The sequence below is a fragment of the Medicago sativa genome, chromosome 4 (genome assembly GCF_051527215.1).
Source record: "Medicago sativa cultivar Bolivia chromosome 4, Bolivia_mono, whole genome shotgun sequence".
Taxonomy (NCBI): domain Eukaryota; kingdom Viridiplantae; phylum Streptophyta; class Magnoliopsida; order Fabales; family Fabaceae; genus Medicago; species Medicago sativa.
The window spans coordinates 101429800-101495355 of record NC_140752.1 but is presented as its reverse complement, the minus strand read 5'-3'; the positions used below and the strand labels follow the sequence as shown (position 1 = coordinate 101495355).

At 36.9% G+C, this 65556-nt stretch overlaps 5 protein-coding genes and 1 pseudogene across 5 annotated transcripts; 2 read left to right on the top strand and 4 right to left on the bottom strand.

Annotated features, from left to right (window-relative positions):
- Positions 1–21060: 21060 nt before the first annotated feature.
- On the bottom strand, positions 21061–24461 carry LOC146934842 (protein FAR-RED ELONGATED HYPOCOTYL 3-like; annotated as a pseudogene).
- Positions 24462–26662: 2201 nt separating this feature from the next.
- LOC146934841 (uncharacterized) lies at positions 26663–28868 on the bottom strand. Its single transcript, XM_085708449.1, has one exon. The coding sequence runs from the start codon at positions 28641–28643 to the stop codon at positions 26814–26816; it is 1830 nt and encodes a 609-aa protein (XP_085564575.1). The 5' UTR covers positions 28644–28868; the 3' UTR covers positions 26663–26813.
- Positions 28869–37613: 8745 nt separating this feature from the next.
- LOC146934840 (uncharacterized) lies at positions 37614–39290 on the top strand. The gene is made up of 2 exons (XM_085707949.1): positions 37614–38153; positions 39036–39290. Exons 1-2 carry the CDS (start codon positions 37614–37616, stop codon positions 39288–39290), a joined length of 795 nt encoding a protein of 264 aa, XP_085564075.1.
- A 9182-nt stretch (positions 39291–48472) lies between these two features.
- LOC146934839 (uncharacterized) lies at positions 48473–49042 on the top strand. Its single transcript, XM_085707948.1, has 2 exons — positions 48473–48499; positions 48635–49042. Exons 1-2 carry the CDS (start codon positions 48473–48475, stop codon positions 49040–49042), a joined length of 435 nt encoding a protein of 144 aa, XP_085564074.1.
- A 1345-nt stretch (positions 49043–50387) lies between these two features.
- On the bottom strand, positions 50388–52309 carry LOC146934838 (UV-B-induced protein At3g17800, chloroplastic-like). Its single transcript, XM_085706781.1, has 3 exons — positions 52113–52309; positions 51518–51861; positions 50388–51432 (listed from the first exon to the last, which is right to left on the bottom strand). Exons 1-3 carry the CDS (start codon positions 52212–52214, stop codon positions 50613–50615), a joined length of 1266 nt encoding a protein of 421 aa, XP_085562907.1. The 5' UTR covers positions 52215–52309; the 3' UTR covers positions 50388–50612.
- Positions 52310–57730: 5421 nt separating this feature from the next.
- LOC146934837 (potassium transporter 25-like) lies at positions 57731–62255 on the bottom strand. The gene is made up of 10 exons (XM_085706779.1): positions 61794–62255; positions 61451–61676; positions 61112–61360; positions 60967–61020; positions 60686–60736; positions 60098–60358; positions 59942–59994; positions 59723–59840; positions 59377–59631; positions 57731–59016 (listed from the first exon to the last, which is right to left on the bottom strand). The coding sequence occupies exons 1-10, from the start codon at positions 61830–61832 to the stop codon at positions 57923–57925; spliced, it is 2400 nt and encodes a 799-aa protein (XP_085562905.1). The 5' UTR covers positions 61833–62255; the 3' UTR covers positions 57731–57922.
- Between the last annotated feature and the right edge of the window lie 3301 nt (positions 62256–65556).

Below are 65556 nucleotides of genomic sequence, written 5' to 3'. Positions count from 1 at the left end.
CCATTTCAAAAAATCACATTTGAAGTCTTTGAGTCAGTTTAGCCCCTAGGGGCATTTTAGTCTTTTCATATGTTAAAACTCAGCTTAATTTCTAAAAAAATTGTCTCTGGGTCTTTTCAATGTGCTTGTATAAGTTTTTGCTTTAATTCCCTGTTAAAAAACCATTTTAAAATTATATCGGAGTCATTTTGAGTCGTTTTAGTCCCTAGGGGCATTTTGGTCATTTCACACGAAATTTTGGCAGAGAGAGGTTACTTTAAAGTACCTCATTTAAGTAATTGGTTCATTTTAGTCCGTTTTGTTATTTTTAATCGTTTCGCTTTACGTTATTTTCAAATTACATTTTTTACCAATTTTATTTTAATTACATTTAGTCCTTTTGTTATTTTGCATTTTAGTCCTTTATTTTTAGTTAATTGCATATTAGTCCAAAGAAAGTTTGTTACAAGTCCAGTCCACGTGGCAGCTTGTTATTGGTCCATGATAGACGTTTGGCAAGTGCACCAAATACTATCGAAGTAGTAAAATATCGATCCCACGAGGACTGTTTTAATCTCAATTCAGCAATAAGGTAAAATATTTAGGATGCGTAAAAGTTGTTTTTGGTTTGCCACTAGGCAGTAGATTTGATTGCATAAAATTAAATAACATAAAATAAAGATTTGGTTAGAAAATAATAGAGAGATGAGATCGGGTCTTTCGAATCATCTGTGTTCCCCTAATTGGTATACTGCACTTATTCTTATGAATGATTTTCTAGTTCCACGATAGTTAACAAAATAGTCCTAATCAATCCCTTGACTTAGGACCCTCTTCTCACACTACAGCCCCTAATCCCTTAGGTGGTCTAATAATATTTGAAGGTTTAAGCACGTTAACCTAATATCACTAACAAACGATTATCCATTCCTAGACTAACCATGTTTATTAGAACAATTCAATTAGGTCTAAGTCGAAAGCTAGGGTCAATAGTCATTCGTTCTCACTAATTCATGTTTATATTTGATCAGAATATAAAAAGCATTATGAACAATTGAATTGAATAAAAACTAGATTGTCATTCACAATAAATAGAGTTTCACAGCATCATGTATCAATTAGGGTTACAAAGAATCATCTCAGACCTAATCTCTAAGAGATTTAGCTACTCATAATTGAGTTTACAAATAGCATAATCAATGAAAGAATTAAAACATACATAAACTGGTAAAGAATGGAGGAAATCGCCCCGTTCTTCAGTCTCCAGGTCTGCAAATCGCACTTTCTCTCTCCAAAATTCGTAACCCTTGTTTTTGGAATAGACTTCAGCTTAAATAGGCACAGAAATTCGCCTAAAATCGTGTCACGTTTTAAGTAAATCGTGACACGTTTTTACAAACAGCTGATGAAATCGTGTCACGTTTTTGCAATCGTGACACGTTTTACCCCAACGTCGAGAGCATGTTTTTCTGGTCTGGTAAAATCGTGTCACGTTTTGGTAAATCGTGACACGTTTTTGGCGTTTTTCCAGCATCTTCAATTTTTCCTCTTTTTCGCACTTTATCATGCTCAAAATAACTATGAACTCCAATATTCTTCAGAAAATTACTTTCTTCAAAATCTTCAACTTTTCATGCTTTTCTTGCTTTTCTTGCTGCTTAAGTTGCCTTGTGAACTCCAAAATGTGATGAAAATGACACTAAAAATAGCGAATAATTGACTGTCATCACAGCCCCAAACTTGAACCATTCCTTGTCCTCAAGGAATCTACTTGCAATATTGACAATCGACAGTAAAATAACAATTACCTGATCAAGCGATAGTACCCAAAAGTTCAACACCTTACTAGCTAAAGATGAGCTAGTTTGACTTGTACGCATCCACCAATTCACAACTCCACGCAAAAATATGAAAGGGTTCACACACAGTCGACATGCAATCTACATATTACCATACGCTTGAAAAGTTTCTAAACGTCAATCAAAATCCATGTCAATGCACACTTTGAGGTCTTTAAGGGTTATAACGGGGCTTAGGTGAAGGTGGGATAATATTTGGATAAGTAGGCTACACAAAATTTGAGTTAGGCATTCCTACGGAAGTTAAGCACAAAATTCAATCCATCATTCATTCACCTTATGGAACAACAATTCTTGCAAAGGTACTAGAGAACACTTGTAACTATTGGGACAATCGAGTTTAAAGTTACTCGGATTTTCAATGTTTTGTCCCTTTTTTCATTCTATTCTTTTCTTCCTTTTTTTTTTTTGATACACCATTTTTGTGTGTATTTTTCATGATAATGTTCTTTGTTCTCTAGTACCCCCAGCCCCAAACTTAGTTGGTTGCAAATTCCAATAGCAACCCCAAACTTAATTATTTAGCAACATTCTACAATGCCTAACTCAGAAAAGCAATATGGGACAAGTCCTAAAAGTCTCTAAGCTTGTAATGTAGTTTGTCACCGAACAAAAAGTTTTAATCCTACCGGCTCAAATTGGTTAAGAAAAGGATAGAATATAACAATTAAAATCAGGGTAGGCTTCAAAAGGCTCACAGGACCAAGCACTTTTGCCTCAGTGTGCTAATGACAAAGATCAATCAACAGTAGAGAAACAATGCAAGTTCTAGAAATGTAAAAGCATGGAACACTCTATATAAGTAAATTGGGAAAATAAAATTTGGCCATGAACCTTATAGTTATGATATCAGGGAGTTGTGACTACCTATCTTTAACTGCCGTACACTTCGCCTTTGAAATACCAAGTCACTCCTCCTTTTGAACTTTTGGAATACCACTTGAACAACTATTTGTTACTAAACTGTAAAAAGTCAACAAACAAGCAAATTCATCAATAATAAACAAGTTCAGATTCAATCACATAACAGGGGGATACAACTGAGTTATTCAAACATACTGACAATTGTCTGACTCGACAAAAAAAATAAAAAAAAAATAAAATACTGAAAATAAAGACATAATAAAAAGGATGGGTTGCCTCCCACCAAGCGCTTTCTTTTACGTCATTGAGCTTGACGCTTCAACCAATGTTAGGGTGGAAAATATGATAGAAAGAATATATCATCCTTCTTTTTCCTCTTGTTTGGTAGGAATTCCATGAATTTGTAGCAAAGAAGTAGATGCTCCCATGCTCTCACCGTTAAACCTTTGGAATTTAAGCTCTCCCACCGTAGAGAAGGACGTGCATCCATCTGCACACGAGTGATTTCCTTAACCTCCGTTGGTCCAGACTTTGGGAAAATATCAACACTCATTACTTTGGGTTTTTCTTCCACCACAACCTTGTGACACTCACTCTTCATATGAACCAATTTCCTATGAGACTCGTGTGCTTTCTCAACAAGATCACCACACTTAAGATCAAACTTCTCAAATGAAACTTGATTTGACACCAAGAAATCATCTAAAATAGTCTGAAGTTGAGTATTGTAATCGATGTTGATCACCTCTTTCTTCCCTTCACCATCACTACCTGGTTGATTCGCCTCATAATGACCACAACTCGAGATTTTGTTGTCCAAAATTTTGATCTTAAAAGATAATATATATTTTTCATACTGCAACTTAGCAATCTCTTCCGTGTCATAGAGGAGTACCCTGTCTATCATAGCTGCAAAACTTGGATAAACTTTTAAGTAGCACAGTACAATGAGAAGAAAACAAAGAGCATAATATTTTTTTTTTAATATATATATATACAAAAATATAAATGACAGAAATCCTAAATAAAAAACAAAATTGCCAAATTGAAATGACTCAACAGTCCCCGGCAACGGCGCCAAAAACTTGATAGACGTTTGGCAAGTGCACCAAATACTATCGAAGTAGTAAAATATCGATCCCACGAGGACTGTTTTAATCTCAATTCAGCAATAAGGTAAAATATTTAGGATGCGTAAAAGTTGTTTTTGGTTTGCCACTAGGCAGTAGATTTGATTGCATAAAATTAAATAACATAAAATAAAGATTTGGTTAGAAAATAATAGAGAGATGAGATCAGGTCTTTCGAATCATCTGTGTTCCCCTAATTGGTATACTGCACTTATTCTTATGAATGATTTTCTAGTTCCACGATAGTTAACAAAATAGTCCTAATCAATCCCTTGACTTAGGACCCTCTTCTCACACTACAACCCCTAATCCCTTAGGTGGTCTAATAATATTTGAAGGTTTAAGCACGTTAACCTAATATCACTAACAAACGATTATCCATTCCTAGACTAACCATGTTTATTAGAACAATTCAATTAGGTCTAAGTCGAAAGCTAGGGTCAATAGTCATTCGTTCTCACTAATTCATGTTTATATTTGATCAGAATATAAAAAGCATTATGAACAATTGAATTGAATAAAAACTAGATTGTCATTCACAATAAATAGAGTTTCACAGCATCATGTATCAATTAGGGTTACAAAGAATCATCTCAGACCTAATCTCTAAGAGATTTAGCTACTCATAATTGAGTTTACAAATAGCATAATCAATGAAAGAATTAAAACATACATAAAATGGTAAAGAATGGAGGAAATCGCCCCGTTCTTCAGTCTCCAGGTCTGCAAATCGCACTTTCTCTCTCCAAAATTCGTAACCCTTGTTTTTGGAATAGACTTCAGCTTAAATAGGCACATAAATTCGCCTAAAATCGTGTCACGTTTTAAGTAAATCGTGACACGTTTTTACAAACAGCTGATGAAATCGTGTCACGTTTTTGCAATCGTGACACGTTTTACCCCAACGTCGAGAGCATGTTTTTCTGGTCTGGTAAAATCGTGTCACGTTTTGGTAAATCGTGACACGTTTTTGGCGTTTTTCCAGCATCTTCAATTTTTCCTCTTTTTCGCACTTTATCATGCTCAAAATAACTATGAACTCCAATATTCTTCAGAAAATTACTTTCTTCAAAATCTTCAACTTTTCATGCTTTTCTTGCTTTTCTTGCTGCTTAAGTTGCCTTGTGAACTCCAAAATGTGATGAAAATGACACTAAAAATAGCGAATAATTGACTGTCATCAGTCCAGAATATCACATGTGTCAGCTATAAATAGCCCAGTCATGGTCAAGGGTCAAGGGATCCATTCAGTCAGTGCCACATCACAACCACACTGCACAAACAGAATTTTCGATTCTCTCTCTGCATTTTCGGATCAAAACACAAAATTCTTGATGAACTTGGTGAATATTCATCAAGAACATCAAGAACACTCATAACAATTTTTTCCAGAATTCGAATCCTCATCATCATCACTCATCATCACCGAACAATATTACCAAATCCACAAAAAATACCAGAAATCACATTAACTCCCGAACCAATTCGTAAATCGTTAGTCAACAACAACAATTCACGAATTCGAATCTCAATTTCTGCGGTGACTAACTCAAACGCCAGAATTCTGACGGATCGAAGCAAAAACAACGTTACAACTTCGCAAGAAGCTGAATCAAAGAAGCAGGAGGAAGAAAGAGCCAGAATCAAGTTTTCTTGGAGATTCTTGCGAATCTGTTCGTGTTTCTCCAATCATACACAGGTAATCTCGCAAATCTATCTCTCAGTTGTTCCTTTCGTTTTCTTTTCAAGATTTTCCGTCACCTAAAAGTGTAGATCTGCGCGTTTTGGTTGCCTATCCTCAAAAACGGGTTTCAGAATCAAAAAGAGGAGAGGACGACGGAGATTTTGATACAAATTTTTTCGCGAAAAAGATAAGTAAAAAACTCCGGTGCGGCGGCGCTGCGGCCAGCCACCGCACCGGAGGCGCTCCGGTCATCCCCTACCTTTGTTTCCGGCGTGCTCTGCAACTAGAGTGAGAAGGAGAGGGTTCTAGAGAGAGAAGGCAGTATGAGAAATGAGGGTTAGACCGGTTCTTAGGGTTTTATACTACCTTTGAACCGGTTCGACCCGTTCCTTTCCTGACCCGGTCCATCTCTGTGCCCAGGCCCATGTTTTCCTTTCTGTATGTGTTTTGCTATGCGCACCCCCTCCTGTCTGTGTGTTCTTGGTGATATCTTGCTGTTTACACCCCTGCTTTGCCTAGAGAGCTTTGAAAAAATTCCTAAAATTTTTTCTATATGTTCTTGATCATTTTCTTAACATTTTTGTGATGTTGTTATGTGTTAAATCTTGATTAAAAATATGTGTGGCATTTTTCTTATTAATTGGTTACCATTTTTGTTAAAATTTGTGAAGTTTTGCACATTCTTGAATCTAAAAATCCTTTTAAAATTCTAAAATTTTTCATATATATTTCTTGATGATTTTGTGGTATTTTTGTGATGATTTTGTATATTAAAAAATTGATAAAAAATAATGTGATGATTTTCTTGCTATTTTGTGATGTTTTGTATTAAAAAACTTGTGAAAATTGCTTGATTCTGGTTCCAATTCCTTGATAAATGTTTGTGATCTATACCATAGGATTTTGTGAAGCTTTGACTACTGTTTGTATGAGCTTTTGCTGCATATGTGTGAATTTTGCTTAATTGCTTGGTTTGCAAGTTATGTTTGTAAATAAATAATGCATATATGTCTAAATTCACTCTAAAAATGTCAAGTTCATCATGTTGTCTTGATTCTCATTCTAAAATTTGAGTTTATGCCTTTAAAAATGTGGTGAATTAGGAGAATCATAGGCCATAGGATCCTTGTATTTTTGAAGTGGGTTTTTTAGCTATATTTTGCATTATCTTGTGTTGATCTCTATGTTCTTGGTATAGTGTTTCTCTTGCTTTACTTTTACCATATTACACCTTATGCTACTAACAATTTCATTGTGTTCCATTCATTTCATAAACATTTCATCCTCCCTCTCACATTCTTAGCCCTTATTTTCTTGCATTTTGCAATTCATGCAATACTTAGAATGTAAAGACTTAGGAATTTTGTATTTTACTTCATGCAATTTTAAATTCTTGCAAGACCATAGAATGTATCTAGGCCAATGATGTAAAGGACAATGGACTCTAATGATGTACACCGACACAAGCACCGACACATGCACACACATCACATAGATATCTTTAGATATATGCTTAGGTTATGCATGTTTAGATGTATGTTTAGGATTGAATGTTTAGATGAATGCCTAGGATTTACACTTAGAAAAAAAATCATTTTCCAAATAAATATGAACAATATCACTCAAATCATTTTCTAAATAAACCTTGGGATCAAATCCCATTGAATTTTCCCTTTCTTTCCTTAAATAAAATCTTAATGAATTTTAATCATACCTTGACTTTCTTTTGCAAAATAACTAATTCAACCTCACAATTTCACAATCTTATGCCCTTGAGGCCTCTCTCTCTCTCATTCTTCAAAATTCCAATTTTCAAACTTAAAATCAACCAACAAAAACAAAAACATTTTTTGGAAGAGAACTACGATGGATTTGATCCCTTAAAAGGGTACGTAGGCAAGGAAATAATATTCCTTCAATTCAAATAAAATAAAAATTCAAACGCTTTCTTCTCCCTCCAATTCTTCACTTGGTAAACTCTTAGGTGTAAATATCATTTTTCAAATAGCATTTAAAAATAAAGCGCGCGCGTAGAAAGTAAAGACGGTTCCTATAGGATACTATAGTCGTTATGGGTGCCTAACACCTTCCCGTAGCGAAAACAACTCCCGGACCTCGATTCTCAAGGGTTTTGCTTATTTTTTCCTTCCCAAGAAAAAATGAGATATCAAAGGTTAAAAAGGTTCAAACGTAATCAATGTTTGACACCCGAAAAACCAAGATAAAACAGCTGGCGACTTCACTGGGGACATTCGAGAGTTACGCCTAATCTTTATTTCCCCGCTTGCGCTTTCGTTTTTACTTGCTTCTTTTTACTTCCTTATGTGAATAAATGTTTAAATTCTTGCTAACGTGTGGGGTGAGAATATCAAAAGTCCTACACTCGGGCTGAGTGAACTTAGGATTTAGGGGGGATATAATCGACAATTCATTCCGAGGGTTGCCTCGTGTATTGGATTATGCGATCAATCCCACATAGCTGAGGCATTTTGTGGGTGATGTTGTCGACGCGTGTTGTCGCGTTTAGGCACTTTACTTCTAATTGTTCTATGACGCTATGAACCTTAGATAACCAAACCCATCCATGGCCATTTTCTAGGATGTAGTGCGGAGGCTAAACCGAGTGTTGTCTCAAATTTTAGCCGTCACGCGATACTACACTCAAGTTAGACCTTCTTATGTATAATTATGGAGCGAGTGTATTCTCGTGACACCATGATATACGTCGGAGAGGTTGCAACTTGGGAACTTTTTAGAACCCGATTACTATTTCCTAAAGCCCTAGTTTCACCGGACACCGTGTCCACCCATGACTCCTTGGCTTTGAACCTCAACCCACCATGTTTTCTCCGTACTTGAATGTGATCATGCATACATGCATACATGCATAAACTTTTTTCCATGCATTTATCGAAGGGCTTAGACAAACTTGAATTTGTAAACATTGTAGGAATGGGGAAGACTGAGTCCTACAAGTTCAAGGAAGTGGATTTGGCTAGTTTGAGAGATTTGGCACTCAAGATCGAGGATCCGACTGGTTTCCGACATCGTTATGGGGCCTTACTTACTCTTCTCCAGACTAATGTGGATGAGAAGCTTGTACACACTCTAGTGCAATTCTATGATCGGGAGTATCGGTGCTTCACTTTTCCTGACTTTCAGCTGATGCCTACCCTAGAGGCTTATTCTTCCTTGACCAGCTTACCCATAGCCAAAGGGACACCTTTTGCGGGACTTGAGAATGCTCCCACTCCATTGGTTATTGCTAAAGATCTCTATCTCAAGACCACCGATGTCTCCAAGAATCTTGTCACTAAGGCTCACATCCGAGGGTTCACTTCAAAGTATCTACTTGAGAAAGCCAATCTCGAAACTACTTGTCAGGACACTCTTGAAGCTATTCTTGCACTCCTCATCTATGGGCTTATTCTCTTTCCAAATCTTGACGACTTCGTGGACATGAATGCTATTATGATCTTCCACTCCAAGAATCTGGTTCCTACTTTGCTAGCTAACACATACCATGCTATTCACGATCGATCCGGCAAGGGTCGTGGATACATTCTTTGTTGTGTACCTCTCCTCTATAGGTGGTTTATTTCGCACCTTCCGAAGTCTTTCCATGATAATCCAGAGGGTTGGACTATTTCACAGAGGATCGTGGCTCTCGCCCCTAATGAAGTGGTTTGGCACACTCCCGCTGCTAGAGTCAAAGAAATCATCTTCGGTGGTGGGAAGTTTCTTAATGTACCTCTTCTTGGTACCCAGGGTGGAATCAACTATAACCCGGAGCTCGCCTTGCGACAATTTGGTTTCCCGATGAAAGAAAAGCCCAACAATCTTGCTACATCTCCCTACTTCTTCCACTACTCCAATGCACCCACAGGGATAAGAGAAGATTTCATAGAAGCTTGGTCCAAGCTTCGGAAGAAACAAGTGAAGCATATGGGTGTGAGGTCCGGTATTGCTCATGAGGCCTATACTCAGTGGGTGATAAACCAAGCTGAGAAGATTGGTATGCCTTACCCCGCCATGAGATATGTGTATGCATCTATTCCAACCATGCCTTTGCCACTACTACCACCTACTCAAGAGATGTATCAGGAGCATCTAGCTATGGAGAGTCGGGAAAAGCATCAGTGGAGGACTAGATACTATGAGGCTGAGAACTTGATCATGACTTTGGATGGAAAAGATGAACAGAAGACTCATGAGGTCTTGACACTAAAGAAAGAGTTGGCTAAAGCTAGGAAGGAAATTGAAGAAAAGGATAAGTTGCTTATGAGGGACTCCAAGAGGGCTAGGGGTGCCCGTAACTTCTATGCCCGATACTGCAGCTATGAGTCTGAGACTGAGTCTGAGGATGATACTTCCACTTCTTATGCTTGAGGATTTCTATTTCCTACTGTTATTTCCAGTTGTTATTGTTGTTTTACATTTCAAAGTCTATCCCTTGGCTTAGTATTTCAAAGGGAATCATCTTGTAAGACTCTGTGATGTTTAATTGTCTTGACTGATTTTGATGTTTCAATTGTTTAGTGATGTTTACAAATTTCTAATTTGTTTAAAACCCTTAGATAACACAAAAAGAGTCTTTTTGCATATGCATTTACACATCTCATGCATCATATGCATTCATTGGTCACAAAAGACTTCTCTCGTGCTCATTGCCTCCTGGTTCTTCTGCCGCAGTCTGAAAAGTGGCTCGTGCTCGTAAAGTTTACCAACCAGATAGAATTCATCAAACAAGATTGTACAAAAGAAGAAACATGGCTAACTTTGAAGAAGAAAATGCTCAGCTCCGTGCCGAATTGGCTGCTATGAAAGAAGACTTGGCTAAGGCTCATGACGCTATGTCTACTATGATGGCTGCACAAGAACAACCAGCCATATCTGTTCCAGCTTCTACTGAAATGATTCCATCTATCCCACTGTCTACTGTGATGACTGATGCTCGGTTTGTTATGCCCAATGGACGCCCTTATGGACTCTCAGTTTTCTATGCTCCTAACACTGCGGCTGGTATTTCTGGTATTGGCAATCAAGGACAGATTCCCGTATCCACCTTTATGCCTCAAGTGACTACTGTTGTTACCGACCCTGTTGTACACACTGTGCAACATGTAATTGATGTTGATACTCCACGTGGACAAGACCCTATAATGGAGGCTATGAGACAACAGTTAAGAGAGTTAGCTGGAGAACTCCGTGAGGTCAAAGCTAGCCGTGGGAATGGTGTTTCTGCTAAGGCTCGTGATTTATGTCTGGTATCCCGATTTGAGATTCCTAAGAAGTTTAAAGTGCCAGATTTTGACAAATACAATGGAACTTTTTGTCCACACAGCCATGTCATTCGGTACGTCCGAAAGATGGCCAACTACGCAGATAATGATGCGCTGATGATCCACTGCTTCCAGGATAGTTTGATGGAAGATGCGGCAGATTGGTACACTGGTTTAAGCAAAGACAATATCCATACTTTTGAGGAACTTGCTGCTGCTTTTGAAAATCACTATGAGTTTAACACCCGCTTGAAGCCAAATAGGGATTCTCTTAAGTCTTTGTCTCAGAAGTCAGATGAAACCTTCCGTGAATATGCTCAGAGATGGAGAGGGGCAGCTGCCCGTGTTTCTCCTCGGCTTGATGAGGAAGAATTAACACAGACGTTCCTGAAGACTGTGAAAAAGGAATATGTTGAAAGAATGATAGTCTCTGCTCCAAATAATTTCTCCGACATGGTGACTATGGGAACTCGTCTAGAGGAGGCGGTCAGAGAGGGCATCATTGTTCTTGAGAAGGGTGAATCTTCAGCCAGTGCACCTAAGAAGTATGGTAACGGCCACCATAAGAAGAAAGATTCCGAAGTAGGAATGGTATCTGGTAACCAATCTACAGCTGCTGCTCAGACACCCCTGCCCTATCAATACATGCAGTACTCTTAACATCCTTTCTTCCCGCCATTCTACCAGCAATATCCTCTGCCACCGGGTCAACCACCAGTGCCCGTTAATGCGATTGCTCAACAAGTACAACAACATCCTCCTGCTCAACAACAGCAGCAACAACTACAGGGTCCTCGGCCCAAGACTTATTTTCCACCAATACCAATGCGGTATGCTGATCTTCTCCCAACTCTACTTGCTAAGGGCCACTGTGCCACCAGACCAGGCAAGCCTCCGCCTACACCATTGCCTCCCAGGTTCCGACAGGATCTCACATGTGAATTCCATCAAGGCGCTCAAGGCCACGATGTTGAAGGTTGCTATGCTCTGAAGTATATTGTAAAGGACCTGATAGACAGAGGACGGTTGACTTTTGAAAATAGTGTTCCCCATGTTCTTGACAACCCACTTCCAAATCATGGTGCTGTTAACATGATCGAGGCTTTCGAAAGAGTTCCTGTTCCTAGAGAGGCCCCCATGCTGGATGTCCGTAATGTTGTTACTCCTTTGGTACCACTACATGTCAAACTTTGCCAGGCTTCTTTGTTTAATCACGATCATGCTGCTTGTTCAGAATGTCTTCAAAATCCTATGGGTTGCTGTGTGGTGCAGGATGATATACATAGCTTAATGAATAATAAACACTTGATTGCCAGTGATGTTTGTGTGATTGTGCCAGTGTTTCATGACTCTCCTGCTACGGGTGTACCACAGACAAGGAATGTTGAACCTTTGGTGATCAGGCTACCTGGTCTGGTGTCTTATGCCTCTACGAAGGCAATCCCTTACAAGTATGATGCAACTATGATTGAGAATGGGGTGGAAGTACCTCTGGTATCCCCAGCTACGGTTGATAACGTCGCCGGAGAAATTACAGCTCTGAGAAGTGGAAAAGTTCGTCCACCTTTGTTTCAAAAGAAGGTGGTTACACCTGTTGCTACAATAACTCCGCCAGTTGCTCCTCCTGTTAACAAGAATGCCGGCCCATTCGGCCAGTCTATTAAGGAGTCTAATCTGGACGAAATTCTGAGGCTTATCAAAAAGAGCGATTATAAGATTGTAGACCAACTGCTGCAAACTCCGTCAAAAATATCCATCTTGTCTCTGCTATTGAGCTCAGAAGCTCACAGGAAAGTGTATATGAAGGTACTGGAACAAGCCTATGTTGATCATGAAGTCTCCGTGGATCAGTTCAATGGAATAGTGGGTAACATTACTGCTTGCAACAACTTGGGGTTTGGTGATGATGAGCTCCCCGAAGCAGGGAAATACCACAACTTGGCTCTGCATATCTCAGTGCACTGTAAGTCTGACATGATATCCAATGTGTTGGTGGACACTGGATCATCCTTAAACGTAATGCCCGAGTCTACGCTGAGACAGTTGAGTTATCATGGACTCTCTCTAAGGGGAAGTAGCTATTTGGTTAAGGCTTTTAACGGATCTCGCAAGGATGTTCTTGGGGAGGTAGATCTACCAATTACCATTGGTCCTGAGACATTTCAGATCACTTTCCAGGTCATGGACATCAATTCTTCTTATAGTTGTCTCCTCGGAAGACCGTGGATTCACGACGCTGGGGCAGTAACTTCTACTCTGCACCAGAAGCTCAAGTTTGTGAGGAATGGTAAGCTTGTCACTGTACATGGTGAAGAAGCATATCTGGTTAGCCAAGTGTCATCTTTCTCTTGTGTTGAAGCAGGGTCCGCTGAAGGGACGTCATTTCAAGGCTTGACTGTTGAAGGTGCAGAACCCCCGAGAGCTAGTGCTAGTATGGCTTCACTGAAAGACGCCCAGAAAGCTGTTCAAGAAGGGCAGGCTGCTGGCTGGGGCAAAGTGATACAGATTTTTGAAAACAAGCATAAAGAGGGCCTTGGATTCTCCCCGACCTCAGGCGTTTCAACAGAAACTTTCTACAGTGCTGGGTTCATCAATGCTATTGCTGAAGATGCTGCTGAAAGTAGTTATGTGCCTACATTTGTTGTACCAGGAGGCACTGTGAGAAATTGGGAGGCCATTGATGTTCCTTTAGTCATGCATGCTTCCATGTAATGTGTCTTGTTGCTCATGCTTTTTTGTTTTCAAAATAACAATCCTTTCGCTCTGCCCAAGGCGAAAGTGATATCATTGTAAGGGCATGTTTGTTTCGGCATTGCCGTTATCAATAAAAGTTGTCGTCGTTTCCGCGACTCTTTGTTTTTTTTACTTTTTAGTGCTTTTTTTCTTGAAAATAATGGTAATGCCAGAAAAAACCAAAACATCTGTATTTTCTTATTAATTTCAAAAATCTGCATGAAAAACATTTTTCTAAAATCATCCCAATCATATTATGCAGATTGAACCATAATAAACCCGTTGAACACAGTGACCCTATGGTTCCTCCAAATTTTGAATTCCCTGTATAAGAAGCTGAAGATGAGGAAGATGATGAAGAGATACCGTATGAGATCACTCGATTGCTTGAGCAAGAAAGAAGAGCCATTCAGCCTCACCAGGAAGAGATTGAGCTTATCAACCTGGGTACTGAAGAAAACAAGCGAGAGATCAAGATCGGTGCTGCACTTGTGCCAGAAGTGAAAAAGAAGATTACTCAGCTTCTCCATGATTATCCAGATGTCTTTGCATGGTCCTATGAAGATATGCCGGGTCTAGACCCCAAGATTGTGGAACATCGGATACCGACAAGACCTGAATGCCCTCCTGTCAAACAGAAATTGAGAAGGTCTCGTCCAGACATGGCTCTTAGGATCAAGGCTGAAGTGCAAAAGTAAATTGATGCGGGTTTCCTCATGACAGCTGAATATCCTGAGTGGATTGCCAATATTGTACCAGTACCAAAGAAAGATGGGAAAGTTCGAATGTGTGTTGATTACAGAGATCTGAATAAAGCCAGTCCGAAGGATAACTTCCCATTGCCTCATGTTGATGTGCTTGTTGACAGTACTGCTCAGTCAAAAGTGTTCTCTTTTATGGACGGTTTCTCTGGTTATAACCAGATACGGATGTCACCAGAAGATAGAGAAAAGACGTCCTTCATCACTCCGTGGGGAACATTCTGTTATAAAGTGATGCCGTTTGGCTTGATAAATGCTGGTGCTACCTATCAAAGGGGTATGACCACTCTGTTTCATGATATGATTCACAAAGAAATTGAAGTGTATGTTGATGACATGATTGTGAAATCAAGTGATGAAGAGCAGCATATTGTGTATTTGAAAAAATGTTTGAAAGACTAAGAAAGTACAAGCTGCGGCTGAATCCTAACAAATGCACATTTGGTGTAAGATCTGGAAAGTTGCTAGGCTTCATTGTCAGCCAAAGAGGCATTGAAGATGATCCTGATAAAGTCCGAGCCATCAGAGAGATGTCGGCCCCTCAAACTGAAAAGCAAGTCAGAGGTTTCCTCGGACGCCTGAATTATATTTCAAGATTCATATCTCACATGACTACTACCTGTGGACCAATTTTCAAATTGCTCAGAAAGAATCAGCCTGTTGTATGGAATGATGAATGTCAGGAAGCTTTTGATAGCATTAAAGAATACTTGTTGGAACCACCTATCCTTGTCCCACCAGTGGAAGGAAGGCCTTTGATTATGTATCAGTCAGTGTTAGATGATTCAGTGGGTTGTGTTCTCGGTCAACAAGACGAGACTGGTAAGAAAGAACATACTATCTACTATCTGAGCAAGAAGTTCACCGACTGTGAGACTCAGTATACAATGCTTGAAAAGACTTGCTGTGCTTTAGCTTGGGCTGCCAAACGCCTGCGTCATTATATGGTGAATCACACAACTTGGTTGATATCCCGAATGGACCCAATCAAGTACATCTTTGAAAAGCCTGCTGTTACTGGAAAGATTGCACGTTGGCAAATGTTGTTGTCTGAATATGATATTGTGTACAAAGCTCAGAAAGCAATCAAAGGAAGTATCCTTGCTGAGCACCTTGCTTGCCAACCTCTTAATGATTACCAACCGATTAAGTTTGATTTCCCTGATGAAGAGATTATGTATCTGAAAGCAAAAGACTGTGAAGAGCCATTGATCAATGAAGGGCCGGATCCCAATAGCAAATGGGGATTGGTGTTTGATGGTGTTGTCAATGCTTATGGTAAAGGAATTGGGGCCATTATTGTAACTCCACAGGGGCACCACATTCCTTTCACTGCTCGAATAACTTTTGAATGCACAAATAACATAGCAGAATATGAAGCATGCATCTTGGGCATTGAAGAAGCCATTGATATGAGAATTAAGCACCTTGACATCTATGAAGATTCCGCACTTGTTATTAATCAGATAAAGGGTGAATGGGAGACTCATCATGAGAAGCTAATCCCTTACCGTGACTATGCAAGACGTCTGTTGACATACTTCACAAAGGTTGAGTTACACCATATTCCTCGGGATGAGAATCAGATGGCTGATGCTCTTGCTACTCTGTCTTCCATGTTTCGTGTGAATCACTGGAATGACGTGCCCGTAATCAAGGTGCAGCGTCTTGATAGACCCGCTCATGTGTTTACTATTGAAAATATGCCAGATCAGGCTGATGAAAATGTGAATGACAGAAAACCTTGGTATCATAATATCAAACAGTTCTTGCAGAATCATGAATATCCACCTGGTGCTTCCAACAGGGATAAAAAGACCTTGAGACGATGGGCTAGCAGATTCGTTCTGGACGGAGAAATCCTATACAAGAGGAACTATGACATAGTCTTGTTGAGATGTGTTGATAAACAAGAAGCTGAGAAGTTGATGCATGATGTACATGACGGTACCTTTGGGACTTATGCTACAGGTCACACCATGTCAAGAAAGCTGTTAAGAGCCGGCTATTACTGGATAACTATGGAGCGTGACTGCAACAGACATGCCAGGAGATGCCACAAATGTCAAATTTATGCTGATAAGATTCATGTGCCTCCACACGCTCTCAATGTTATATCTTCCCCATGGCCTTTCTCTATGTGGGGCATCGACATGATCGGAAGAATTGAACCAAAGGCTTCCAATGGACATCGTTTCATTCTAGTGGCAATTGACTATTTCACCAAGTGGGTTGAAGCTGCTTCCTATGCAAATGTGACCAAGCAAGTGGTAGTGAAGTTTATCAAGAATAACATCATCTGTCGATATGGTGTTCCCAACAAGATCATCACTGACAACGGTTCCAATCTGAACAATAGCATGATGCAAGCTTTATGTGAAGAATTCAAAATCGAACATCACAACTCTTACCTCAGATGAATGGTGCAGTTGAGGCCGCTAATAAGAATATCAAGAAGATTGTTCAGAAGATGGTCACTACTTACAAAGACTGGCATGAGATGCTACCTTTTGCTTTGCATGGTTACCGTACTACAGTGCGCAGTTCAACCGGGGCAACTCCTTTCTCTTTGGTATATGGCATGGAAGCAATTCTCCCTCTGGAAGTGGAGATTCCATCTCTTCGAGTGATCATGGAAGCAAAATTAACTGAGGTTGAATGGTGTCAAAGTCGGTATGATCAGTTGAATTTGATTGAAGAGAAACGTATGGATGCTATGGCTCATGGACAGTTGTATCAAGTGCGAATGAAGAATACTTTTGAAAAGAAAGTCCGACCTCGAGAATTCAAGGAAGGAGAACTTGTATTGAAGAGAAGAATAAGCCAGCAACCCGACCCAAGGGGCAAATGGACACCTAACTATGAAGGTCCTTATGTTGTCAAGAAGGCTTTCTCTGGTGGTGCTTTGATCCTTACACACATGGATGGTGTTGAACTTCCGAATCCTGTTAATGCCGATATAGTTAAGAAATACTTTGTCTAAAAAGAAAAAGAACAACGTGGTAGGTCGAAAACCCGAAAGGGCGGCCTAGGCAAAAATGCGCTTCTCGGTGGATCGAAAACCCGAAAGGGCGATCCAGGCAAAAGTTAGGGACAAAAAATGAATATGAAAAAGCTCGCTGAGATTGTACGCAACTCAGGCAAGAATGAGCGTCTCGATGAGCCGAAAACCCGAAAGGGCGGTTCATGCAAAAATGAGATTGATAATAAAAGACAAGTAACTATATCTGGCAAATCACCGTCACTCCTTGGGGCATCTGCAGCTGTCAATGATCGTCTTCATCAGAAGCTTCTGTACTTATGAATTCAAAATTTCTATGAAATGTAGCGGTCATCGTGTTCAATGTATCACCAACCAATGAAGTTACCATTTTCCAAGCTTTGTGACTCCGTGAAGTCATGCCTTTGGCTGACTCTCACTCTTCTACATCAATTCGAGCCTATGCTGTTGTTTGAAACTCTATTTTTCTTTCTATTTTCAATGCTATATACAAAATATTTTCTTTCCATTTTGATAATGTCAATGTCTGAAACAAACATTTTTTAAAATTGAAAAATCTTTTTTGTCTATTTTGAAAGCAAACCTGAGCACTAGGGTACATTTCAATTAAACATGCATGAATAAATGAGTGTCAATGTCTATTTCAATACATGTTATGAGCAGGTTCTCCCCAGGATGATCTATGGTAAATGGCAAGAATGAAAAAACAGAACGAAAAAAGAAAAATGAAATGAAAATGAAAATAAAAGCTCGCTAAGTTGAAAACCCGGAAGGGCGGCTTAGGCAAAAATGAGCACCCCGCTGATTGACAACCTATGAAGGCAATTCAGGCAAAAATGGGGCAGGGAAAAGAATTTATTCCCGGTGAATCGAAAACCCGAAAGGGCGGTTCAGGCAAAATGGGATTGAAAAATGAAAAAGAAAGAATGAAAGAATGAAAAGCATTGACCACAGATGCGAACATCCAATGTTTACCCAGCGCTGACACGCCTAACAGCGGCGACCTGTATTCAAGAATCTTCCATGGGTTCCTCCTCTACAAGTTTTATTGCCATCAACCATGGTTTCGATACGTCTCTCAATGACAGTCTCTCCAAAGAGGATTTCCATGTGAATATGTTATAGCACGAGCCATTACGTGCCTAATCTTCCAATGTTTCGTCTGTCTCTATGAAATTTCTCTGTCAAACTACAAACCAATCATGCATTTCAAGCATTCATACATGCATAATCATGCATTTTATGTGCTCATACACTTAATAATCTTGTATACCATACATACATGTTGCATTCCCAATCTCAACTTTCAATTCAACTCAATTTCCACTTCCAATTCAGTTTAATCTCCATTTTCAATTCAACTCAATTTCAATTTCCAACTCAACTCAATCTCAATTTCAATTCAACCCAATTTCAATTTCCAATTCAATTCAATCTCAATTTCCAATTCAATTCAATTTCAACTCTCCAATTCAATGTCTATGTCTCTGACTATTTTCAACTTCCAATGTCTCTTTCAATATCAACTTTCAATTCAATTCAATGTCTCAATCAAAGCTAATTCACTCTCAATTTACTCTTGGGACAACAATAATGGTCATGTCTATTTTCAAGTCAAACCAATGTCAACTTATTCTCAATTTGTATCTTTTCAAATCAAACTTCCAATTTGTATCTTGTTATTGGTCAAGTGGCTAGTTCGATCCAAAGAACAGCTTGTACCTGCTTATACGCCTATATCTCCAGGTCAAATAGCAAGTTCGATCCAAAGAACAGTTTGTACCCTGCTTATGTTTTGTTAACGGTCAAACGACAAGTTCGATCCAAAGAACAGTTTGCACCAACTTATATGTTGTGATATTGATCAAGCAGCAAGTTCGATCCAAAGAACAGCTTGCATCATCCTTTTGTCTATGCCTCCAGGTCAAATAGCAAGTTCGATCCAAAGAACAGTTTGTACCTGTCTATCTGTCTGTATTTTCAATCAAGCGACAAGTTCGATCCAAAGAACAGCTTGTCTCTACCTATATGTCTATGTTTCTGGTCAAGTGCCAAGTTCGATCCAATGGACAGCTTGTACCTGTCTTGTATTTCTATCCCCGGTCAAGTAGCAGGTTCGATCGAAAGAACAGCTTGTACCCATCTCTTGTCTGTATGTCTTGGTCAAGTGGCAGGTTCGATCCAAAGAACAGCTTGTACCTATCTTTTGTCCCCTGGTTCGTCTACCCTGTCAATGTCTACCTAAATCCCCAGTGATATGACATGCTCTGTAGACTCCAGTTTGTTTGTCTTGCATACATAATCAAAAGGTTGCATGGCATTCATATTTTGAAATCTGAGAGAGTATTTTTATGTCCAAAAACAGTGCAAATGTTAATATTTAAGTATCTTCGTCCCGTCAAATCAGAGACTTCGTCTCTTGACTCTCCGGACAAAGAAACTTAAATAGGGGCAGCTGTTATACCCCAATTTTGGACCTAAAAATACTTGTTCAAAGTCTTCTTTCATCTTTGATACATGTCTACTATTCTTGAATAATTCCCAATTTGCTATTGTCTACACTGACATTTTACTCTGCTTTATCTCTCAACTTAGCTTTACAAATCTTTTCAACTGTGTATTTGTCCATGTTTTCTTACATTTCAAGTCATCCAAAACTTTTTCTTGCATTTCAAGTCATTTGAATTTGTCTCTAATCAATTGCATCTTTCTCTGCATTTTATTTCAATGTTATTTGTAAAATTCATGAAAAAGGGTATTTTAGTCATTTCCTACATTCAAATTCATTTTTTTGTCCTTAAAAATTGTTTGAGTCCTTTCAATTGATTTGAATAAGTCCTTGTTTCAATCTCGTGTCCAAATCCATTTCAAAAAATCACATTTGAAGTCTTTGAGTCAGTTTAGCCCCTAGGGGCATTTTAGTCTTTTCATATGTTAAAACTCTGCTTAATTTCTAAAAAAATTGTCTCTGGGTCTTTTCAATGTGCTTGTATAAGTTTTTGCTTTAATTCCCTGTTAAAAAACCATTTTAAAATTATATCGGAGTCATTTTGAGTCGTTTTATTCCCTAGGGGCATTTTGGTCATTTCACACGAAATTTTGGCAGAGAGAGGTTACTTTAAAGTACCTCATTTAAGTAATTGGTTCATTTTAGTCCGTTTTGTTATTTTTAATCGTTTCGCTTTACGTTATTTTCAAATTACATTTTTTACCAATTTTATTTTAATTACATTTAGTCCTTTTGTTATTTTGCATTTTAGTCCTTTATTTTTAGTTAATTGCAGATTAGTCCAAAGAAAGTTTGTTACAAGTCCAGTCCACGTGGCAGCTTGTTATTGGTCCAGAACATCACATGTGTCAGCTATAAATAGCCCAGTCATGGTCAAGGGTCAAGGGATCCATTCAGTCAGTGCCACATCACAACCACACTGCACAAACAGAATTTTCGATTCTCTCTCTGCATTTTCGGATCAAAACACAAAATTCTTGATGAACTTGATGAATATTCATCATGAACATCAAGAACACTCATAACAATTTTTTCCAGAATTCGAATCCTCATCATCAACACTCATCATCACCGAACAATATTACCAAATCCACAAAAAATACCAGAAATCACATTAACTCCCGAACCAATTCGTAAATCGTTCGTCAACAACAACAATTCACGAATTCGAATCTCAATTTCTGCGGTGACTAACTCAAACGCCAGAATTCTGACGGATCGAAGCAAAAACAACGTTACAACTTCGCAAGAAGCTGAATCAAGGAAGCAGGAGGAAGAAAGAGCCAGAATCAAGTTTTCTTGGAGATTCCTGCGAATCTGTTAGTGTTTCTCCAATCATACACAGGTAATCTCGCAAATTGGATTCCAGACACATCAACCGATCGATACATGGCAGTGGCGGTGGACCACATAGAGGGAAATAGGTTTCCAATCGCCCTTTCCCAAAAAACAACACAACAACAGTTTGGTTGAATTTCTGTACGATGAGGAATCTCATATCCGGCATGGTCATCCATTTATCCGGTGGTGCATTCCCAATACTGTCATAGGATAGAGCGTCTAAGACCTCTTTATACCGCCTATCATCATTAATCATCCTCCGATAGCGAGCATTTTCTACACCGACAAGCTCTTTGTAAAGGTGGTACCAGATTAGTTGGTGATCATCAACAGTCAAGTTACGTAGGACCGCATCTGCTCGAAACCCACAATGTCCATCACCAGGTACATCCTCAACCTTTTCAATAAATTCATGCATCCAAATTGGGATTTAGTCTTTGTGTGGTATGTGGACTTTAATGGGTGTTGGCTTCAGATTTTTTAGAAGTGGTTTAGGAGGAGTAGGAGACATGTTGCTTTTCGGTGCACTCTTTCTACTTGTCCTTGTTGATTTTGTCTGTGAACCCTGTGTTTGTTGTTCCTGGGAGTCAACAATACCCCATAGCGAAGGGGACCTGCCTTGTCGATCATATGTTTTGCTTATCTTTTTTTTTGGAGCTCCTTTGGTGGTGACCTTATTTGGCGGTGGACGCATAGAGGTGGTCTCGGGTAAAACAAACTGTCGGAATTGTTCTTTCATATGCACCTTCATGTTGTAATCGGCGTCCTTGAACCGAGCCTACAATGTGTAAAAAAACTGTCATTTTGGTTATTGCTGGAAACTAGGCTAAAACATGCATTCTATTCTGAGCGCTGATACAGTTCGAATTTTATAATCCGGAACGCATATGCACATTTCGGATTATAAAATCCGAAACTTCCCGATACACCCTTTGCATGAGTCTTAAATGCACTTGCATGGGGCGTAAATGCTAACATTTCAGATTATATAATCTGGAATACAACTATTCAGTCCGGATTATATAATCCAGATTGCACCAGTACAAAAAATTAAAACACAAATCTTGGGCAGAACCTAAAGTAACACAGCTTTTTAAAAAAATACCTGAAGAATATCTCATTCTGGCAATAGAGAGATGTCTGCTTTGTGAAGATTCAGGTCAACCTCGTACTCGAACCTCAACCTCTTCCAGTGAGTGTGGATTTCATCGAAACGGAGGGTGGTTCCATTCTTGATCTTCAAAGCAATCATACACGCACACGGTAATCCGTAAGTTATCAAACTCAAACAACCACATCTTGATTTATCTGTACCAATTTCAAGTGCTTTATTATACTCCACTACGAGATGATGCAAAGCTTCCCTTGAAATATTTCGGATCAACCTAGACCACAACACCTTTCCTCTGAACCTATGTTCAAGCATGATAATGCTCGTCTGAAATGAAGCATGTATTGCAGTATGTTACAACTCTAGTGTGTCATGAACGGATTTTCAGTTTGTGCTTAAATCACTCATACTACTACTCAAATACTTTTTCAACCGAGCGTGTGCAAATTCAACTATGTTTGTTGTAGTATTCCCCATATGAATATTTTTGTCAACCCAAAACCTCACAACCTTATCCTTAACCGGATCCAAAATTGTCTTTTCAACATATTCCAAAAACGTTTTCCACAACATTGATCAAAGCATTGTCCTGAAGCATTGTCCACAACATTGAGTTTCCACATACAACTTTGAACTGGTTCCAATTATCAATATAGGCTTCATCCGTTTCGGAATCCACAATATCCATCTATGCAGCCATCACAGTCTTCACCACCGAAGCAGACTTGATCTCTTCCCCATTCTTGCCTTTGAGATCCTTCACTTTGCAATCCAATTTACACTTTGCTCTCACATTTTGTCCAATGTGATATGAGCACAACAGAGTAGTAGCATCAGGGAAAACCTTTTCCACAACATTGTTCAAAGCATTGTCCCGATCAGTGACAACTACTTTGGGATAGAGATCTTTCGAATGCAACAACTCACGACACCTCTCAAGAGCCCAATTAACGTTGTCTTGCCTCTCAGACATCATATAAGAAAAAGCAATAGAGAACGTTTTCATGGTAGAGGTGTTACCGACAAACTCAAGCAATGGAAGATGATACTTGTTGGTCTTATAGGTGGAATCCAAGACAAGCACGGTGGAGAACGTGTTAAACAACTGCATAGAATTTGGATGTGCCCAAAAAACATCACTGACATCATCGAAATCATGGTACTTCCTACAATGATACACGCAATCATGATCAACGAAAGACTTCAAGAGAAGTTGCATGTCCGTCCTCGTACCCTTAATGGACCGCCTATACCGGTGACATGCATTATAAACGTGTTTGATAGTAGTTGAAGTGGTACGGTTCCTCTTCTGTAAGTTGGTAAGCATTTGCCTCGGATGAACGTTTGAATCCACCATCTCATGAAGGTGCACACCTTCATTTGGGTTTAGACGACCGACGGTTTTATGACCTTTCAACACATCTGTCATGTCATGGTTGTGTCTACCATCACCAACTTTGAGGCTCCAATCACTAGCAGTTAACAAGTAACCTCTCAGTCGAAACGGACACTCGCATTTAACAGAACCAGCTATCTCGCGTCGAGTCTTTCTCTTGTACTCGGTGTATGAACCTCCCCTTTCACATATCAAAGTAACAAATACGCTTCTTATATTGCCACCGTTATCGGAATTACCAATAACAGTGGAAAAACCGAGCTTCCTAGCTTTCTCTCGAACCCACTCCAACAAATCATTCTGTGTTGCAAACTTTTGTGTAGTGGTAAAATGTTCTCGCTGATCAATACAAACAACAAGAGGAATAGGAGGAGGAGCATCCTCTACTTTCGCATCGCCTAAACAAATTTCAAGTTTCGGTGGTGGTGGTGGGGGATTCTCAGATTTGGCATTTCAGGAATCATGCACATCTTCAAGTAAAAGAACCGGCAACACAATAGGATGTTTAATCTCAGGTGGATCATGGTTTGGGGCATCAACAGGAACAACCATAACTGAAAACAGTGCGAAGCAGAGTCTGAAAATGAACACAGTTTCTGTACTGGTGTTGTTTGGATTACTAAATCCGAAATGCATGAATGCAGTCCGGATTTTATTTTCCGGAACGATCCAGTACAGATCATATAACGTGATCAAAAGGAAAGCGCCTAAAAAACGAATGGAGGAAGGTTTATATACACATTACCTTTGCATTCAGACGAAAATGATGATGTTAACCCCCCTTGATGGCCAGATTGCTGCTCCAAACCATATTTTCGCCCTAAATGGTGTGTTTTTTTTAGAGGTATAGGGAGTGTTTGTGATAAAGGTGGTGTGCTTCAGCTAGGTTCTGGTGAAGTATATATCACCTAGCCGTCCGGATTTCTTTTTCCGAAAAAAAAACGACTATTTTTCCCGCTCAGTTCAAATACAGGGTGTTCGGATTTCAAAATCCGGAATTCAATTATATTGTACGGACTATAATTTCTGAAACTCCTTGCTGAAGTAAAATATTTTCACAAGAAAGGGGGGTTTGAATTGTGACCTGTTTAAAATATGCCTGATAAAAATTTCCTCAAGTATATATATACTTGGATTAGGTTAGTTAATTAATAAAAATAATATTGTGAAGTGTGTGAGACAAAAATAAAAAGGATAGGGAAAAGAAAATAACACACAAGAAGTATCCTGGTTCACCCAATATGGGTTAGTCCAGTCCCCACAATCCTGTGAGATTATCCACTAGGTAGTTGTGTTAAGTAACGTTAACCACAACTCCTCTTTTGTCTTCTTTTACACAAATGAGTAACTTTTACTCTTTGCTAGATCCGACTGATCTTTCCTGCAACCGAGCAAATCTACCTTTGCTTTTACAACCAAACAACAAACGAGAACAAATCACCCTTGCTAAATCTACCTGATCTATCCCTACAAACGAGTGATTTAACTCTTGTTGTTTACACACTTGTTACCTACAAGCTTTACAATCCAATAAGAAATAAATTCTTACTTGGATCAAATATCAAATAAAAATGAGTAGTGCTTTACTAAACAAAAAGCTCACTGTAAAAGAGCAAGTTTAGTTTACTGAAAAATAAAAGAGAGAGCTTTGAGTATTTTTGCTTGAATGTATATTGCTTTGCTTTCTCAAAATTTCGGTGGTTTTCCTTGCTGCCTGCATGTGTATTTATAGGCACAAATTGCTCAAAACAAATTGCTCTTTCTTCTCTCCCACGTGAGGAGCGTCTGTTGTGCTTGTGTGAGATAAGCCAATACAGCTCATGCATGGGTAGCTTCTTTCTTCATTCCAATTGCTTGTGGACCCACATGTAACTAAATATTCCAACTGAGGGAGGTAAGTTTATTTTCCCACACTTTTGTTCTCACGTGTAGCTCCTTTTTAGTTCAAATTGCTTTTGGACTCACATGTGTGCACAAGGTAGATATTTTCTTCTTCTTCTCACGTGTGCCAAATCAAAGCTTTACATCCAATTGTATTTCATCTATATCCACATGTCATTACTTGTGTGGTTTAAATGTAAGCATATTCCAAAGTTGTGAGATATCAACCTTTTGCCTCTAGTTCCTTTTACGGCAACAAAGTGTAGTTTTGTTTGTACTTGCATGCATGTTTGATTTGAGATGTAGTGGTATTGGAGACATAGAAAACCATTGCAAAGAAACCATTTGCTTGTATAATTGTGTGTATGCCAGCGTGTTACATAAGCCTGGCCAAGTAAATCCAATTTCATCCAATGCAATTTTTATCCATTAGTTCCATTGTATGAGAGGCTAAAATAATTTTTAGGGAACTTAGTTATATCAATCCTTTTGAGTTTAAGTTCCTGCAACTAAAAATACTCATACAAAGATGTTAAATACAATAATATCAGAATCCATTTATAAAATAAAACCTAAATATATTTTTTCATCTTTAAAACTAAAATAGGGATTTGTGAATATTATCTCAACATTCTCCCCCTTTTTGACGATGACAAAATATATTAGAATTTGATTTATATAAATGTGTTCCGATTAAGCTCCCCCTCAAATTGATGCATATCTTTTGAGGTTTAAAGGAAAAGGATTACTAGTTTTAAAAATAGGCTCCCCCTTAATTTGACATTCTTGGTAAAAAAAAAAATAAATTTGATTAATAAGATATGACAACTCAAAATTGATTTGAAAAGGATGATAGGGACCTTTTTTTAAACATAGTCATACTTTTCTTAACAAGGATTCTTGTGTTCATAAAAGAAGCTAAATAATTATGTAGAACAAGATGACTTGTATTTAAAAAAAAACTTAAGATGCATATATCATTACAGAGGCTAAATAGCTTATGATAACTTGCATATAACATAGAAAAGGACCCAAATACATATGACATTGAAGTTCCATTTTTAGCAATAACTTGCTAAAATACAAAAGTCCATTTTTTCAAGATTCTTAGCTAAAAAGGAAAAACAGGGAACACATGTGCTACATAGTCTTACACCATAACATATAAAAGGGCATATTTTTCAAATTCATTTTCATGCAGTGTGCGCGCGCAACACTTGCTTTCTCCCCCTTTTTGTCATCTTCAAAAAGATAGCACAAGACATAACACAAAAACAAAATGCTACTGATGATTTGGTGGAGGGTTGGACGAGGAACCAGGATCAACACCTGAAGCAGGAGCCATCATCCCAAAGTACTGGAACATGAAGGACACAAAGCTCTCACGCAGATTGTTTACATCTCCTCGAAGAGAGGCAACTTCACCAAGCAACATCTCATTGGTGACGACTGTGTTTTCTGGTTCGATCGGAGGATCCCGTTTTGGTGAAGTTCCAGTTGATTTAAAGCTATCAAAGGAGCTGAAATGTGAAGGAAAGGGAAGATCACTCAAAAGAGGATTGTCACTCTTTGGAGAATGAATGAACCTGTTCAAGCAAGAGGAACCAAACAGAGCAGAATTTTCACAATCAAATAGAGGAGCTGAAGGAATAGGAGTTGGTTCGACATTGTCTTCAATTGACAGTTTGAGATCAGTTGAGACGTTTGGATTAGCAAAGTGATGGTGAGTGTTAGGAGCATCTAGAGGAGTGGATTGTGAGGACAAGTGACTTTCCACGATTACAGCATTTACCAGATTAAAGAGAGGATTTTCTTCTTCTGTGTTCATGAGAAAAGCTTCCTGAGATAGTGGAATTTGATGTAAGCCTAGAGTTTCTGTATCATCATCAACTCTGAGGTGAGAGATGTTCTTGCAATTGAATGGCTTCTGATTTTCGGTGGCTTTTTCTCCAATGAAGGAGAGTTTGAATTCCTTGAAGATTTTGGTTAGGGCCATAGAGTAGGGCAAACCACCATTTTCTGATGTATCCTTGAGTGCAGCTATCATGTGCCTAATGATTAGATAAGGAAGGTTGATTCTCTTTCCACGAGAGAGGTGATGCAGAATCATGAGATCATTGTCATGAACTCGATACCTATTGCGGCTACGAGGCAAAAGACTGTGAGCACAAAGATTATACAAAATCTTGTACTCATTTTTCAAGGATGTCACAGGAAAGTTATTGGCTGGTTTTACATTTTTGAAGATTTTGTTTATCACAGTGTTTCGATCAACTCTAGCCTTATCATACCATTTCCTTCCATAAAACTTCTCACCTGAGTTTGGTATATTGAATACTTTTGCAAGAACGTCAGTGGTGATAATGATTTGAGTTTGATCCATAACACAGATTATTATATCATGTCCTTCAAGAACCTTAGCAGATGAATAGAATTTCTGAACAAGGTTTGGATAAATTACCTCATCTAACTCACAGAATTCCTTCCAACCGATGATGGCCATAACATCATCAATCACGATTTTCCTAGTTTTCATGTCCTCAAAGTCGAAGGATTTGCTTTCACAAAGAGGTCTGGACGAGATTTCAGGAGCTGGGTTTGTCAAATACGGATTCACAATCATCTTTTCTTTACTGTTGACAGGTTTTGAAATGATGTCGTCCAGCATTTTTTCTTTCTGAGCTTCCTTGCGATCGTATGGAGAAAATGCTGATGAAGAGGATTTGAGTCGTTTGGTAGTTTTTTGAGTTTGCAAGCTGAAAACTGATTCATCATCAAGGTTAATGTATGAAGCTTTTGAGGGTTTTGAGCTTAGCCTAATGGATTTCCTAAGATCATTTGAGAAAGATCGTTTGGATTCTTTGTTTGGTTTAAAAAGTTCATCAAATGTTTCAGCTTTCACTGGAGCTGAAGTGGTGAAGCTTTTTGGAGGTGAAAAAGAGTAAGGATCAGTGTGTGAGTTTTGAGCAAAGCTTGAGGGGTTTGTGGTTTTTTTAGAAAGATAAGTGAAGGAAGCAGGAGGAGTGGATGGTGGTGATTGACGAGGAGAAGAGGTGGTGTTTGGATCAATGGCGTGAAGGAGTTCAGAGAAAGTTTGATTTTGTTCTTCCATTTTTGTGTTTTCTACAGGGTGGAATGAATATCAATGGATGAAAGGATCTTTTAATAAGGAGGAAGAAGTTTTGAAAGGGGACAAGAGTGATGGTTAGTGAGTTGATGTTTTGATTGTGCAGTCTTTGGGCTACGTATACTGAGAAAGAAATGATGAAATGCTGCCATACCCTTTTTGCATAGAAGGATCAAAGGATTAAACGGCCAGGATTTGATCTTGAAGTCTCAATTTTTTGATTTGTTAGGGACGAAAGTGAGGCGCGTGTGATGAGAGGAATAGGGAGAAAGATTTGATTGAAAGAGGATTTTGTGGAGAGATGAAACAGATTATGGGAAGAAAAAATAATTAATGCTTTAATTAAATGTAAATTTTAAGTTAGCGTGAGAAAAAAAATAACACCAACAAATAAGGAAACACAATAAAATAAAACAAAAAAGGTTTTAATTATTTTTAGCTTATTATTATTATTTTTTTTAAGAAAAGAAAACGATAAAAACCCAACAAATAAGGAAACACAATAAAATAAAATAAAACTAAATTAAAAAAGGATTTTTAATTATTTTTAGCTTATTTTTCAAGAGAAGAAAACGATCCTCTACTAATGGTTTTGTAAAAATATCAGCCAGTTGATCGTTAGTGTTAACAAAAATAAGTTCAACTTCCTTTTTACTTACATGATCACGAATAAAGTGATGCTTAATTTCGATGTGTTTAGATCTGGAATGTTGAATAGGATTTTTTGACAAGTTTATAGCACTAGTATTATCACACAATATTTGAATATTTGTGTACCTGAGAGAGAAATCTTCTAATTGATTTCTGATCCATAATACCTGAGAGCAGCAATTTGCAGCGGAAATATATTCAGCTTCTGTGGTGGATAGTGCTATAGTACTTTGTTTTCTACAACACCAGCTGACTAAAGCTTCTCCAAGTAGTTGACATGCACCACTTGTACTTTTTCTTTCTATTTTATCTCCGGCGTAGTCAGCATCACAAAATGCCATAAGATCAAAGTGTGTTCCCTTTTTATACCATAGACCTACACTTGGAGTGCCTACAAGGTATCTGAAAATTCTTTTAACTGCAATGTAGTGTGATTCTTTTGGTGCAGTTTGAAATCTAGCACATAGACCAACTGCAAAAACAATGTCAGGTCTACTAGCAGTTAAATATAAAAGTGATCCAATCATTCCTCTATATTCTTTTTCAGGAAAATCTTTTCCATTTTCATCTTTGTCAAGATGTGATGAAGGATGCATGGGAGTAGTCATAACTTTGGCTTCATTCATCTTATATTTTTTAAGAAGATCTTTGACATATTTTTCTTGACAAATAAAAATGCCTTCTTTATGTTGTTTGATTTGTAATCCTAAAAAGAATTTTAGTTCTCCCATCATGCTCATCTCAAATTCACTTTCCATGAGTTTTGAAAAATCATCACACATTTTTTCATTTGTGGCTCCAAAAATGATATCATCGACGTACACCTGTACAATTAATAAATCATTTTTGTCAGTTTTTCTAAAAAGTGTGGTATCAATTTTTCCTCGTGAATAACCATTTTTGATTAAAAAGATGCTCAATCTTTCGTACCAAGCTCTTGGAGCTTGTTTAAGTCCATAAAGAGCTTTGGTTAGTTTGAACACATGATTTGGTTTTTCTAAATTTTCAAAACCTGGAGGTTGATGAACATAAACTTCTTCGTTTAAAAAACCATTTAAAAAAGCACTTTTTACGTCCATTTGAAAAAGTTTTATGCATTTATGAGATGCATATGCAAGAAGGATTCTTATGGCTTCGAGTCTAGCCACTGGAGCATAGGTCTCATCGTAGTCTATTCCTTCTTGTTGATTATAACCTTGAGCTACCAATCTGGCTTTGTTGCGTGTCACTTTTCCTTCTTCATCTAATTTGTTTCTGAATACCCATCTTGTACCAATGATGGATTGAGTTTGAGGATTAGGTACAAGAGTCCAAACTTGGTTTTTCTCAAATTGATGTAGTTCTTCTTTCATAGCTTCGATCCATGACTCGTCTATGATTGCTTCCTTAATTGATTTTGGTTCAATTTGAGATATCATTGCAAAGTCATTTGTTTGAAAGGATCTTCTTGTTCTTACTCCATCTGCGGTTTCACCAATTATTTGTTCTTGTGGGTGATGATCCACAATTCTCCATGACCTTGGAGGATTTAGAGAGACTTCTTCATTTGATGGTTGTTGGAGAGAATTTTCGATGTTAGGATTGATTTGACTTTCTTCCTCATCTTCTTCATTCATTCTTTCTTGAGTTTCAAGTTCCTCAAACTCATCAAATTTTACGTGCATACTTTCTTCTAAGACTTTTGTTCTTAAATTAAACACCCTGTATGCTTTTGAAGTAACAGAGTAACCAAGAAATATAGCTTTGTCTGATTTTGAGTCAAATTTTCCTAGGTTATCTTTGTTGTTTAAAATATAACAATAACATCCAAAGATATGAAAATAAGAAATGTTTGGCTTTCTTTCTTTCCAGAGTTCATACGGGGTTTTGTTTAAAACTCTTCTTATTGAAACTCTATTCAAAATATAGCAAGATGTATTTATGGCTTCTGCCCAAAAATATTTCTCAACATTTGATTCATTTAAAATGGTTCTTGCCATTTCTTGCAAAGTTCTATTTTTTCTTTCTACAACTCCATTTTGTTGAGGAGTTCTAGGACAAGAAAAATTATGAGATATCCCATTATCACTAAAGAATTGTTCAAAAGAGGCGTTTTCAAATTCTCCTCCATGATCACTTCTTACCGAGATAATGTTAGTTTCCTTCTCATTTTGAACTTTTTTGCAAAAGGTTTGAAAAGCTTCAAAAGAATCATTTTTGTGTTTTAAAAATAAAACCCAAGTGAATCTGGAAAAATCATCAACGATTACAAAGCCATATTTTTTTCCACCAAGACTTTCTATTGAGATAGGTCCAAATAAATCTATGTGAAGCAGTTCAAGAGGTCTTTTTGTTGAAATAAAATCTTTTGGAGGAAAACTACTTCTGACTTGTTTTCCTCTGACACATGCTTCACATATCTTATCCTTCTCATAGTTAATCTTAGGAAGTCCTCTTACTAGATCAAGTTTTGATATTTTAGAAATTGTTTCCATACTAATATGGCCAGCCCTTTTATGCCAAATCCATTTATCTTTTTCAAGAGATATAAAACATGATTCGACAGGCAGTTCATCTAGGTATAGAGTGTAAACGTTTTTATTTCTTGATCCTGTAAACAAGATTTTTCCTGAAGATATTTGTCTTACTTCGCATGTGTGAGGTTTGAATATTACTTCAAGACCACTGTCACACAATTGACTGATGCTAATCAAATTATGTTTTAATCCTTCTACATATTGAACATTTTCAATTTTTGCGGAGTTTATCTTACCAATAACTCCTATACCTTTAATCCGAGATTTTTCATTATTACCAAAGGTTACCAATCCTCCTTCTTTTTTGGTGAAGGAGAGAAAGCTTTGTTTATCTCCAGTCATATGTCTTGAGCATCCACTGTCCAAGTACCAAGGCTTTTTCTTGACTGTTATGAGACATTCCTGCAGTAGAAGTTAGTAATCCCTTAGGTACCCATATTTTTTTGGGTCCTTGATGGTTAGTGTTGTTTTTACGAGTTTCCTTTTTATGAAAATGAGAATAACTATTTTTTAATTTTTGTGAAGCGAGTCTCTTTCTTTTTCTGAAACAAAAAGGTTCAAGATGTCCATATTTTTCACAATATGTACATTTGTATTTTTCACATGTTTTTGTACCTTTTTCAGGAATAAAAAAATTCTCATAAAGTTTTTGTTTTTGATTAGTTTTGAACCCTATACATGCTTTATCAAAAACACTAACTTGTGATCCCATGATTTTTTGAAATGTTTCAGTTGATTTAACAAAATTTGAGATATCATTTTTTAGTTGTGAAACATTTTCTTTTAAAATAATGTTTTCCTTTTGAGAGTCATTTTTATTTTCAAAGACTTCTTTTGATTTAGAATTTTGAATCAGTTTTTTGTTCTCTTTTTCCAACATTTCTTTTTCCCTTTTTAGTTCAAGATTTTCATTTCTCAATCTTTCACATGTTTGTTCTAAAATTAGAGAGTTATGAAAAAGATTATCAAACAAATATTCAGTTTTTTCACATGATGAGCAAGGATCAGGATTTACCTCTTCATTGTCTGATTTTGCCATTAGGCAAAGATCTGCTTGTTCATCTTCATTTGTTGGTTCTTCCGGTTCATCCCATGTAGTTAAGAAGGATCTTTGGTTTGATTGGAAGTTGTTTGTTTTTCTTTTGTTTAGTGGACATTCATTTTTGTAGTGTCCAAGTTTGTAGCAGCCGTAACAGGTAACTTGACTTTTGTCGAGTTCAGTTTTTGTGTTTTCTTTTCTTGCAGGAAAATTTCTTTTGTTTTGATCTCTTCTTTGAATCATTCTTTGAAGTTTTCTAGTGAGAAGAATGATTTGATCTTCATGATCTTCTTCATCGGGTTCTTGTTGTTGATTGTCAAAATCCATTTCTAGTTCTTGATTTTGTGATTCTAGATTTGTCTTGAATGCAATCATTTTGCTTTTGTTTGAGGATTTGTCCTCTTGCAAAAGAACTTCATGTGCTTTCAGAGATCCGATGAGATCTTCTAATCTGAGTTTTTTCAGATCTTTTGTTTCTGTTATGGCTGTTACAATATGTCTCCAAGATTTTGGGAGACATCTTAAAATTTTTCTTATTCTCTCATGGACTGTAAAGTTTTTTTCAAGAGAACGTAACTCATTCATAATGATAGTAAACCTTCCATACATTTCATCTATGGTTTCGGTTTCTTTCATTTCGAATAGTTCAAATTTACGAACACCAATGTCAATTCTTGTTTCTTTTACATGACTGGTGCCTTCATGATGTATTTTTAGTGTATCCCAAATTTCTTTGGCATTTTTGCATTCTTGTACTCTATCATATTCTTCCCTGCTCAAAGCCATGGTTAGAAACAATTTAGCTTTAAAATTTAATAACATTCGCTTACCTTCCTCTTCTGACCAGTCTTCCTTACTCTTTACATTCAGATCTTCATCATATGGAATATAGTCTCCATTTTCAATTATGGTCCACATGTGATTGTCTTGTGATTGTAAAAATAGTTCCATTTTTCCTTTCCAGTAATAGTAGTCTGCTCCTTCAAAGAGCGGTGGTCTGTTTGAGGAACCTCCTTCGGACATAAATTTTATTTTAGACATTTTCTTTTCTTGGATCTTCTACACCGTTGGGTGTTTAGGCTTTGAATTTTCCTTCTACACCGTTGGGTGTTTAGGTTGAATTGAGACTTTTCTTCTGGATCTTTTTCCTCCTGCACCGTTGGGTGCGTAGGCTTTTTAGAGGCAGTGCTCTGGTACCAATTGAAGTAAAATATTTTCACAAGAAAGGGGGGTTTGAATTGTGACCTGTTTAAAATATGCCTGATAAAAATTTCCTCAAGTATATATATACTTGGATTAGGTTAGTTAATTAATAAAAATAATATTGTGAAGTGTGTGAGACAAAAATAAAAAGGATAGGGAAAAGAAAATCACACACAAGAAGTATCCTGGTTCACCCAATATGGGTTAGTCCAGTCCCCACAATCCTGTGAGATTATCCACTAGGTAGTTGTGTTAAGTAACGTTAACCACAACTCCTCTTTTGTCTTCTTTTACACAAATGAGTAACTTTTACTCTTTGCTAGATCCGACTGATCTTTCCTGCAACCGAGTAAATCTACCTTTGCTTTTACAACCAAACAACAAACGAGAACAAATCACCCTTGCTAAATCTACCTGATCTATCCCTACAAACGAGTGATTTAACTCTTGTTGTTTACACACTTGTTACCTACAAGCTTTACAATCCAATAAGAAATAAATTCTTACTTGGATCAAATATCAAATAAAAATGAGTAGTGCTTTACTAAACAAAAAGCTCACTGTAAAAGAGCAAGTTTAGTTTACTGAAAAATAAAAGAGAGAGCTTTGAGTATTTTTGCTTGAATGTATATTGCTTTGCTTTCTCAAAATTTCGGTGGTTTTCCTTGCTGCCTGCATGTGTATTTATAGGCACAAATTGCTCAAAACAAATTGCTCTTTCTTCTCTCCCACGTGAGGAGCGTCTGTTGTGCTTGTGTGAGATAAGCCAATACAGCTCATGCATGGGTAGCTTCTTTCTTCATTCCAATTGCTTGTGGACCCACATGTAACTAAATATTCCAACTGAGGGAGGTAAGTTTATTTTCCCACACTTTTGTTCTCACGTGTAGCTCCTTTTTAGTTCAAATTGCTTTTGGACTCACATGTGTGCACAAGGTAGATATTTTCTTCTTCTTCTCACGTGTGCCAAATCAAAGCTTTACATCCAATTGTATTTCATCTATATCCACATGTCATTACTTGTGTGGTTTAAATGTAAGCATATTCCAAAGTTGTGAGATATCAACCTTTTGCCTCTAGTTCCTTTTACGGCAACAAAGTGTAGTTTTGTTTGTACTTGCATGCATGTTTGATTTGAGATGTAGTGGTATTGGAGACATAGAAAACCATTGCAAAGAAACCATTTGCTTGTATAATTGTGTGTATGCCAGCGTGTTACATAAGCCTGGCCAAGTAAATCCAATTTCATCCAATGCAATTTTTATCCATTAGTTCCATTGTATGAGAGGCTAAAATAATTTTTAGGGAACTTAGTTATATCAATCCTTTTGAGTTTAAGTTCCTGCAACTAAAAATACTCATACAAAGATGTTAAATACAATAATATCAGAATCCATTTATAAAATAAAATCTAAATATATTTTTTCATCTTTAAAACTAAAATAGGGATTTGTGAATATTATCTCAACACTTGCACCCTGAACAAGTCCAAGTTTCACAAATGCCATGGTGCAGCGTGATTTTTTTACCAGTTCGAATTATGTAATCCTAACAGTGTTCGGATTATATAATCCACACAAAGGGTATTTTAGTCAAAAACGTAGGGCGCGTGATAAGGCAACAGGGTGGGAAAAGTAACACTAAAAAATTAATAGACAGACTAGGGGTGTGCAAATGGATTATAAACTGAACCATACTAGATTTATGGATACAGTTTGGATCAAAAATCTACTTTCACAAATAAAAAATGGATTTTTTTTAAACAGGTTTGATACAGTTTGGCCCGGTTCAGTACCTGTTCGTGCTACCTGAACCGGATTTTGTCCTGAATCGGTTTTTTGCTAGAACTGGTATTGATTTTTTCTATTTTTTTAAAATAAACTGTACGCTAAATGAAAAACACCACAAAAACGGTTCAACTTTATTAACAAAAATGTAAAACGTCATCGTGAGCTTAGTTCAGTTGGTTGAGACAATGCATAAAATATGCAAGGTCCGGGGTTCAAACCCCGGCCACTACAAAAAAAAAAATGTAAAACACCATATAGAAATAATTTATAAGCTTATCAAATCAACAAATTGTTTTTAGCTTATCAACTGTTGGATCAAATCAACAAATTGTTTTTAGCTTATCAACTGTTGGATCTACTAAAATCATAGCACCAAACAAGAATAGCAAAAAAGTGAACAACAAATTCAAGTACACAAGAAGTTAAGAACAATACATCACCATTGGATCTGAGAAAGAGAACCGAAATCAAACGAATGAGATTTGCCAAAATTGCATGAAATAAGAAGAAAATGAAGGGAGAATGGTGAGAAATCAAAAGACCAGAGATGTCGGGAATCAATGAAGATTTGCATAGAGAGAAAAACCGTTGCAGACAAAACTAGACGGCGGCAACGACGGTTGTAGTGGAGTCGAAGAAAGTCATCAGATCTCGCGATGGCGCAGTTGCAGTGGAGGAGGGAAGTAACAAATACAGAAGCACATGTGTTGCAATGGGAATGAATAAGATTCAGTTTATTTTGGATTTTTATGGTTTTTTAAAATGGGTACAGTTTTTTCTGGACTTGATGAAATTGGGCTGGATTAGTTTTTATGACAAATGGTTGGGCTTTTCAGTCAGGTCCACTGAATTTTGTAAAGAAAATTGCTTTTTTGACAAAGAATACTTCCAATTGACACATGAAAATGACCTTAATGCCCCTGGCGGTAGTTAACAACCGCTGGGAAACACGCCAGTAGTTAACTACCGCTGAGACCCAGCAGCTGTTAACTACCGCTGCATTCTGTATCTTAAGAACGCAGAAATTGCAGTTTCTGGTTTACAGAAACACATTCAACACAACTTCAAAAGCATACAAAAATCACCCAAACCTCATTTGCACGAAAATCATCCTAATTTCTTCAAGCAAATCACAAGTAAGTCATCTTAATCCTATTTACATGCAATGTAGGTTATTTAGGGTTGTATTTTCATAATTATAGCAAAATGTTAGTGTTTAGGTTAGGTTTAGAAATTGCAAATTAGTATAAAATTTGATGTTGTAATGGATTGTTTATGCTGGCATTGTTGTTTAGAGTAGGTTTAGGTACAATGTAGTTGTTTAGATGTTCAAATAACACTAATTGTGCTTCTAATTTAGAATGCACATAAGGTGTTTGTTAAAATGCATAAGTGAGGAAATATTTCTTTTTTTGTGTAATTTGTTTTCAAGTATGTTCAATTTTATAAAGTATATATGTTATAATTATTATAAGCTTGGATTTTTAAATTTTTTGGCAAGTTTGAAGCATGACATAATGTGGTATGTTATATAAAGTTTGATGAATGTGTTATATTAAATTTTATGAATGCCTAAGTTTCATTTTTGATATGTTACATGTTACTTGCTATGTTCAATGCCTTAAAAGTTTTAAATATATTGTATGCATGCCTATGTTCGCCTATGTTCGATGCCTTAAGTAAATGCTTAGATACATTGTATTCTTAAATACATTGTCAACTTATTTATGTTTTTTAAAATTTGTTTTGTACAGATATGGCTTGGGAAACGGATGAGCAGGAGCGGGTTATTAGAGAGGATAGGATGCGGAGAGGTAAAGAGGCGAGTACCGCTAGTGCTCGGAGAGAAAAGAGGGCTGAAGACTCGTATGTCCCTAAGACTCAGAGGCGCAGGGACCCGATGATACATGGAGAGGGCTCACAGGCACATGTGGATGACTCCTCCCAGGTGGTTGATCCGACACCAGTGCATGATTATGCTGGGTATGCGGATGATGGTTTTGTTGGCTATGATCGGATGGAGGAGGAGAGGATGTATTTTCAACCGCCGCTGCAGGACGAGGCAGAGGATGAGGGGGTGCCAGAGGATGTTGTGGCAGATTATATAGAGGCACAAAATGTTATTCCCGAGGGTGAGCCTGAGCGTGAGCCTCAGCCACGACGAGGTAGTCGTGTTCCGCGGATACTGCCCTATCCTGCTGGAGAGGCTCCCTTTCCTGGAGGACCTCAGACCACGTCATTGTTGTCCGACTACGCGAGACACGTGGCAAACCCTCTTTGGGTGAACCATAATAATGTAAGTGTTTAAATTGTTTAAAATTCTTTAAATGTTTTAATTAATTATATTAGGTAGCGTAAGTGGTTTAATTAATTACAATAACGTAGCGTAAGTTGTTTAATTAATTAAAATAACGTAGCGTAAATGATTTAATTAATTAAAATTAGGTAGCGTAAGTTGTTTAATTAATTAAAATAACATAGCGTAAGTGATTTAATTAATTAATATAACGTAGCGTAAGTGATTTAATTAATTAAAATTAGGTAGCGTAAGTTGTTTAATTAATTAAAATAACGTAGCGTAAGTGATTTAATTAATTAATATAACGTAGCGTAAGTGATTTAATTAATTAAATTTAGGTAGCGTAAGTTGTTTAATTAATTAAAATAACGTAGCGTAAGTGATTTAATTAATTAAAATTAGGTAGCGTAAGTTGTTTAATTAATTAAAATAACGTGGTGTAAGTGATTTAATTAATTAATATAACGTAGCGTAAGTGATTTAATTAATTAAAATTAGGTAGCGTAAGTTGTTTAATTAATTAAAATAAGGTGGCGTAAGAGATTTAATTAATTAATATAACGTAGCGTAAGTGGTTTAATTAATTAAAATTAGGTAGCGTAAGTTGTTTAATTAATTAAAATAATGTAGCGTAAGTGATTTAATTACTTAATATAACGTAGCGTAAGTGGTTTAATTAATTAAAATTAGGTAGCGTAAGTTGTTTAATTAATTAAAATAACGTAGCGTAAGTGATTTAATTAATTAATATAATGTAGCGTAAGTGTTTTATTTATTTAAAATAACGTAGCGTAAGTGTTTTAGTTATTTAAAATAATGTAGCGTAGGTGTTTTAGTTATTTAAAATAGTGACAATGTCTTATTTAATTTGAATTTCAGATGTGGCATGATGCAGCGGGTTATAAGTGCGTAAACGCGAGGAAAAGGTTGAAGGAGCTTGATAAGCCGGAGGCGGCTATGAGGTGGTTTTGGGAGCCTGTGGAGGGGTCTGGCCTCCATGGTTTGATACACGTTGGGTATTCGACTGTGACCCATGCGATGATACGTGCTCTATGCGAGAGGTGGCACACGGAGACGAGTAGTTTTCATCTACCTGTGGGGGGAGATGACGATCACTCTGGACGATGTGCATAATCTTCTGCACATTCCTATTTACGGCCGCATGTTGGAGCACGATGAGTCGATGGATCGGGACCAATCTATTGATATGATGACCAGGTTGTTGGGCATGTCAGATGCTGATGCCATAGCTCAGGTTAGGGATGAATCTCCTGGTCATATCAGTTATCCCGCACTGAAGCGGGTTTATGAGCAGCACCTGACTGAGGCTAGACGACTTGAGCATGCACAGTCGAGGGAGGAGATGCAGGAGAGAGCTAGGAGGAGGGCCTGTTGTGTGAGGAGTTTCCTTCTATATCTCGTCGGTTGTGCGCTGTAACGCCCACTTTGATAGTGTCTAGAATAATCAAAAGTGCGTTAAAACTGATATTGGATACATTAATTTTACAATACAACTATGTCATCAAGACACAAATTCAACAACCAAGATCTTATGATACAATATTCTTCATAGAAGTTTGTGGTACAAGTCTAAATATACAGCCACAATACTACATGTGCTAATAATTATACATATGCATCAACTACTTAACACCAAGATGAAGTCCTTGCAAGCACATTACTCCTGCACCTTTTCTTTACCTTTACTGCGAGAAACCTGAGAACCTGAACAAATAAGGAGAGGGATGAGACATAATGCCTCAGTGAGTTCTATCTAGCCCTAGCTAGTGATAACCTCGGGGAAAGCCTATGGTTACCACATGTCTACTTTACAACCTGACGGTTGATTATACGTGTGTGAGTTGCTTTCCTAGACGGTGGTGCATGCTAGACCCGTCATAGGTTCAACTTACTTGTTATAGGCTTAGTATCTCTAAGTGTGACATCGCGGTTAAGGGATAAATCTAATACCGCTATGCCAAGACACTCTCTAAGTATCGAGGACTTTATATATGTCACATTACTAAGTCGGACGATTAGGGAAAAGCCTAGGATCGTCATCGACAGACTATCCTTAACTATTCTAATCATAAGCTTAAACGTATCTAACGTCGCATCATAACCAATAATGATTAAATCAAGAGTTAGTATTGAACAATAACAATATCTGAGTTCATTTTATGGAAAGCCCCGGGGTGGAGTAAACCCGAGCGCAAACCCTATCTACCTGATGGAAACCTATCTAAGGTAAGCCACCGGAACTCCCTAGTGACGTGTGGGTCCCTTACGGCTATTCCCGTTTCACCTAATGGAAACCTCTTGAAACCAACCTAGTGTGATCACAAGAGACACGGCACACATATGTTGTTAAAACTTTCTTAGTGAAAATATATCTAATCGTATCACAATCTATCATACATCGCCTAAATGATGCTATTCTATTCTCCACAAGCTATACCGAGGCTCTATGTTCAATCCCTTTCTTAGTTTATTACTACCCGGACATATTGCATAACATATCACTCTTGCGTATCATTTATCAACAAGTATTGTTAACAATTTGCCATGCCTTTCCCTTGATTAAAATCTTGTTTAGAATTGTATTTTAGGCACTTAGAATTGAGGGGTTCATAGTTTAAAAAGATACTGCAAGATCGAGCCTCGGATAGCCCTTGCTGGCCCAAAACGAATTGACAACACATGCTGTGCAGTCAATTTCGCCTGGCCAAATTCTCTCCGCCATGGTGAAAAATTTCGCCATGGCTAGCCAAATGGCGAGCTACTCCAGAGAGCCCTGATCCCCAGCTCGCCATGGCGAGCTAAATTCCGCCTGGCGAACTGTAGCAGTCCAGAATTCTGCAGAAAACGTGATTTTGCATAAAAACCTCAATTCAAGTGTTCTAATTCATTCTAATCATCCAAAACATCATAAAAACAGCTTATATCATGTGCATGGCATCAATTAACAATATTTGATCATAAATTGTACAAAAGGGGTACTAAAACCCTAATACTTATCTTAGCATAAATCATGATTTCTCACAAGAATCTTCACAACCCAAAGGAAGGAAAAACTATCTAAGAACTCACCTTGCCCAAAAGAAATAAGATTCAAGTGTTTCAAAGCTTAGACCAAACCCTAGGCAGACAAGAATCAAAAGAGGGAGCTTGCTTCTACAAATCTTTAAGTGTTTTCCATCAAGAACTTCTTATCCATTTCCATGATGTTTGCCTCAAGGAATTAACACAAAGAGTGAATGATTTTGAGGGAAGATTGGGGCCGAAATTTCTAGAGAGAAGGAAGAGAGAAATATTGTTGGAAACCTAGAGAGAGAAAGTCCAAAGGAAAATGAATATTTTTGGACCTTTGGTCCTTAAATACCCCTAAAGCTCAAATTCCAATTACGCCCCTAAACTCAGACGTGCATTTTCTTTTGTTAACTGATATTATTCGCAACATAAATGAACGGGGTATTACACTCTACCCCCCTTAAAAAAATTTCGTCCTCGAAATTTAGAATTTACCTGAAAACAAATGCGGTTACTGCTTCAACATTTCTGATTCTAGTTCCCACGTAGCTTCACCATCCGGTGAACCTTTCCGCACTACCTTCACTATAGGAATCTCTTTGTTTCTGAGAGATTTGACATCACGATCTATTATCATGCCTGGTTCCGGCTGAAATGTCAAATCTGACTTCAACTCTATAGAATCCAATTCAACTGGTTGGAAAGGATCCGGTACGTACTTCTTCAGTTGGGACACGTGAAACACATCATGTATACCTGACATAGCTGGAGGTAGAGCTAATTGATAAGCCACTGGTCCGATACGCTTGAGTATCAAAAACGGTCCTATATACCTTGGACACAATTTCTTAATCTTGAAAGCACCTCTCAAGCCCAATCTGGGAGTAACTTTTAAGAACACATGATCGCCTTCATTGAACTCTAAAGGTCTTCGTCGATTGACCACATAACTCTTTTGACGACTTTGAGCTATCCTCATCTTTTCCTGAATTGATTTAATTTTCAAGGTGGTCTCTTGAATGATTTCTGGTCCAAGAATACTCTTATCTCCTACCTCTGCCCAACATAAAGGAGTTCTACACTTCCTACCATACAAAGCTTCATAAGGTGCCATCCCAATACTAGAATGGTAGCTATTGTTGTAGGAAAACTCTATCAAAGGTAAGTGATGACTCCAACTTCCACCATCTTCCAATATGCAAGCGCGTAACATATCTTCTAAGGTCTGGATAGTTCTCTCTGTTTGACCATCAGTCTGTGGATGATGAGACGTACTCAGCTTCACGCGAGTCCCTAAAGCCCTTTGGAAAGCCTTCCAGAAATGTGAGGTGAAGATGGGATCTCTATCCGACACGATACTCACTGGAACACCGTGTAACTTGACTATTTCTGAAATGAACAATTCTGCATACTGAGAGGTTTTGTAGGTCGACTTAACCGGTAAGAAATGAGCCAACTTGGTTAATCTATCCACGATTACCCAAATGGAGTCATGTCCCTTCTGAGTACGAGGTAAACCTCCCACAAAATCCATAGATATCTGCTCCCACTTCCATTGAGGAATTTCTAACGGTTGTAGCAACCCCGCTGGTCTCTGATGTTCAATCTTAACTTGTTGGCACACTAGGCATCTTGCTACAAAGTCAGCAATATCTAATTTCATACCAGGCCACCAATAATCTCTCCTTAAATCGCGATACATCTTGGTAGCGCCAGGATGAATTGAGAAACTACTCTTGTGTGCCTCTTCTAAAATCATCCTTTTGAGTTCTGCGTCATTCGGTACACAAATTCTTCCTTCGAATAAAATCGCTCCATCCGAAGCTATAGAAAATTCTGGATGACCAATTCTCCTTCGTAACTCACCATCTGACTCCTGAGCTTGTATAATTCTCGACCCCAAGTCACAGGTGATTTCTAACTTGTGTAACCAAATACCATCAACATCCTCTGTGGCATCAAGATTAAGGTCTCTAACCTTCTCGTGCAATTTACAAACATGCATTTTAACTTCGGCTTGAACCAAGGCCTTACGACTCAATGCATCCGCTACAACATTGGCTTTTCCTAGATGATATTTCAAATCAAAATCGAAGTCTTTTAGGTACTCCATCCAACGCCTCTGCCTCATATTCAGATCTCTCTGATCGAACAAGTACTTCAAGCTTTTGTGATCACTAAACAACTCAAACTGGGCTCCATACAAATGATGTCTCCAAATTTTCAAAACAAACACTATGGCTGCCAATTCCAGATCATGGGTGGGATAGTTTTCTTCATGTGTCTTGAGCTGCCTAGATGCATAAGCTATCACATTGTTTTCTTGCATGAGTACTCCTCCAAGTCCTTTAGACGATGCATCACAAAACACAACATATCTCTTCTCCGGGTCCGGAATGGTCAAGACTGGTGCTTGTGTTAACTTCTTCTTCAAAGTCTTGAAACTCTTCTCACATTCTTCATCCCACACGAAAGGTACATCCTTCCTTATGAGTCGGGTTAAGGGTAAGGCAATTTGGGAAAATTTCATAATAAAACGGCGATAATAACCAGCTAGTCCCAAAAAGCTTCGAACTTCTGACACATTCTTTGGTCTAGTCCAATTCTGAATAGCCTCTACCTTCGACTGATCCACTGCTACACCTCCCTGAGAAATAACATGACCCAGAAATCTGACTTCCGTTAGCCAAAACTCACATTTACTGAACTTTGCATACAATTGCTTCTCCCGAAGAATGTCCAACACTATCCTCAAATGTTGAGCATGTTCATGCGGGTTCTTGGAATAAACCAAAATGTCATCAATGAAAATAATGACAAACTGATCTAGATATGGCTGAAAAATCTGATTCATATAGTCCATGAAAACTGCTGGAGCATTAGTTACACCGAATGGCATGACTAAAAATTCATAGTGGCCATATCGTGTTCTGAAAGCCGTCTTTGACACATCCGAAGACTTGATACGAATCTGATGGTAACCCGATCTGAGATCAATTTTCGAGAACACTGACGCCCCCTTGAGTTGATCTAACAAGTCATCAATCCTTGGTAAAGGATACTTGTTCTTTATGGTCACCTTATTCAGCTGGCGATAATCAATACACAACCTCATGCTGCCATCCTTCTTCTTGACTAACAATACAGGTGCACCCCAAGGAGACACACTAGGCCTGATGAAATGCTTCTGAATAAGCTCCTCTAACTGGGTTTTCAATTCTTTGAGTTCTAGGGGAGACATTCTATAAGGGACTACTGATACTGGCTCTGCTCCTGGAATCAAATCAATTGAAAACTCAACTTCTCTTTCAGGAGGTAAACTTGTGATATCTGCCGGAAAAACATCCAAATACTCACTGACAATTGGAACGTCGCTGGGGCTTAAATCTGTTTCTGGAGTCATAGTGAGCATAACATAAAATCTCTCATCTTGAGCACAGATAAACTGAGCCATCTGATATGTGTGCTTAATCAATTCTGACAAGGCTACTCCTTCCACCGTATCACTAGTTGGCATATAGATACTCTTTTCTGCGCACCCTATATACACATGATTCGCTGACAGCCAATCCATTCCCAAAATCACATCAAGTTGTTTCATCGGAAGACATACTAAATTTATATAATAAGTCTTGCTAGACACGGTGATAGGACAATTCTCACAAACATAATTAGCTACAACTCCTCCATCGGTGGCCGTAGTCACCATCATAGGGGGATTTAGTAATGAAACGGACAATTGAAGAGTTTCCACACATTGAAAAGAAATAAAGGAACGTGATGCACCACAATCAAACAAAACTCTAATGGGATCCTGACCAAGAAAACACATATCGCCGATCAAATCTTCATTTTCCTGAGCCTTCTTCCCGTCTAGTGAGTACACCCTGCCTCTAGTCATTGTAGTGCATGCTCCTTTGCCTTTGTCTCCTCTATTTGGACAATTTGCCATGTAATGTCCTGTCTGGCCACAAGCATAACAAGAGTTGTCACCCAGCTTACATTCCCCCGTATGAGCTTTTCCACACTTCTTACAAGTTGGATAGGATCTGAAAGAACCCGACTGTTTACCCCTCTGAGGAGACCCCTTTGGCTTTAACTTCTCATGATGTCTATCAACAAAGCTACCTCTTCTTCTATCAAAAGCAGTGGTACCTTCTTTAACAGCTTTGTCAAAACCTCTTTCAGCTTCCAAGCTATTATGTACCATTTCATCAAAGTTTGTCAATCTCTGTTGGCTGACCACCGCATACAACTCACCCCTCAAAGCATGCTTATAATGATTAACCTTCCACATGTCATTACCCGCATACTCATTGTGAGTTGAGTAGTGTGACAACTCCTCGAACTTCCTGGTAAAATCCGTCACGGACATGTTACCCTGTTTCAAGTGAAGAAATTCTTGTTCTTTTCTGACCTTGAATGTCAAAGGAAGGTACTTCTCTTTCATCACTCGCTTAAAATTCTCCCAATTCAACTCTAGCCCATTAGCCTCCATCCTACACCGAGCAGTTTCCCACCAATCCTGGGCTGCACCTCGGAATTGATTAGTTGCAAAGATCACCTTATCTTCCTCGGTACAGTTAGCCATAAGGAAAATCTTTTCCATATGCTTAATCCACCTCTTAGCCTCTGGTGGTTCACCGCTACCATTGAACTCTGGAGGATGGTTCCGATTGTACTCTCGGAAAGCTGGGTTTCCCACAGCTGGAGGTGGAGGATGCTGTTGATGCACTCCTGGACCTTGTTGCATAGCTGCAGCCCATTGCTGATGGGATTGAGCATTCTGCTGGATCTGTTGTTGCATCATTTGCATCATCTGTTGATTCTGCTGCATCAACTGTGCCCACATCTGAGCACTAGGATTCTCATTCTCCTCATCATTCTGATTAACCCTTGGCCGGCCTCGTCCTCTTCGCGCTCCGGACATTTTCGCTCTAACTGCCATATTTAAGTCAAAGTGATCAATTTCAACCAAATATAACAATGAGGACAATATCCTAAACTCGAAAGGACGACTACTTGGATTGTAATATTAATGACCCAAGGCACGATCTGAAACGACCTGCTCTGATACCAAATTGTAACGCCCACTTTGATAGTGTCTAGAATAATCAAAAGTGCGTTAAAACTGATATTGGATACATTAATTTTACAATACAACTATGTCATCAAGACACAAATTCAACAACCAAGATCTTATGATACAATATTCTTCATAGAAGTTTGTGGTACAAGTCTAAATATACAACCACAATACTACATGTGCTAATAATTATACATATGCATCAACTACTTAACACCAAGATGAAGTCCTTGCAAGCACATTACTCCTGCGCCTTTTCTTTACCTTTACTGCGAGAAACCTGAGAACCTGAACAAATAAGGAGAGGGATGAGACATAATGCCTCAGTGAGTTCTATCTAGCCCTAGCTAGTGATAACCTCGGGGAAAGCCTATGGTTACCACGTGTCTACTTTACAACCTGACGGTTGATTATACGTGTGTGGGTTGCTTTCCTAGACGGTGGTGCATGCTAGACCCGTCATAGGTTCAACTTACTTGTTATAGGTTTAGTATCTCTAAGTGTGACATCGCGGTTAAGGGATAAATCTAATACCGCTATGCCAAGACACTCTCTAAGTATCGAGGACTTTATATATGTCACATTACTAAGTCGGACGATTAGGGAAAAGCCTAGGATCGTCATCGACAGACTATCCTTAACTATTCTAATCATAAGCTTAAACGTATCTAACGTCGCATCATAACCAATAATGATTAAATCAAGAGTTAGTGTTGAACAATAACAATATCTGAGTTCATTTTATGGAAAGCCCCGGGGTGGAGTAAACCCGAGCGCAAACCCTATCTACCTGATGGAAACCTATCTAAGGTAAGCCACCGGAACTCCCTAGTGACGTGTGGGTCCCTTACGGCTATTCCCGTTTCACCTAATGGAAACCTCTTGAAACCAACCTAGTGTGATCGCAAGAGACACAGCACACATATGTTGTTAAAACTTTCTTAGTGAAAAGATATCTAATCGTATCACAATCTATCATACATCGCCTAAATGATGTTATTCTATTCTCCACAAGCTATGCCGAGGCTCTATGTTCAATCCCTTTCTTAGTTTATTACTACCCGGACATATTGCATAACATATCACTCTTGCGTATCATTTATCAACAAGTATTGTTAACAATTTGCCATGCCTTTCCCTTGATTAAAATCTTGTTTAGAATTGTATTTTAGGCACTTAGAATTGAGGGGTTCATAGTTTAAAAAGATACTGCAAGATCGAGCCTCGGATAGCCCTTGCTGGCCCAAAACGAATTGACAACACATGCTGTGCAGTCAATTTCGCCTGGCCAAATTCTCTCCGCCATGGCGAAAAATTTCGCCATGGCTAGCCAAATGGCGAGCTACTCCAGAGAGCCCTGATCCCCAGCTCGCCATGGCGAGCTAAATTCCGCCTGGCGAACTGTAGCAGTCCAGAATTCTGCAGAAAACGTGATTTTGCATAAAAACCTCAATTCAAGTGTTCTAATTCATTCTAATCATCCAAAACATCATAAAAACAGCTTATATCATGTGCATGGCATCAATTAACAATATTTGATCATAAATTGTACAAAAGGGGTACTAAAACCCTAATACTTATCTTAGCATAAATCATGATTTCTCACAAGAATCTTCACAACCCAAAGGAAGGAAAAATTATCTAAGAACTCACCTTGCCCAAAAGAAATAAGATTCAAGTGTTTCAAAGCTTAGACCAAACCCTATAGGTAGACAAGAATCAAAAGAGGGAGCTTGCTTCTACAAATCTTTAAGTGTTTTCCATCAAGAACTTCTTATCCCTTTCCATGATGTTTGCCTCAAGGAATTAACACAAAGAGTGAATGATTTTGAGGGAAGATTGGGGCCGAAATTTCTAGAGAGAAGGAAGAGAGAAATATTGTTGGAAACCTAGAGAGAGAAAGTCCAAAGGAAAATGAATATTTTGGGACCTTTGGTCCTTAAATACCCCTAAAGCTCAAATTCCAATTACGCCCCTAAACTCAGACGTGCATTTTCTTTCGTTAACTGATATTATTCGCAACATAAATGAACGGGGTATTACATGCGCTGTTCACTAACAAAACGAACAGACACATCGACTTGATATATCTGGATTGCATGGCAGACTTGGGGCGATTGGGAAGTGGTCATGGGGAGGGATGACCTTAGCCTACCTCTACGATTATCTGGATGATTCTGTTATCTTGAATAACAGAACGATGGCTGGCTCTGCGACTCTTTTGATGGTAATATTTATCTTAATTTCTTTATGAATTTATTTTATAAATTTTATTATCATGTTAGACTATTTTATAATGTTTTAGATTTATTGAAGTTTTAACTCGAATAATTATTTTTGTGTATTATTTATTTTGTTGCAGGGACGGATTTTGGAGCATTTGCCAGGTCCTTACCCAAGGAAGCGTAACCCAGATTGGGACCCGCGGACACCATGTGCTGGGAGATGGCTCACTAGCAAAGGCCATAAGAGTGTGCACCATTACCGCTCACGCCTAGTTCGCTTGGAGGTGTATGACGTCAGGTTTTCTACCTATGGTGATCGCAAAGACGTGCACCCATTTCAGATGTTGTGCACTTACTCGGGATGGCTCATGTGCAGAAAGGAGAGGGTGTACCGTCATTTGCCTGAGCGGGTGAAGAGGCAGTTCTCCTTTGTCCAGGACGTTCCAGCTGTCCCTCTGGTGCCTACACAGATGCTGACTACTGTGTTGATGGACGATGCGGCATGGTTAGTACCTGGTTGGGTAGATGGGTGTGAGACACCATGACAGCATGTTCCTGGCTACATGGCTTGGTATGCCAGAGTCTCTCACCCTCGCATTCTCCCACCTGATGAGGGATCCCCTCCTAGGCCGGCGAACGTGGAGCAGCTGATTGAGGAGGAGCATGCCAGGGAGATGCCTGACACACTGACGATCGTCCGGGATGTGGCGCACATAGCCCGATATATTGTGGCCAGGCAAGCCGAGATGACCAAAGAGGAGATTGTCCAGGAGGTCATGCGGATAGCTAGTGCTACTGAGCCTGCACTTACTTATCAGATTTCCAGGCGACGCAGGGGGCAGCAGAGGCAGGGTAGGCAGGGCTGATTAGTATTAAGAATTTTTTATGTATTTTTTGACTATGATGATCATGATGTATTATTATGACATGTTCCATACATTTTCCTATTTCTATGACATATACGTACGTTCGTTTTATATTATTTCTTGCGTTTTAATTTTACCATGTTCCTGTTAAATATTGGATGAATATGTTTAGGTATCAATTGGTTATTATATGAAAATTTTAGAAGAATTTCCAAGTGGTTATTTGATGAAAATCTTAGATGAAAATGAATATGAAAATGAAAATTGGTTAGGAAACCTTCAGGAAAATGGAAATGAGCTTCTGGAAAATGGGCAAGCACGTAGCGGCAGTTAACAACCGCTACCTTCAGCTTCGGCGGTTGTTAACAACCGCTGGCACTCAGCGGTAGTTAACTACCGGCGTTTTTCCCAGCGGTTGTTAACTGCCGCTGGGGTAATTTGGTCATTTACTTGTGTCAAAAGGAAGTATTCTATGTCAGAAAAGCAATTTTCTTTTGTAAAACCGTCCAGTTTTTTTGCACACCCGTAAGACAAACGATTTGGATGGTATTAAACTACTGGGAGGAGCTTGCTCCGTTGAGCTCGCTGATAGTCTAAAGTTAATATATTTGTTGGTACATCTAACAATGCCCTTTCAAAAAGTAAAATTGAAGCGTATGCTTTTGATTGATACGACAAAACAATTGCACTGTAAGAAACTAAAAAATTTACCACGCTTTCATTTTGAGCCATAACTTCGGTTTGAAATCATTTTTGGTGGCATGTTTGGACTATTTTTTATCTCTAATTATCTCTCAATCGCCTACTCAACCAACCAAACCCATAATCTCATAAAAATATATGAATAATTGTGTGGTACTTAAACAGCAAAAATAAGCCATCAGACCCGGGTAAAAAAGGTGAGAGCGGTAGTAAATAGTAATAACCACAGTAGTAAGAAACTTTTACATTATGATCATCATAAAAGCTACAATCTTGACTATAATGAGTTTTTGCTGGGAAAAAAAAGAAATAAGCAAAGAACTACACAACAATAAATTTTCTTTGATTAGTAAAATCTAGAGTCAAAATCACTAAATAGTAATAGTGTATACACATAAATTAATTAATAATAACTGGACTATCTTTTTCTTTTTCTTCAAAAAAAAACTGGACTATCTTTAACAGCAAGCTACATTAACTTGTATTCTATTCAGCAGTACCAACATACGAAAACAAATGCCTTCGAACATGTGGGAGGATGCACAACTCAATTTAAGACGAAATGGTACCTCGAGTCCACGTAGCTCTCAACATCCCAGAGAAAACAACCAAAAGTCACAGCCTCTAAAACAAGTCTCCTTAAACCACCAAAGCTAATTTTGATGGTTTCATCCTTTGAATAATCAATTGCCCCCTCACGTGTGATAACCATTCCGGGTCTTCCAAACAATGCCTCTGTGTGCTTCTCAATAATGCTCACGGCCTCCTTAGATCTTATTGTTGCGTATCTCTGGAGGGTATCACCGTCAAAGGACATCACATAGTTACGCAACCTGGTCGGCTTTATACCATAGCCAAATCCACCAGGACTGACATCGCCACCAGGCCAAGTAGATACTTCAGGATGAGATGTCACTTGGGAAGTGTCCACTTCACTACCAGGTCTTGCATCATCCACAATAGTTTGATGAATACTACTGTCGTCTGGTGCACTTGTAAGAACTTTCATCGACTTCTCCAGCTGGAACCTTTGGTCAACTCGCTTAAGAAAGTAACCATACATCACTGATGCTGCATAGACCTGCCCTATCCTCAGTTTGCTAATTTGAGCAACGGAGGATAGATCTCCTGCTCTGTTACCAAGAATGAGAGCCAAGTGGTTTTGGATCATCTCATATGCTTCGTTTGAGTGAAGCTGCTCAAGTTTCCCATCTTCATTTGACCATGAATCGACCCTACCAGTTGCATCTGGGGTTATAGAGGGTATCAAAGAAATATTAGCATCCATGAACTTTTGCACAACCAATGTGTACAAGATCTCTTCCAGAGCTGTCCTCCTTTCATTTGCCTTGACCTCAGCAATTCTCCTGAAAAAGTTGAGAAGATAGTGCAATGGTTAACATGAACAAGCAAGAAATAGTAGGACAATAGATTGATGAATTGAGGTGAAACCTGTACAAAACAAGATCGGAGGATGTGGTAGGAGAAGGATCTTGGTTTTGTTGGTGATGAGCAACATCACGATCAGATTGGAGCTGGAGAAGTTGCTGGTCCACCGCAGCAGGCACAAGATGGGGGTGATTGATCAAAATCTGAGAAAGAAACTGACCGATTGGAGACTGAAACTGAAGAGGTGCAATCTTATGAGAAGAGTCTGGGTCTGGCGAGGAGGAAGAGGATGTTGCTGCTCTAACTACAAAGCTTCTTCTTCTTCTTCTTCTTGCTATCGTATTTGTAGCAATTCCAACAGAGAGTCTCTCATGCTTATGCCTAGGGATGGGGACGGAAGTGCACACCTACCAACCAAGGAATGGATCAATATTTCATATATTCTGTTTGTTTGTGGATGCAAAATTAAATTGCAAGATATTATACAGGGAGTTTTGATTGATATTAACTTGAAGAAAAGTCAACCTAAACAAAGCATTAGTTTGGTTGTAATTCCAGCAACTAGTGGTAATTATTATTATTATTATTATTATCCAGCAGCAAGCAACAACAATCAATGAATTTATAATCAATCAAATAAACAAAACAGAGATAGTACCTTAATATTAGAAGGAGGAAAGTGAAGAAGGCGGCAGGATCCGGTTGTAATTGAAGAAGACGGCGGTGATAAGAGGAGGACGGCTGTGGCTGCCACGTCCATACGGCTAGGTTAGACTAGACGAGCAGATGAACGAAGAAATGGATGGATTCTTGTTTGGATTTGGATTGGTTTGCTTCTTTTCTTTTTTACTTTACAAGCGTAACGGGATGATCATGTTCTATTTATCACTTCCCCTCCAATATTTTAATTTAATATAAATAAATAATTCTCGGGCCTACTATTCATATTTATTTACATGTTTCATCCTCCATTTTATTGTACGACTAGGAAGAAAATAAATGAATGTTCGCGAACGTGTTTCCGTGGGTCTAATGTGGATTCCTATTTTCTGAGGTAGAGATGCTTTTGTCCTAATTATGTGGTACCCGATTGGCCACCATTTTGGGGTCCACTGATGCCAGCAATTTGTGACTTCATGTTTTTATGTGCCTAAGCTACGTCCACCTTTTCTACTTTCATGCCATTCATACTCAATGTTTGTTTGGAACAAGAGAAGAAGACGCCAGAGAGATATCGACAAGAGAATTTGCCAAGAAAGGCTTGCTTAATAATCATAAAATGGGCTGGGACCCACACCTTTTTTCATCTCCTCAAACCTGTGAAGAAACGTGTGTGCCGTGCCGAAATCTACCAAATTGATTGCCTTTTCTTGAACATCATTAACTGAAACCATCAAACAACAGTAGTGGAGTCCAATTAAGATAAAAAGAGTTGTTATGTTATAGTAGAAACATGTTTGGTAATGACATTGCGGCAAGCTATGCTTATATGTACAATATGAACAAACGTTCTATAGGTAGTCCAGACGAAGAAATTTATATACCATAAAAAATGCAGAAAAAAGGATTCAAATATGATCAACCAGGAATCTGTCTTTGAATGAAGAACACAACTATAATAGTTTACAAGTAGTTCACATGTGAAACCAAATTCTTTTTTGACAAAAATATGAAACCAAATTCTGTTAGTTAATTTATCAGAAACTATTATTACCTACCATGATGAGAATAAAAGAATAGCACTAAAAAGGTAAGAAAATATGTTTATGATTGCAATGATAACTAACAAGATGTGGCTTCCACTCATGAATATGATTAGGACATACGCTATATTACTTCAACCAGAATGGGATCTCTACCCAATTTCTCAAGCGCTCCCTGTAAATTTCAATTTGGTTTAAGCAATGCTTGAATAAGGAATATATGACACTTTCTTAACAAAAACATAAAACAAGCAAGATATTTTCCACCATCGTTGCCAAGCCTTATCACAAGAACCAAAAGCCAGGTGCAACAAGAGTTGGGGGTGTCAAAAGTAATATACAATGATACCTATTCATCGACAAATACACTTCTTGTGTTCGTAGGCTTAAACAACAATTTTACCAAACATTGACAGAAACCTTATTGTACATATGATTAACATTACAAGGCAAAACATGTGAAATAATCAAAATGGTGTGACAATAAATAGGTATCAGATGTGAACGAAATCAAATAACATGAACTAACTTTGTTTGCAAACTCAACCTCCAAAATTGTTTTGGGTCATAAGGGCATGCCATGGTTCATGTGCATTTTCTTTGTTTTAATTGTCTCTTCTGTTAAATCCAAAATTTCGGATACTTGGTCATCATGTGTAATTAAGTTGACTGTCATGAAAATCAAGAGCAAAAATTTAAAGAGAGAAAACTAACAAACAACTTTTCAGTATAGAGAACTTCAATAACATTGAAGAAAAGTGAATTGGCATTGAGAAAATCAAAATTGAGTTACAACAGTATAAGTACTTGTATATATACAAGTTATGGAACTGAAGTAGAAACAAAAAATCGTAACTAACTCTAAACTACCTTAGTTAGTTATAACCAATTGTAGTTAAGTATTAACCACTAGTTAGAACTATGCTAAGAACTAAGTGTCTAATACCCCCCTGCAAACTGGAGCATGTATGTCAAGCATGCCCAAGTTTGGAGAGAAGTCTTAGGAAAGGAGGAAACTGCAGTTGCTTGGTGAAGAAATCAGCCGGCTGGTTAGTGGATGAAATAGGGAGAAGATGAAAAAGACGTGCTTGCAGCTTCTCACGAACTATATGACAGTCAATATCAATGTTTTATGCGCTCATGAAATGTAGGGTTGGAAGCAATGTGTCTTGCTCTGTCACAATAGAGTAAAGCTGGAGAAGTGAATGGAATCTGAAGATCTTTAAGCAAATATGTGAGCCATTGAATCTCACAAGTAGTAGCAGCAAGTGCACGATACTCAGCTTCTGAGGAAGACTTGGAGACAGTAGCTTGTTTCTTAGAGCGCCAAGTGATAATAGAATCACCCAAAAATATGCAAAATCCAGTGATTGATTTTCTGGATGAGGGACAAGTTGCCCAATCTGAATCACTGAAAGCTTTGAGATGGAGAGTAGAAGAGGCAGGGAAAAAGAGACCGTGACCAGGAGCCCCTTGAGGTATCTAAGTAATCTGAGAGCAGCATTATAGTGAGATTGAAAGGGTGTCGCCATATGTTGACTTAAGAATTGCGCAGCAAAGCAAATGTCTGGTCTTGTGGTAGTAAGATATAGAAGTCTTCCCACAAGTTTTATATATATACAAGTTATGGAACTGAAGTAGAAACAGAAAATCATAACTAACTCTAAGGTTCAGTAACTACCTTAGTTAGTTCTAACCAACTGTAGTTAAGTATTAACCATTAGTTAGAACTATGTTAAGAACTACTCCCTCCGGTCACTATTATAAGCAAAAATTCACTTTTTAGATTCATTCAATAAATGATGTGTCTAGTCTATATATATAGACCACATACATCATTTATTGAATGAACCTAAAAAGTCAATTTTTGCTTATAATAGTGACCGGAGAGAGTAAGTGTCTAATATCCAGCGCCAGTCTACCATATTCTAATGTAGTAGTAGTAGTACTTTAAACTATTGTTGTAATTTGAGCTACAAGATAGAGTTTAAGTGTATGATTGCTTATTGCTTAATATATTTGTTTGGGTATTGTCATCTCAATATGTCAAATATCTATATTATTTTTAAAAAACTTGCAATATAACTTTCAAATATAATTTAATAAACTATATCATATCAATCTAGTTTCACTTATTTAGAGAAGTTAGCGGAGATTACTCCCTATTAGACCATCCACTATGCAGCATCCCATTTGGGTGCTTAAACGAGTTCCAATTATAGCGTTATTCGTTTTATAATTAATACTTAATAAGCACTCAATTTCTCCAACTCAACACCTCATAACAATTATTAACTGGGTCCCAGCAATAACTATATGGGGCAGTTTGTTTTGGGGAAACATAAATTATTCCCAGGAATAACATACCCGGGAATGAAAATACGAAAATTTGATTCGTGGGTATTTGTTAAAAAAAGTGTTTGACAAATAACTTGACATTCCTGGGAAAATTGGAAGTTACAATTTTTTTTTTAAATCTATGCAGAATATCATGGGAATGCACATTCTCATCTCTTTACATGAGAATAAATTCATGGGAATAACGGAAGTTATGGAAAGTTACTTCATTCCTAGGAACCTTTATACCCAGAAATATTTTTTTCTCAACCTCATAACAAACATGGGTATAATCATTCCCTAGCCATGTATTCCCGAAAATGTCATTCTTAACCCTGAAACAAACACCCTATATCATTAAATTTTAACAATAATTTATATACTCATTTATAATTATATAATTTTAAAATATTAAACTCTCTCTCTCTTCTCTCCTTCTCAAACCCTAGCTGTCACCCCTTTCTTCTTCTTCTTTTTAGAGGGGTGATTTAGGGTCAATTTTGACCCAAAAATCACCCATCCGAATTGTTTTTCCTTTTATTCCAATTAAATAAGTGATTTCACATATTTTTTGTTTTCTTTCGTTTGTTTTTGTGATTTCGTCGTCTCTGAACGACTCTGTTTGTTTTGATTTCCCGTCTTAGTGCGGTGTTTATTTGATTCAGGTTGAAAGATTAGCTTTGAGCAAGTGCAGATCCGATCAATGACAATGACTTTGGCGTCGTCAACGGTGCAGATCCGGAGACATGAGTATTCCGGAGACATGAATATAGTCATATTAGTCATATTTGTAGGCATAGGTACTTTGCGTTTTATGCTATTGACATGGATGCTGTGAGTTTGTTCACATATTCATTCTTTTTGTTTTTAGCAAATTTGTATTTGTATTGTATCGATGTACTCTATCAATTTGAATGAATGAATATCGTTTATTTTTGTCAAAAAAAAAATTTAAATATTAAAGTAATTTAACTATAAATTATAAAAAAAAAAGGATCATTTTTTCAATTTTATTAATTATTCAAAAAAAAGTTAAAACTTGAAGAAAAAAAACGATATAAAATAAAGGATGGTAGATTATTTGTTGTTTTGTTTAAATCCAATCACCGGTTTATTTTTTTTTTTCTCCACTCAGATGGGTAAATTATTTGATGTTGTAAAAAATGGTTTTTGTTGAAAATCCAATGTTAATTGATTAAATATTACTCTTGAAACTAATATATAATTTATTTTTAATATTAAAATAATACAACAATTAAAACATAACATTATTGATTTATTGTTAACATGATAATGCTTTGAACATGTTTATGTGTTGTACTATGTGTTATAATCATATGACCTTTAATTTTGTATTGCTTATAATTTTACATGCATGAATTGATGCCTTGCATATTTTTTGCAATCTAAAATTACTATTGGTGTATGGTGTAATCTGCGTTTTTAACTGGTGGTTAGGATAAGATTAGTTTAATCAGACACTCATTGCGAGCGGTCTATTTTGTGGAGTTAGTTAGCTTGGTGTCACACACAAAAATTCATAGGGACTCAAAGTCTTGAGTGTCCATAATTAGTTAGGACTTGTCGTTTTCTTTTGAGTGCTCATAATTGTTTGAGACTCGTTGTTTTCTTTTAGTGTCCATCATTGGTTGGAGCTACGGTAGAATGTTCATGATTGGTTGAAGCCCACAACAGGTGATTATGCATTTCTTGAGTCGACTTTGTGTTTTGGGTACTGGTATTTTGTGTATTCCCTTCCTGATATATCTGGTAGACTTGAAATACATGTTATATAAATGTATAAGCTGTGTAATTTTTTGTTGTTTGGGAGTTGATCCTTTTCCATATTTTGGAATCAGATAATGATCACGACTTACCGTTGGAGGCTTCGCGATATGTGGACCTTTGGTGCGCCTTGGTTAGATTGCAATGCTTTGGTTCGTGAGATATAGCACAACTCTTTCAATCAATTTTGGAAGTGAATTTTGGTGAGGCTTTGGGTTTATTACCATACCAGCCATAGAGTTGATGCGGGATATGGATTTTAAGCAAATCATTTTCTCGTTCGATTCAAAAGGTGTCATGTATACCCATCAATCCATCTGGAATTTTCTAAGAGAGTCTAATATGGCTGCTCATATATAATGTCAGTTCTCATCTTTATTTTAACATTCCGGCTTGCATCGATCCTTTGATTTTTAATGAAATAGACTAGTTTATTATCGTGAAAAAAAAATTAAGCACAAATAAGAAGCACTTTGATTCATAGACAAGAAGTTATTTCTTTGGTTTGTATACAGCTCTCACTTCTCCTTTGATTCTATCTATCTATCAATCTATGTATGCATCTGCTTTTATCAACTTTGACCTCCTCCTAGAATTAATTAATGAGAGACAGACAGACAGCAAAGTGAAGAAATAGTTATAGTTATATAGTACATATCATACCAACTTCTACAAGAGCAGCATGAGGGATTTTGAGAGCAACTGGAGGTTCACGACCATTCTTTTCAAAGAAACGAAAAACCATGATTAAGAATCTCTTGAGATAGTTTGAGCCATCACGAACCACTAAATGTGACTGTCCCAAGAAATAGGCACTACCACTCTCCCTTGCATCAATTAGTTCCAACAGCTCCTTCCTCACAGATTCTCCCATTTTAGGACTACTACTAGCAGGAGGCAACATGAACCGTACTTTTTTTCTTTTGTTGCAAGAGCTACTACTCGCCAACAATGTATGATCACTTTCCTCAATTACTGCTGGGCTAATCTGAGCTTCATTAGTAATGCTAACTTCATTGCATGTTTCACCATTCATCAAAGGGACTAATGCATTTCCATCTGATGAATTTCCCACTATCATCATTTTTTCTTCTGCCGAAACCATTGATTCAATGTCACTCATCTGTTCAATGGAAATGAATTCTCCTATAGCACCAATGATTTTCTCCTCAAAATCACCCGTGTCCCTTATATTATTATCACAATATCCATATCTCACAATGCAACGATATATTTTATAATCTTTTGGCCCAATCCTTCCTATGAGATACCTTTCACTTTCGGGAACATGAGGCACCGGCATTGACTTGAATGACACCATGATCAACACTTGATGAAATGCAGGAAGATTAGTAATAAAATGTGAAAAGAAAGCTGGGATTCCTGCTACTATGTCTGTGTAAATGAACCCAATTCCAGCTACCCTTGAAATCCCAAGGCCTGGACTGACATCTATTAGCCATTCAGTTGACACCTTGTTTTGCAAATCAAACTCATACTTCTTCACTGTTCCATAATGCCATGAAAGCATGACTGTCATCGACACAACCAAAAGGACAACTAGATACCAAGCTCCCTTGTGAAATTGCAGCATACACGCCGAAAAATATGCAACCTCAACAAGGCCAAAACATAACAGAAAGCATGCAGATATCATCAAATTCTTCTCCCAATACAAAGCAATGATTAGTGACATGAGACTAGTTGTCACAAGCATTCCACATATTATAGCCAAACCTGCCACAAATTGTGAACTTAATTAATTACACTATTATGATTTTAATGTCATTAACGAACGATCATGCTAACTGAATGGTAAACAAGTTCCATATAACCATCCTTAATTTAATCAAATCACAAGTACAGTAGTTCGGACATAACTGCACTGTGCCTGTGCTGGTAGTATATATTAAACATCAATTCTTTTATCTGCATTCCCTGTTTAATTTACCAACTTTTCATTTTCTTAAGACTTCCCTTCATAAATTAAGGACTCAAATTTTCTAGTTTAATGCAAAAATGGGAGCTACTCTCTTGATTAATAACTCAAGAAAAAAACATTAATTAACACCAAGAGAAATGAAAAAAATGGCATACTTGTTGCGTTGCCAATCTTCACCATGTCTCTGAAACCAACCGTCACAGCTAGACTGAAAATCATCAATAACCAGTTGACATCGGAGATGTAAATCTGGCCATGTATCGTTTTTGATGTGTGAATGACTTTTACTCTGGGAAAACAATTTAGTGCTAGACATTGGTTAATGATGGAGAAGCTGGCTGTTATAGTTGCTTGGCTTCCGACAGCCGAAGAAAGTAGGGACAATACTATGAATACATGTTTGGATGGACCTGCAGTATGTCATCACCAGCAATCACTTTAGCAAAGCGACTAAAAAAGGCATCTTAGAAATAAAGGGTGGCAGGCACTGGACCAACTTACGTGGTACGGATTGACTAAGATGATTAAAATCTCGAGTGTTCAAGTTTTTAGAGATATATGCAGCCTGACCCGCATAGCATATCACCAGAAGCGGATAGATCAAGCAAATAAATGTAATCTACAAACAACAGACACATGCACGATGCACGAGTTGTTACTAATAGTTTTTTATTACAATCAATTTACTAGAACTACAGGACAAGGTATGCATTATAATACCTTGATTGATTTCTTGGAAAAATGGCCTAGGCCTGCAAACATTGCCTCTGACCCTGCAAAATTTGTAGAGCATGATATTAGTCCTCCAAAACAATTCTAATTAACAATCACTTGGTGATTATTTTTTGTTCATAAAAAATAATAGACAAATCCCACCTGCTGCGCATAAAATGGCGCTTCCTAATAATCTCCATCTTTTGACATCAATATTCCTCACGAATTTGAACAGGTATAGTGGGGATATTTTATAGATAATTTTGACATCCCAGAAGAAAATATTATAGGCTCCCACCACACCAACAAACAAAAGCCAAACAGCAATAATTGGAGCAAACATGAACCCAATTTTATGTGTGCCGCAGGGCTGCAGCACGAACAGGCCAATCAATATAACACACGCAGAGGGAACAGGTACATCTGGAAATCAATTGAGCAAAAGGTCAAGAGGATTCCATGCAGCATGATTACAGCATATTCATAAATATTTATCTACTTTTCATTTACTTTATTAAAAAATAAAAATAATCGAATGTTCCATCAGATTTCAAACTAGAAGCAAACTACATGTATTTAATTTAACCCGCCATGGATACACAATTATCCTCGATAAATTGGATGCATAGTGCTAATTGGCAAGTGAGAAGCTATAGTTTCTTTTATCCAAACACACAAATCGACCAATTGACTCGACATAAAGGGACATTTGAAAGAACTTTAACAATCAAACGAACATAAAGTACTTACATTTTTGTAGAACATTTGAGACGGAATCCCGAGTATGTTGTGACGATGAAACTGGTTATAAACAACAAAGCAATCAAACACTTGAAGTATCAAATAAGTATTGATATGTCCTTCAGAAAAGAAAATGTCATGGAAGCAAACGAAAATCGAAAGAATTTAATAGCAAGAAAAGCAGTAAATATATTGGTTATTTTAAATCAATTGTTCCTTAACCAGTAGTATCCTTGGTAGCTAAAATAATAAATATAGGTTTTATTTGTAGTCTAAATAAACACACTTACATAACTGTGCCAAGTCTGACAAGGATCTCTGAACACCATATGAAGCTGATAACACTGGTAAACAGGCAGAAAGTATATAAATCTTAGGTATGAAGTTAGTTGTAAGAAAATGAAAATATAATTAAATGGGAGTTGTGTATACCACCTGAGAGTGCTGGAGTGAGGACTGCGGCCCCAATTGTCATACAGGAACCAAAGAGGGCCAAGAACAATATCAAATAGTGACAGGACTTGTGTTTCTCAATGGCCCTTCGTGCTTTGGAATCAGTATTAATCTTAGAAGAAGGAGTTGTTGTCTCCTCAAAAAGCACGACCTCATCAGTGGTTCTATCACAAGGGAGTAGGCCAACTTTTGCATTTCTACACAATAGTGAGTATAAAGCAAAAATACCACCTGGAAAATATTTTCAATGTAGTGAATATAATTGGAGTAAATAATATTTAGTGAAAGTGAAGTGAATAAAATTGATTTATTATTACGTACCCTCTCCTTTATCATCGGCTTTGAGCACTATGATGGCATACTTGATCAAAGAAATAGTTGTTAGAGTCCAAAAAATGAAGGAGAAGAGTTCATAAACAACTTCCTCGGATTCAAGATCTTGCGCTTGCATTGTCCCGAATACATATAAGGGAGCAGTGCTAAGTTGACCATAAACTATTCCAATAATTTGAAATGACAAGAGAATTGTTTGATTCCATCTTTTATTCTGAAAAAATAATAGGGAGACAGAAATCATGAAAAGGAGCTAGCCTAGGGAACTAGAAAGATCATTTGTTTGTATATTAAAAAAAAGAGTGAGACTGAATATGATCGATGGATGTACCTTAGAGTCATGAGCAGCAGGATGCAGTTGAGAAGCCATGTGATATGATTATCAGAACAGAACAGGAAGGGGGGGGAGAGAGAGAGAGAGAGAGAGAGTAGGATGAATGAATACGGAAGAATAAGCGATTAAGACAATGCTTATTATGCTTGTTCAAATTCTATGGGCGGACGGAGCATACTAAGTACTGTAATTAATAAGAAGAGAAGAAAAGATGGTCTGATCACACACTTGTATCAATTCTTTCTTTTTCTCCATAGAGTCAGAGATAGAGTATGGTGGACTAGATCAGTAGCATATACCCGCTACACTACACTACATTATATTACACGTATGAATATATGTTATGATATTGACTCACAGTCAATCACAACCAAACCATGTACATTCACTCAGACATACATAGTGATCTTCACGTTAATGTGAATGTGAATCAATTATATTGTATCACCTTGATCTGTCACTGTGGACGGACAGCTTATTATTATTATTATTATTATTATTATTATTATTATTATTATTATTATTATTATTATTATTATTCATCCCCTCATCTCGTCTCATTTCATTTCACTCCAAATAATAATATTTGATTCTAGAAAGTACGCGGCGGTAACGCCAGAGTGACATACACCCAGATTTTGTCTTATAAGAGAAAAAACATTACATTGTGAACTAAATAAATACAGGAACAAAATGGTAAAATATTTAATAGTACAAAACAAAACTATTGTATGTATATAGTAATAGTATATTCAAACTTAAAAAGATTATTTAATATTATGCTTATAACAATAATCTATATTATATCTAAATTATATATAAAGAAAGGGTCATGTTAACTTGTGCCCTTAGGGCACATGTTAAGCAACCCAAAAATGGAAACATTTTCTTAAATTTTTGTGCATTCAATTATTGAAAAGTAAAAAAGTTAAAGTCAAATGCATTAATTATAATAGAATATTTCTATTTTGAATCATTAACATGTGCCTTGAGGGCACAAGTTAACATTTCCCATAAAGAAAACAACGTCTTTCAGTTCTTTTGGATTGGCATTTTTTCTTTCCAAAAATGTCCTCAATTTTCAATTCAAATAACACGTGTAACAAATAGATAAGAATAAATTTAAATATTAAAAAAATGTAACAAACACGATATGAATATATATCTGCTTTTTTTCCTTTATCATTTAAAAAGTATAACAAACTAGATAAGTATATTTATACTACTTACTTTTTCATTATCTCGATTATATCCTTAAACAATTTTTTCTATAATAAAGATTGTTGTTGGTGTTATTAGTAAAAAAACAACAAATATTTATATTTTTAGTTTTAATCAAAATCAAAATTCCATAAAAAAAACACAGTTCATAATTCTCAAACGTTGGTGCAATAAAAAGAGCGTAAAGACGGGCACTAGATCCCGTCTTTTCGCTAATAATAATAATAATAATAATAATAATAATAATAATAATAATAATAATAATAATAATAATAATAATAATAATAATAATAATAATAATAATAATAATAATAATAATAATAATAATAATAATAATAATAATAATAATAATAATAATAATAATAATAATAATAATAATAATAATAATAATAATAATAATAATAATAATAATAATAATAATAATAATAATAATAATAATAATAATAATAATAATAATAATAATAATAATAATAATAATAATAATAATAATAATAATAATAATAATAATAATAATAATAATAATAATAATAATAATAATAATAATAATAATAATAATAATAATAATAATAATAATAATAATAATAATAATAATAATAATAATAATAATAATAATAATAATAATAATAATAATAATAATAATAATAATAATAATAATAATAATAATAATAATAATAATAATAATAATAATAATAATAATAATAATAATAATAATAATAATAATAATAATAATAATAATAATAATAATAATAATAATAATAATAATAATAATAATAATAATAATAATAATAATAATAATAATAATAATAATAATAATAATAATAGTGCTTCAACATTTTTTGCTTCGAGTAGCATAATCACAGACCCCAACAACGTTAACTATCTACAACTACTATCAAGATTAAAAATATACTACTAATCACAAATATTCATTTATCATCATTTACGTAACATCCTTCTAAAAAACCAAAGGTGAATGGTAACCAGTACCTACAGGGCATTGATTAAACAACCAAAATTGGTAAGCTTTTATAAAAAAGGTAGTGTATTTATTTTCATTGAAAGTAAAAAGTTACATTTTCAAAACAAATTTTTTATTTAAATATTGTTTAACTAGTATCTCGAGGGCACTAGTTAACAATACCCAAAACTAAAAACAAATTTCTCTTTTTTCCCCCTCTATTCTCATCTCAAAGCCCTCCACATCCCTTCCATTACCTTCCAAATCCTAAATAGAGTCTTCAACACTGCTATATACCCAACAAATTCAAAGAATAAGGGAGATGTTGATGTTTAAGTTGGCATGGATTTCCGTGTGGGGTAGGTAGGGGATTAAACAAAATGTGTGCACATGTACACATTTGCGTCAAACTCTCCCTTTATAATTAGGGTCAAGATCCTCTCCATTTATAATTTTTTCTATTTGTTGCAATTTGAAGAGAGATAAACATATAAAAAATAATGATGGTGGGATCCACTTAATGATAGGACCCAAAACTCTAAGGATAATGGTTAAGAAATCTACATATAGAAATTATAGGGTCTTGTTAATCAGTACTCTAAGGATAATGGTTAAGAAATCTAAATTTTGTCTTGGAAATATAAAATGTTACTTTTAATAAAGTAATAATTACACAATTTTTTAATGAAAACTTACTTGTTTTGGATGTTTAATCATTGCCCCAAGAGCAATGGTTAGCATTCTCCATAACTAAAAAAGTGTTGATTTTAATGCTAACTTTGTTTTTTCTTTCTAATTTTGGCTCTTTAACTGGTGCCCCGAGGGCACTGATTAACATGACCTTAATTACTTCCTCCGTCCTATATTATAAGCAAAAAAAAATCACACTTATTAAAAAAACTAAAACATAGCAGTTTGTAACATAGTTTTTTGTGTTATCTTTAAAATAAGTTTTATAGGAAGATGTAAAAACAATTTTCATGGTAGTTGATTATAGAGAAAATGAAAAAGAGAGCAAATTGAATGCACTTTGCATTTAATTTTTCTTAGGAAAAGATAATTTTTTGAAAGAACATAATTAAATTGATAAAAGTTTGTCTTTTTTGCTTATAATTTGGGACAAAAAAAATGAGTTTTTTTTTCTTATAATTTAGGACGGACGGAGGGAGTATTTTATAGGAAAATGATAACATATGTGTCTTTAGAATATCAAAGATAGAAATTATGTATTAAAATTGTGTTACTTTAGTTTTTTAAAAATTAAAAATACTTTTTGTCAATAAATATTTATTATTTATGTAATTTGTAGTCCCTGTGACTCATTTTAGCCGGACCCCATATTATAATAATTTTTTTGGTTATCATCAATTTTTTTATATTAAATGAATTGAATGATTGGCGATTCGTATCACATGGTTTTCCCTTTCAATTCATTTTTTTTTTAATATTATATAAGTTTTGTCTAAAATGCACAAATAAAGTGGTCTTGCACCATACGCAAATGTCTTTTCCACCGTTAAATCAAAAATTCACAAAATATTTCATTTGATTTAATGATGAGATTTACTTATCCAAAACTTA

Excerpts from the sequence above, each read along its gene's own strand:
- LOC146934841 (XM_085708449.1), bottom strand. The coding sequence starts at position 28,643 with ATGGAAGAACAAAATCAAACTTTCTCTGAACTCCTTCACGCCATTGAT.
- LOC146934837 (XM_085706779.1), bottom strand. The coding sequence starts at position 61,832 with ATGGCTTCTCAACTGCATCCTGCTGCTCATGACTCTAAG. Across the intron at positions 61,361-61,450 it reads AGCCGATGATAAAGGAGAGG|GTGGTATTTTTGCTTTATAC; the intron begins GTACGTAATAAT and ends AATATTTTCCAG. Across the intron at positions 59,017-59,376 it reads GAAGATTGGCAACGCAACAA|GTTTGGCTATAATATGTGGA; the intron begins GTATGCCATTTT and ends AATTTGTGGCAG.
- LOC146934840 (XM_085707949.1), top strand. The coding sequence starts at position 37,614 with ATGGCTTGGGAAACGGATGAGCAGGAGCGGGTTATTAGAGAGGATAGG. Across the intron at positions 38,154-39,035 it reads TTTGGGTGAACCATAATAAT|ATGTGGCATGATGCAGCGGG; the intron begins GTAAGTGTTTAA and ends TTTGAATTTCAG.
- LOC146934838 (XM_085706781.1), bottom strand. The coding sequence starts at position 52,214 with ATGGACGTGGCAGCCACAGCCGTCCTCCTCTTATCACCGCCGTCTTCT. Across the intron at positions 51,862-52,112 it reads TTCCTCCTTCTAATATTAAG|GTGTGCACTTCCGTCCCCAT; the intron begins GTACTATCTCTG and ends CTTGGTTGGTAG. Across the intron at positions 51,433-51,517 it reads TCCGATCTTGTTTTGTACAG|GAGAATTGCTGAGGTCAAGG; the intron begins GTTTCACCTCAA and ends CAACTTTTTCAG.
- LOC146934839 (XM_085707948.1), top strand. The coding sequence starts at position 48,473 with ATGGCTGGCTCTGCGACTCTTTTGATG. Across the intron at positions 48,500-48,634 it reads GCTCTGCGACTCTTTTGATG|GGACGGATTTTGGAGCATTT; the intron begins GTAATATTTATC and ends ATTTTGTTGCAG.